General features: G+C 40.7%; 2 protein-coding genes across 4 annotated transcripts in view; both read right to left on the reverse strand.

The window, feature by feature from the left end:
* Positions 1 to 14,109: 14,109 nt before the first annotated feature.
* Positions 14,110 to 44,713, reverse strand: TMEM38B (transmembrane protein 38B). Of its 3 annotated transcripts, none has more exons than XM_040963000.1 (6): positions 44,528 to 44,713; positions 37,014 to 37,170; positions 26,955 to 27,139; positions 26,105 to 26,195; positions 20,387 to 20,504; positions 14,110 to 14,434 (listed from the first exon to the last, which is right to left on the reverse strand). In XM_040963000.1, exons 1-6 carry the CDS (start codon positions 44,637 to 44,639, stop codon positions 14,222 to 14,224), a joined length of 876 nt encoding a protein of 291 aa, XP_040818934.1. In that variant the 5' UTR covers positions 44,640 to 44,713; the 3' UTR covers positions 14,110 to 14,221. The 3 variants fall into 3 exon arrangements, with proteins under 3 accessions (XP_040818934.1, XP_040818935.1, XP_040818936.1); XM_040963001.1 differs by lacking the exon at positions 44,528 to 44,713 and adding an exon at positions 44,148 to 44,448; XM_040963002.1 differs by lacking the exon at positions 44,528 to 44,713 and adding an exon at positions 40,142 to 40,825.
* Positions 44,714 to 71,823: 27,110 nt separating this feature from the next.
* Positions 71,824 to 72,089, reverse strand: part of TAL2 (TAL bHLH transcription factor 2) — a 459-nt gene continuing 193 nt past the window's right edge. The window contains exon 1 of the mRNA XM_040963732.1: positions 71,824 to 72,089. This exon is cut by the window's right edge and continues 193 nt beyond it. Within this exon, the coding sequence (XP_040819666.1) occupies positions 71,921 to 72,089 (169 nt within the window). The 3' untranslated portion in view covers positions 71,824 to 71,920.

Consider the following 72,089-nt stretch of genomic DNA (forward strand, 5'->3'; position numbering starts at 1 on the left):
ATCATATGCTAATTCCACAAAGAGATGAGGGGATCCAAACGATGCTTATGGGATCAGAGCTTTGGCATAGTGGGTAAAACTGCTATCTGTGATGCTAGCATCCCATATGGGGCCAGTTCAAGCCCCAGCTATTCACCTTCCAATTCAGCTCTCTACTAAGGCACTTGGGAAAGCAGTAGGAGATAGCCCACGTGCTTGGGCCCTTATACCCACATAAGGGACTTAGCTGAAGCTTCTGGCTTTTACCTGACCCAGTCCTGGCCATTGCGGTCATTTGGAAATATACTAGCAAATGGAAGATCTTTCTCTCTCTTTCTCTGTAACTCTGGCTTTCAGATAAATAAATCTTTAAACAATAATAATAATAATCATATATTATTGACCTCATTTGGTTTTCTAGAAAATTTTAAAAGCCTTTTTCTGTGAAGAGGTGTAGAAGTTTCTTTAGGGTAATTATGAACTCCTGAAACCAGATGGGACTTGTGTTAACCCAGTCTGAAAACGTGGTGAGGGATTTTCCGAGATCCTACTCAATGTGAGTTTTTTCAGAAACCTTTCGGAGAAGCTTTGAGGCTAAGTTTCCGAACCACCAAGGGACCGAGGTGAGAAGTGAGAAAGAAGTGTGGGAACAAGGTTAAAGAGTGGTGAACTTCCCAAGAAGCCTGGGCCGGTGGCTTTATTTTGTCTGCTAAAAATTGAGTTCCTGGCTCAGAAACAATGCTGTGTGGAGTAGCTTGATGATTTACAGGGTGTCCTTTGAGTCCACAGATGATGGTTTTGGTAGAAACATTATACACAAGGATGTCAAATCTCTAGCTAGCGTTAAGTGTTTATTCTGACAAGAATAAAGTACTTCCCTTCATCATAAAAGAGCAGTCCAATATATTCAATCAGCTGCCAAGGAACAGACTGACAAACCTGGGAAATACTGGGCACTCAGTATTAGCCTTGACTGTTGGCGGATTGGCACTTAGGAGCAGCTGTAGCCACTCTGGCCTTGGTGAGCTGAGGTCCGCATCGCTAGGCTCATGCATAAGCTCCATATGAATTTAGAGTCAGCTTTTCAATTTCTCCAAAAATCATTGCTATTTTAATAGGAATTTCACTAAATTTATAGAACTGCTTGGGAGTATGACCATTTTAACAACATTAACTATTCCAATACATGAAGTTGGGATATTTCCACTTATGTGGTCTCCTTTCATTTCTTTCATCAATGTTTTGTGTTTTTAAATATACAAGCCTTTTGCTTTCTTTGTTACATTTATTCCCGGAGATTTTGTTCAGTTGAGACTGTATCAATCAGTATTCTTCAGAGAAACAACCTTATGCGGTGGATGGACGAATGGATGCATACATCCTCGAGAAATTTAGCGAATTGGCTCATGGTTACAGAGCTGAGAGGTCTAAACTCTGTAGGGCCAGCTGGAAAGTCAAGCAGCAGTTGATCTGTGGTCTGGAGGCAGAATGTTTTCACTAAAAGCTAAGTATTTTTTTTGTAAGCTCTTCAATTTGGATGAAGTCCACCCACATTACCAAGGTTAAACTCGTTTGCTTAGAGTCAATTGATTGTAGATGTTATCCAAATCTTAAAAACACCATCAGATCTCTACTGAAATGTGTATGTATTTGGTTAAATAAGTGGGTGTGATCGCCATATTGAAACGTAAAATCATGCATCCTAATGACTGAATTGTTTGAGCATCTCTGGCATACAGTCACCATTACTTAATGTTTATATTGTCCTTAGAAGTTCTGGTCATTTTTTGTGAATACAGTTCATCCCAAGAATCAACTGAGAAAACAATCATTGAAAACTGCAAAATTTGTTTGTCAAAAATGTGTATTCCTAAAAAAGCTAGAGTAAGCCAAAAGTGTAACATTGGCAAAAGGATAGATGCATTTATCTGTAGCAACGAAGCAGCCCACACATACACAGTCAATGGATCTGTGACAAAGGAACAGTGGCAGTTCAACAGAAAAAGGACACTCTTCAACAGATGCAGCTGGGGAAAGTTAGCATCCACATGCTGCCCCTTTCCCAAGTAAGTCCAGTCACAGACCTTATACTCTTCACAAAAAATAAACTCAAATGCAAAACTATAAAACCTCTAAAAGAAAACATTTTGGATGGTGTACTTCATACATATTCATTTGAAAGGCAGAGGAGCAAAAGAAAGAAACTTCCATCTGCTGGTTCATTTCCCAAATGGTCGGAACAAGCTGGAGCTGGCTGGGCCGTGTAGAAGCCAGGAGCTAAGAGCTCCATCCTGGTTTTCCACATGAGCAACGCAGTTTATAGGGCGTAATAATACAGCAAAAAAAAAAAGCCCCACAGATAAATCTGAGATGCATACTGTTACAAGAAAGGAGTCGGTTTGGAAAAATTACACATTCAGTGATTTCAACTCTATATCATTCTGAAAAAGACCATTCTACAGGGGTGATCACTGGTTGTCAGAGTTCAGGGATGAGAGTAGCTGAATAATCGAGACAGGTTTGATTTTTAAGGGATTTTGTTGTTGTTTTCCTTTGCTTTGTTTCCTTTTTGTGCATAAGTGACAGTGCAAATATTCTACAATATTCTGTAAGGATGAATAGCTGATATAATGCATTTATTAAAACCCACAGTCCTACACAACAGAGGAAACATTGATGTATATGAAGGACTTTTAGAATATCATGTAGGGACTTAAGGGCTCTTAGGTTGGGATATAGGATGTGGAAAGACAATCTAAGAAATGTATGAAATCACTTCACTAACCTAAGTGATTCTGGAAACGAGCAAAGCTGACATAGCTAAAAACGCACAGTACCTTACCCCTGTCTTCTACTTGGTATTTTTTAGCATCGTTGCAGGTTAACAATTTTGATACTGATATGCAAGAATACTACATTTGGATAATTAAGTAGACATATAGCAGCTGGTTCTAAGCTTCTCTCACCTGTTGGAATGGAGTTTACAGCAGAGGAGAGAACTAGAATGATTCATGCAGGAATGCATTTCAGTGGCAGTCATCGGTATGAGCTTGTGAGGAAGCTGATGGAGATACAATGGTCGCCTGTAGAGCTACATAGAAGTAGGTAAATCCCATGAGGATAAGTACACACACACAGTTGTCTTTGCTCGGTCAGCTGAGAAGGCTTAGAAGCACCAGCGCCCTAGGGCCAACAAGCACACCTAAGACTCAGGGTGGTTGCTTTTTTTCCCTAATATTTATGTATTTTTATTGGAAAGGCAGATTTACACAGAGAAGAAGAGAAAGAAAGATCTTCCATCTGCTGCTTCACTCCCCAAGTGCCCACAACAGCCAGAGCTGAGCCAATCTGAATCCAGGAGCCACTTTCAGCAGACCTGAAAGCAGTTGCAGGATACCAGGGCTTTGGATCACCTCTCACTGCTTTCCCTGGCTACAGAGAGCTGACTGGGAAATGGAGCAGGCAGGACCTGAACTGGATCCCGGAGCTTGCAAGGTAAGGATTTAGCCATTGAGCTATTATGCCAAGCCCTATGACTCATGTTTTAGTTCCAACTATAAGGTTCTTTGGAGAAATGGCTGATTCTAAATTTGAGGCAGGAAATATACAAGATAAGCCTGGAGCACCTATTAAATTTTAAAAAGAAGAAAAGAAAAATCAGAGGCTGGCACTGTGACACAGTAGGTTAAGCTGCTAGCTGCAGTGCTTGCAGTTAATATGGGTGCTGATTTGAGTTGCAACTGCTCCAGTTCCCATCCAGCTCCTAATGCACCTGGGAAAAACAGCAGAGGTACTTCAGTGCTTAGGCTCTGGCACATACTTGGGTGACTCAGATAAAACTTCTGGATCACAGCTTCAGCCTGAAACCAAGATGGAAGATCTCTCTGTGCCTCTCTGCCTGTCACAGAAATAAATGAACCTCAAAAGAAATAGAGTAATTGGGGAGGCATTTAGCTCTGAGATTAAGAGCTGGGGTTAGAGGCTTGTACCCCATACTGGAGTACCTGGGCTCCTCTGCTCCTGGCTCTGCCCTTCTGACTCGTTTTCTGTTAAGACAAGCCTTACCGGACTGAGGCCTCAAGTACATGGGAGACTTGGGTGGAGTGCACAATTCGTGGTTTCAGCCCTGGCACATTGGAAGAGGACCAGCAAATAGGAACTGCCTCTGTTTCTCTGTCCCTATGTAAATACATATTTTTAAATTTGTTTCTTAAAAAAAGAGAGTAACTTTACAGTGAATAAACTTGGCATTCACGACTTTAGGTGATCAAAGTGGAACTCAATAGCTAAACATCGTATTGGGGCAGGGATTTGGTGCCGTGGTTGACCCCACTTGGAATGCCCACATCTCATATTTGAGTATGTTCTATCTTCAGTTCTGCTCATGTCTCCAGCTTCCTGCTAATATATACCCTGGGAGGCAGGAAGCAGTGGGTCTCTGCCACACACAGAACAGACCGAGTTCTGAGCTCCTGGCTGCAGCCAGGCCTACCCTCAGTTGCTGTGAGCATGTGGGGAGAAACCAGTACATGGAAGATCTGCTTTGCTCCGTCTTGCCTTTCAAATATACAAATTGTCTATGGTTGATAAATACAAGCCACACTGAATATGTACCTTTGATCTGATGTGATAAAAATGGCACATTATCTCTCCTTAAACTCCCTTTTAATTAAAAAAGAATGAACCATAGTCCTATTTTAATCACAAGAAATGTATCAGATAAATCACAATCAAGAGACATTCTACAAATGTGTGGCCAATACACTTCAAAACAATCAAAATAATCAAAAACAGAAAAATGTCTGAGAAAGTTGATCAGAGAAGCCTACCAAGACAGGAAAAACAAATACAATACAGCATTCTACATGACACTGATAAGGGAAGGCAGAGAAAGAAATGGAAAAAGAATATTATAGAATATTATGCATACAAATAAAGGGACACTGAATAAAATATAAACTTAATTTTAAAACTATATTTTTCATATAGATTAACAAGAACCAATTAGGAAGTAATATTGCTGAAATTTTTCTAGTTAAACTGGCAATCATTTTAATGAAAAATTGTAAAAAGTAATAAGCCTAATAAAAAATTCAAACTTACGCAAAAAAAAATAATGCAAGAGGTATGTCATTGAACATAAATGGGAAGATTTAATATTGAATAAACAAGCAGTCTTTCCAAACCAGTTTCTAGATTTAATACAGTGCTGATTAGATTCACTGTTATTAAACTCAAGCAAACTAGTTAAATATCTCCAAGTATAAATCAGCTTTTTAGAGACTCATATTTAAAAAATAAAAATAATGGAAAAAGTATGCATTACAGATATTAAAATATTATTAAACTTGTAATAATAGATTTTTTAAGTAAGAAAGGTAAGTAGGACTGAGGGGAAACTAGACAGTGTGGTTTTCCAAGCTCGCCCCGTGAAAGATGTCATCCTAGAGTTTGTAAGAATGCAGATTTCTTGGCTTCTCGCCTAGCTGTTCCAAGTCATGAAAACAGGAAAGTGCCCTCAAGCTTGAAGACCGCCACCCTACGACGGTCAGGAGTATAACATATAATAACAGAAATCATCACCAGGCATCGTCCAACGCCTGGCAGAAGCTACACGGGAAGAGGTATTTCCGGAAGGGCTGGCTAGCTGCCCTCCCACCCCGGAGTGGCTTTGTCCTCACTCATTCCCCAGGGTCATATATATATGTATGTATCTTATACATCAAGTTATAGATATATACATATGTATATGATTGATGTATATCACAATCTAGAACTTTATAAAGTTGTCATGAATAACACATTCTCTTGGCACATAAAAATTAACTGTGATCAATAGTTTACTTGAAGGACAAGGAATTAAACCATGAGGAATACTTCAACGACCCTAAGAAATGCAATTCAGGGGCCTGGCACAGTAGCCTAGTGGCTAAAGTTCTTACCTTGCATGCCACAGGATCCCATAAGGGCAACAGTTCTAATCCTGGTGGCCCCACTCCCATCCAGCTCACTGCTTGTGTCCTGGGAAAGTAGTAGAGGATGGTCCAAAGCCTTAGAACCTAGTATCCACATGAGAGACCCAGAAGAAGCTCCTGGCTTCAAACAAAGATATTTCTGTCTTGCCTTCTCTCTGTAAATCTGCCTTTCCAAGAAAAATAAATAAATCTTTAAAAAATTGCAATTCAAGTGATACGGCCTAGTCACTCCCTTCTTGCTGGCCTGATTACTGGACCCCCTGGCAGGAACATCGCTGTAACAGTTGCACCTGTCTGCTGGAAATGCATGCCACTAGATATTTTGGTGACATAAGCTTCTCTTGGTCTGTGTTCAAGCTCACAGACACATTTGATTTACTGGTCTCTAACTGGCTGTAAGATGATGTGCTGGTGCAGCTCTTGCAGACACTGTTACTTTCCCACTTCCAAACAGAAGCTTCTGGACATGGTTAAAGAAAACTCACCTGGATGGGCAAACCTGCTGCCATTGCAACTACATTCTTTAAACTTCCCTTGAGCCTTCACCACTCTCCAGGCTGTGGGAGGAGAGTTCCCAGTTGGCAGTTTTCCCCATTCTCCACTCCAGTCACCTGAGTCTCCACCCACCTCACCAGTCCACCTATTACTTGTCGCAAGACAGGACATGCTGGACAATCAGTCAATGACATCATGTAATAGGTGCAGCACTTGGATCTACTAACTCCATCTTTATGTGCCTTTCCTCTCATAATCCTCTTATCTCCGATTCCTGCTAAACAGGTGTGTGTGTGTGTGTGTTGCTTTGTTTTGTTTTTTCTCTCTCAAAAGCTAATATTATTCATTCTGTACTCTGGATCCTAACCTCCAACTCAGCCTCCCTTCACCCCCAAGACCCCATCTGTCAATTTAGCACTTTTGTATCTCTACTCATGGGGCTGGCATCGTGGGGCAGCAAGTTAAGATGAAATTTGCAGACACAAGCAAATCTGGTGGTTGGGGCACCAGTTTGAGTCCCAGCTTCTCTGTTTCCAATCTAGTTTCCTATTAATGAGCCTGAGAAGGAAGCAAATGATAGCCTAAACACTCCTGCCACCAAGAGAAGACCAAAAAGCAGTCCCTGGCTCCTGGCTTCCGTCTAGCACAGACCTGGCTGTTGAGGCCATTTGGGGACTGAACCATCAGATGGTTCTCTCGATCTCCATCTTTGTCTCTCCTTCTCTGTCTCCAAGCCCTTCTAATAAATAAATAATTCTGTTTCTAAAAACAGATAATGATGTGTGACATAAGAAACATTAAACAACATAACAGAGTCCAGAATATTCTCTGAGTTATGAGAAAGCAGCATTGTTTAATAAGTGATAATGGATCAATCGGATATCCACATGAGAAAAGAGGGACAAGGAAGGAGCAGTCTGACTCCTTGCTCACACCATCTGAGAAAAGCCCCATATGGAATATAAATCTTAGAATTAAATATGCTTAATTATTAATACAGTAAAAATACAAGCCAATAGAGTGGAATGACGTATTTTTAAAACAAAGCTGACAGTGCACACATACACACACGTCCTCTACATAAATGAAAGACTAGTGAGGGTGGGAGAGAACACATGGGCAAGAAATCAGAAAAGACACTTCACGAAAGAAGAGATTCACTGTCCAATAAACTTGAAGCATTCAACCTCACTAATCCAGGAAACACCCATTTGAAAACAGGAAACAAGTCTATACTTTGACCAGAGTTGCTAAGTTTAAAAGACGGGTAAGACCTAGTACTGGTAACATGGTAAGAAACTGGAACTCTCACACACTGAGGGTGGGAGTGGAAGTTAAGCCCAATCCAACCATTGTAGAAAACTTTTTAGAATTGTCTACAAAAGTTTAATACGCTACGCCACAATTTTACTCCTTAGAATTTACTGCAGAAAAATGTATATATGCTTGCACCAAAAGATATGCATAAAAATGTTTATAGTAGCAATATTTTAAATAGCTCCAAAGTGGAAACAATCTAAAATTCAATTAACACAATGTAATGGATATATAAATTCGTACTAATAATGAAAATGAACCACGGCTACAGAGTTAATTCAGATGAATCTCACAAACACCTCATTACACAAAGTAAGGCAACAAAGATAAACATAGTATAGTTCCACCTATATAAAATTTAAAATAATCAGTACAAATATTTTTGGTATTCAAAGTCAAGACATTGGTTACCTCTGCAAAAGGAAGTGTAGCTTCTAGAAAATGAGAAGGTGCTGATGATATTTCGTTTTTGGAGCTGTGTTGTAGTTACATGAACAGGTTCTCTTCATGATCATTCAATAAGACAAGCACTTGCGGTCAGTGTACTTGTAAGAATGCAATCAACCGAAACTTTTACCTGCAAACTAGGTAAGTTTTTTTTTTTTTTCAAGAATTGTGACTGTAAAAAAAAAAAAAGAAAGAAATGTGACTGTGTCTATTACTGATTATTTGCCTTGACAGCTCCTCTCACCCTGTTCCCTGTGAATGGCCTAGGAAAAGCAGCAGAAGGCAGCCCGAGGGTTTGGGCTCCTGCCACCTACATGGGAGACTCAAAAGAAGTTCCTGGCTCCTGACTTCAGCCTGACCTAGGACTGACCATTGTAGTCATCTGAGAAGTGAACCAGCAGGTGAAAAATTCCCCCCTCCCCCATCTCTCCCTTTAACTCTTTCAAAATAGATAATAAATCTTTAAAGAAATCAAACAGAACAATGCAACTTAACAAGCCACTGTAGCAGATTCCTTTCACAATATTCTCAATGAGAGACCATTTTTATTAAAGCTAAATTTTAAATTCTATATACTTATATACCCATTATCAACTTTATTCTTTTACTAATGCTGCAATTCTACAGAGGTTAAAGAAACATCTGAAGACAAAGGCTTTGTGTCACAATGAGTTAAGCTGCCACACCAGTGCGAGTTCGAGCCCCAGCTGCTCTACTCTCTGTCCTGACCCCTGCTAACATGTTTTAGAAAGCAGATGGCCTGAACACTTGGGTCTTGCCACCTACATAGGAGACCAAATGCAGGTCAAGGCTCCTGGCTTTGGCTTGGCCCAACATCACTGTTGCAGCTATTTGCAAAGTGAACCAGTGAATTGAGGATATTTCTACATCTCTCTCCCTGGAATTCTTTCTTCAAATAAATCTGAAAAGATGAGAGAGATTGTTTCTATGTCTTCACTATTGTAGATTGTGCTGCTGTAAATAGAGGATTACAGATTCCTTTCTCACATGCAGGTTTCATTTTCTTTGAGTATGTTCCCAGGAGTGGGATACCTATCATACGGCAGATCAATTTTCAGTTCTCTTGGCACTCTCCATACTGACTTCCACAGTGATGGTACCAGCCTACACTCCCAACAGTGAAGAAGAGTACCTTTTCCCCACATCCACACCAGCAGGCGTTGTTAGGGGAGTTCTGACTGTAAGCCAATGTCATTGCAGTTAGGAGGAACCTCAATGTGGTTTTTATTTAATTCCAAGAAGCCTGTCACAAGAGGAATGGACAAAGAAACTGGGAACATCTACTCTATAGAACACAACTCAGCCATTAAAAAGAATGAAATTCTACCATTTGCAAAAAAAAAAAAAAAAAAGGTCTCATCTAGAGACCATCATGCTCATTGAAATAAGCCAATCCCAAAAGAACAAACATTCTATGTTCTCTCTCATATAAGCCAACCTTCATGAAAAATATGAGCTCAGTAGATATGCAGGTAAGCATGCAGGTACATATAGGCATCTAAAGGAACTATCATATCAAGTAAAGATACAGTATAGCATGCATTTCTACTTCCAAATCAAAGACAGACTCCCCATGAAACAGTTAAACCTATCTTGACAATAGGATGCTGGACTTTTCTGCCACTGTTTATATCTAAAATGTCAGGATACAGTTAAACAGAATGATGGACTTAGGACTTTTTAAAGATTACACTATCATAATAATATAGCGAAATGGAGGAAAGCAGATTGGGGAAGAAGAGGGAAATAAAACAAAGATGATAGAGAAAGAAGAAATATCTTAAATTACTAAATTTCCCCAAGGGGAATCCTCCCTCATTTTACCCAATCTAAATCACCTTACTTAATTCTCGATTCTATTTAATATAGGCATTTTTATATGTACCATGTAACATTTTTTAACATTTATTTATATTTATTGGAAAGTCATATATACAGAGAAGAGGAAAGACAGAGAGGAAGATCTTCAGTTCACTGATTTACTCCCCAAGTGGCCACAATGGCCAGAGCTGAGCCAGTACAAAGCCAGGAACCCAGATCCTCCTCTGGGTCTCCTACGTGGATGCAGGGTCCCAAGACTTTGGGCTGTCCTCAACTGCTTTCCCAGGCCACAAGCAGGGAGCTGGAAAGGAACTGGGGCGGCTGTGACATGAATCAGCACCAATATGAGATCCCAGTGCCTACAAGGAGAGGACTTTTGCCACTAGGCTACCATGCCCAGTTCCTATCATGTAACTTTTTAATGTCATGGATCACCTGACAGTCTGCCATATAAATTCACCAGGGGTCTATTTGTGTGCACACCAGATGGTTAGTCCATCTTCTACAAATATGCACTTGCATTCTATGATTCAGTATAGGCTACTCTGTGGTAACCTGATATCTATACTGAATTTATTACTCTTTACTTGATTTTTTTTTTATTGGAAAGGCGGATATACAGAGAGGAGAAACAGAGAGGAAGATCTTCCGTCCGATAATTCACTCCCCAAGTGAGCGCAACGGCCGATGCTATGCCGGTCCAAAGCCAAGAGACTTCTGGGTCTCCCACCCGGGCGCAGGGTACCAAAGCTTTGGGCCGTCCTTGACTGCTTTGCCAGGCCACAGGCAGGGAGCTGGAAGGGAAGTGGGGCTGCCAGGATAGAACCGGCGCCCATATGGGATCCCGGGCATGCAAGGCGAGGACCTTAACCACTTGGGCCACCGCGCCAGGCCCTTGACTTGATTTTTAAAGTACCTGCTATTGAGCCTGGTGCAGCAGCCTAGTCAAGAGTCAAGGATGGCCCAAAGCCTTGGCACCCTGTACCTGCATGGGAGACCCAGAAGAAACTCCTGGTTCCTGGCTTTGCATCAGCTCAGCTTAGGCTGCTGAGGCCACTTGGGAGTGAATCAGCAGATGGAAGATCTTTGTCTCTCCTTCTCTCTGTAAACCTTTCCAATAAAAATAAATAAATCTAATTTTTTTAAATAAAGAATCTGCTATTATCACATTCTTATTTATCTTTTTCACAGCAGAGTTGTATTAAACCAAAATGAATCCTGCCCAAATCAAATCCCTGCATAGGCTGAAACAGAAAAGCCTACAGCACAAGAAAAGCTTGCAGCACAAATACAAATACAGAAAAGGCGACCATTCTAAATAAACACATGCTGATCTTCAAGAGGCGGATGCAAAAAGCAGGACTAACACACTTACTGGGCTTCAACTAACAACACAGTATTTCTCTTCAAGGCGTTTCCCCAAGTCCTCTTTTATTTGGAATTCCTCAGATTGGTATTTACCTTCCCAACTCAGAAGTGGACAAAGATTTCTTAAGACAGAGAAAGTAATAGCATAAAAGGAAATATTGGGAAATAGAACTTCTTCAAAGTTAAAATTCTCTGCTCATTAAATCATCACTTAAAAAAAACTTTAAAAAAAAAAAGATGTATTTATTTGAAAGGCACACTTATAGAAATGGTGAGAGAGAGAAAGAGGCATATCTTCCATTTGCTGGTTGACTGCCCCAGATGGCTAAAAAGGGGTTAAAGCCAGGAGCTTCATCCGGCTCTCCCACGTGGGTTTAGGGGCCCAAACACTTGTGTCACCTTTCACTGCTTTCCCTGGAGCATTAGCAGAGAAACTGACTGGAAGTGGAATAGCCAGGACTCAAACCAGTGCTCATACGAAATGCCAGAGTTGAAAATACTGTCCAGAAAGTCAGTATTTATCAAAGGATAGATACTCAATATATATAAAGAACTCCTACAACTTAACAATATACAGCAAATCCAAAATATATGAATAAAGATCAGAACAGACATTTCACAGAGAATGACGTACAAATAGCCAAAATGCACAGGGGAAAAAATGTTCTATCTCGTTAATCACCAGGGAGACACAAATTAAAATCATAAAAACCACAAATCATCCACTAGAAACAGATGGGATTAAGATGTTTGGCAACATTAATGCTTGGTAAGGATGTAGAGCAACTTGAACTCTCAGACATCATGGACATTATTCTGGAGTATAAAATAATACAATCACTTTGGGAAAACAATTGAACAGTTTTTTATCAAACCACATGTACACTAATATGTCTTTCCCAGTTATCTGTTCCCCATTTGAACAAAAGAATTTATTTTACTCCATTTGAAACACCCCAGACTAGATAGACATGAATAAAATGAGTAAATGATAACATAATCATACAGTAGAATTTTATAAAGCAATTAAAATGAAATAAATGCAACATTGTGGATGAATTCAAAAAACAGTAAGCTGAGTCTGAAAGAAGTATACACAGAAGAGAATACATATCCTGATTCTATTTATAATAAGTTCAGTGGGAAAAAGGAGTAACTTCTTGGCGTGTCTGCTTACATTTATAGTTAGGATTTGAGGTAATATGATTATGTGCACGTGTCAAAACTCAGAGTCCTCACACTAGTGAACAGTGCATTTTGTTGCATGCAAACTCAAACTCAAAAGAGAAAAAACAGTGAAGAAAATTAATTTTGTGAAACATGTCCAAATATATAAAGGAACAATATGACCCTTCCACTTAACCAAATGGCTACATGACTAAAATGCAGTTTTTACAAAAAAAGCAAACACTCCCACACTCCTCACTTTCTTAGCCTTATGTCTTGCTTAATACTTATTCACAGTCTTTATTATCACAAGAACATATTTGTTTTACATCTTTCCACCACTAGAATATAAACTCCAAGAGAGCTGGCCTTCTTTGTTTCCTGTAGTTCTTGTTCCTAGAACGGCTGACATTACAGGACATTCACTGAATAAACAAATGTACATACATTATCATCAAAGATGAATTTACACTGGAGGGCAAACACTATAAAGGCTTTACATGGGGAGGAGGGGATGGTGAACATTCTAGACCGTATTATCCCATCTCCAACATTCCACTTGACCAATGAATTTATGATTTGAAGTAAATTTTAATGAATTGGTGTCTGCAGCTTAAAATAATAATATATGAGCATGTAGATTAAAGTGTAATATAGCTACACATAAGCTAGGAAGAGATGTTCAACTAGAAAACTGAAAAAAGAAAGTAGCTCCTAGAGAGGAACAGAAAAGGAGAATTATTTAATTCAGCTAATACTTTCTGCTGAATCGTCAACGCACTCAGACCCACTGATCTGAAAGATCAGAAAGAACATGTGAAATCCGGAAAAATCTCAGCCACATTAAAACAAGTATTATTTAAGGAGAGGGAATAAGCTACAACCCTAAAAGGAAACATGGATGTACTGCTAATGTATTAAAAATTACATTCTTTTGGAGGAAAAAAAATACCCAGTTTTGAAAAAACAAGTACATAAAAGGTCTTTGGATTAAAATCCATGTTAATATTTTGTCTTTAATTAAAAGTAATACTAGAAACATAATTAAACAAGACTGCAAATGTTTTTCTCCTAATATGGGTAAAAAAGGCAACGCTCGCATTTGAAATACAAACCAGTAATTTATTTACATTTATAATAAACAAAGTGTTTTAGAAAAAGTTTAGTCATTTTCTAAATTAAATAGGAATTGCCATACTTAAAAATTACAATGGTAAAATTAAATAAACATTTAATTCTATTGCATTAAAGCTCAAACACATTTAAATTAACAATATGTATGAAAATCTCTAAATTCTTTAAAGCTTAAAATTTTTCTTTTGAAATGATAGATATCTTTTCTATCACTTTTCTAAAATATAGTCTTCTTCAATCAATATAAATCTATTCAAATAATCACAAAACAGAATTCCTACATCACTAAAACAAATTCACATTATATAACTCTCAACATTGAAAAATACAATCCAGAAAAAGCTAGACACCTTGAAACAGAAAGAATTTCTTCCTTTTTCTCACCTCCATTCTTCACACGTAATCTTTATTTCACATTATTCACCTAGAAATATTATCACAATCTGGTAGGTAGATAAGAAAAAAATTTTTTTTCTTTTAGAATTCACCAAGGACATTTACTCAGTCTTCTTATTATGTTTCTTTTTCACAGGATCTGAAGCCTCAGCTACAGGTTTTGAGGCTGATGACCCAGTGCCATTGGAAGATGGTTTGGTTTCACTTTTCTTCTCAAAGGAAAACTGCTGCTGCCAGCCAAACAGCATCCGACTCAACGTATCCTCAAAGGGGGCGAGAGTCACGCTCGAAGTCTCTGTAATCATCATGGTTAACTGGGGGGAAAGAGTTCAGTTGGAATTTCAGTACAAATGCTTTCTATTTCTCAATACTGAGAGAGAAAAGTAAATAAAAACAGGATTCACATTGCATTCATAATCCACACAAAAGCAAGTTCTTGAACAATTTTTGCTCTCTATGAACTTACATTTAGAAGTAAAAAAAAATACTTATTAAAAACAATTTTTAAATACCCCATTTTAGGTGCCAAATGAGCAATATAACCATCTCCACAAAAATATATTAAATATTCAAAGAAAATAGATAAAATGTTATCTACTGTCTACACCAAATGACCAATACAGGTATCATTATATGCACTTCACATACAAGTACTATGCTATAAATGCTTCATATTATTTAATTTAATCCAACAAGTTTTTTATTGTTACACTCATCATAGGGATGTGAAATCAGTGTTAAAAGGTTAAATAATTTGTCCAAATATACAAAGCAGTAAGTTGTAAAGCAGTTTGCAACACTCAGATTTCAACTCGACTTTTAAGATTTATTTTTATTGGAAAGGCAGAATTACTGAGAGGAGGAGAGACAGAGAGAAAGATCTTCTGTCTGCTGATTCACTCCCAAAGTGATTGCAACAGCTAGACCTGTGCCAGCCGTAAGCCAGGAGCCAAGAACTTCTGGGTCTCCCACATGGGTGCAGGGTCCCAAGGCTTTAGTCCATCCTGCATTGCTTTCCTAGGCCACAAGCAGGGAGCTGGATAGGAAGTGGGGTCAATGGAACATGAACTGGTACTCATATGGGATCCCACCACAAGCAAGGCGAGGATTTAGCCATTAGGCTGTCAGGCCCCACTGGCACCAGACCCCAGCTGAACTCATTACCCTACACATTACCCTAGAATGCCTGAAGTTCTGTAAAATCTTCCTTGAATAGTATAAACTGTTAAGTTTAAAAGAAAAAAAAAAAAAGAAAAGAAATGGAGCTAAAATATACTTAATTAAATTCAGAAAAAAAATACAAATCCTTCCAGAAATTAGGGACAAAAGGAATAAGTAAATAAATTTGGGGTCCTAGGTGGTTCCACATGAATTTTTAAATATTTTTTCTGTTTCTCTTAAATGATGACGGAATGCTGTTAGAACCCATAAAGTATATATTATAATTACTGTTCACTTAACAATGTTTCCTACTATATGAACATGGAGTTTCTTTACATTTGTTTGTAACTGCTCTGATTTCTGTCATCAATGTTTTAGAGTTTATGCTGTTAAAACCCCTATGTTCTTGGTCAGAATTATTCCTAAGTATTTAATTTTTTTTGATACAATTATAAATGTGACTCTTTACAAAAAAAAAAAGCATACAGCAGGCCTGGTGTGGTAGCCTAGTGCCCAAAATCTTCGCCTTGCCTGCCCAGGATGCCATCCCATGTGGATGTCGGTTCATATCACGGAAGCTCCACTGAATGGCCCAAAGCCTTGGGATCCTAAGCCCCTGTGGAAGACCCTGAGCAGGCTCCTGGCTTCGGATCATCTCAGCTTTGGCCATTGTGACCACTTGGGGAGTGAACTAGCAAATGAAAGAACTTTTTCTGACTCTCCTTCTTTCAGTAATTCTGACTTTCCAATAAAAAAAATAATAAAAATAAATCTTTTTAAAAAAATTCACAAACTCAAGGAACCACAAAGTACTGTCCCTAAGAGGTACTGTAGAAATCTATCATCCCACCTATAATTTTCCCACCTATAATTTTTATATATGCAATCAAGTCATCAAGAGGTAGAGTATAGAGCACTCCCAGTTCTTTATCTGACAACGCCATGTTCAGAGACGTTCAGATTTGCTCAAGAAATTAATATCAGAATGGATCTGAGTGGGAGAACTTTAAGGTCCAAAACAGTAAAAAGTCTAAGTATTTCCAGGAGCCATTTCCTCCAGCTAACAGATACTGACTCTAAAAGGTTTTTAAAGGGAATTGCAGAAAAAGCAGATATCTATTAGAAGAAAGTTAAGTACAATGCATAAAAGGTAACAGTTAAAAATAATCCACAGGGAAAACGTCTTACTACATACTGCTAAGTAGAATGAGACCAGAACAAGAGTTACAAAGTACCCTAATGCACATAAATTAAAATTCATATTCATGTAAAGCTGTCAAAGCACTACATGTCACTAATATACTTGTCATTTATTATTAAATACACTATTAAAATAATACATTTCTTATTTATTTTTGAACAGCATCATCTTAAGATTGAGTGTATTTTTTTATGAAAGGCAGAAAGAGGAAAAGTGCTCTTCCATTTGCTGTTCACTCCCTGATGGCTGCAATGGCCAGCGTCGACTCAGGACAAAGCCAGGAGCCCAAGCACACAGGCCATCTTCTGGGCTTTCCCAGGCACAGGAACAGGGATCTGGACCAGACGCAGAACAGCTGGGACTCACGATGCTCCAATTTGGGATGCCAGCATCACAAAGATCGGCTTAACCATTGTGTTACAAAGCTGGCTCCAAAGTACATTGTTCACAACTAATTGTAGTACATGAATCTGACCCCAATAAAAAGAAATGTAATACATATACATAACCCAGGATTTCATATGGCCCTCAGTCTTTCGCCAGGGCCAATACAAAAGACACAACTACACAAAACTTCTGAAAAGTGCTGAAGAACAAGCAATAGAGGCAGACACTGAGAAGGCTACTATCCCTAAGAGAAAAGAAATGAGTAGAGTGAGCTCCACATTCACCAAGGCTTTTTTTTCCAGGAAAATGTGCCAAATCATAGGGAACAGGAAGCAGAAATTCCATGGGCTATTGAGATAAGGCGGTATCTGACAAAACTAACTGAAAATTTGAAGGCAGTAAAGCCCAAAGAGGAAGAAAACATTTGGAAATGAGTCAAAAATTCATGGTAGTATGCCCTGGAAGAGTTCAGTAACCTTGATATATAATGTACATAAGGAGGAAGAAAATTCAAATGCAAAGTAAAGATCACCAATTCAGACAACCAAGAGCCCGAGGTAGATGCTTCAGGAACCAGCTTCTGAGAACCAGCACAAACGTGCTGAACTTCCCAGGGATATCCCTCAGGCTGAGGCTGAGACCCCAAACCTAAAATAGAATACTACCAACAAAGATCAAAACCAACCAACAAAAGGATTGAAATAATGTGTTACTCCATCACACTTAGCTGCCAGAATAAAGTTCAACACAGTCCTCCCTTCAAGGACGTTACTGATTGGCTATCTGGAGACAGGAAAGTAAATCAGCAGTTAACAGACAGTGAAGACTAAGTGCAATGATAGAGGTTGGTCCAGAAACACTCAAGTGAGAGATACGGATATGAAAGGCATGACCATATACATAACCATAAAGACACAAATATAAATATAGTCACTTGGAGAGAAGACAGAATAGAAAGAGTTGAACATAAAATTGACCTTTGAGTTTATGCTGATACTAGCAAAGATCTAAGAACTTTCCCCTACTAAATTACTCCTTAGAATAAATGGCAACAGTGAGATACTGGCATTCTTATCTTGGTCCTAGCTTCATTTAATTGACTGCTAAAAAAAGAGAGAGAGAGAGAGAAAATAGTTCAAATCAAAAACAACACTCCTTTGTCAGAAAAAAAAAAATGCCAACATCTTACATCCTTTTACAAAATCCAAAAGAGACAAATGTCAGTTTAAGATATCTTATAAGAAAATGTACTGGTAGTTTTCAAAGTGCTTTGGGGCCAACTTGATCGCTCAACCAGCGAATCCTCCACCTTCAAGTGGCGGCATCCCATATGAGTTCCGGTTCAAGTCCTGGCTGCTCCACTTCGCATCCAGCTCCCTGCTTGTTGGAAAGCACTATAGGATGGCCCAAAGCTTTGGGACCCTGCACACACATGGGAGACCCAGAAGATGCTCCTGGCATTAGACTGGCTCAGCTCCAGCTACTGCAGCCATTTGGGGAAAGAACCAGTGAATAAAGGATCTTTCTGTCTATCTCTCTTTTCTGTAAAACTACCTTTCCAATAAAAACAAATCTTAGCAAAAAAAAATAAATAAATAAGAAGAAGGAAAGAAAAAAAAAGAAATCCAGTGCTTTAGTGAAAGCTCCATTCCCTACAAGCTTATCACTGGCTTAAAGTATTACTGGCATCAGAAATTACTGCTGAAATAGAACTAAAACATTCAAAAAATAGTTTTAGAAGTCAGGCTCTTATCAATTTTGACTTACCAAGGTGACAGAAATGTTATTGTGAAAAACAGAATAAACTCCTATTTTCTTTTGCAAATTAAATATAAAATTATCTCCTCATTTAACAAAATATATAAAGCATCAAACTAAACTAAATAGCATTGAGCTTTGTGTTTTTTGATTTTACCAAGAAGGGGGAAAAAGTAGAAATAGTCAAGAGAACCGTTTTTCCAACATATTTCAAACTATAAATTCAGGCAAACAAAATATTTAAAACTCTGTTACACTCTTTATATAAAATCACCAGTTAACATTTCAAACACAAAGAAGAGTATGTCACATAACATAAATTCCTTAGGGAATAAAAGGTACTTCACACTTTTTAAAATATTTATTTTTACTGGAAAGGCATTTTTTTAAATTGGATTTACAGAGAGAAGGAGATACAAACAGACCTTCATCCATCAATTCACTTCCCAGGTGGCCACAACAGCTGGAGCTGAGTTGATCCTAAGTCAAGAACCAGGAATCTCTTCTGTGTCTCCCACACAGGTGCTGGGTCCCAAGGCTTTGGGCTGTGCTCAACTACTTTCCCAGGCCACAAGCAGAGAACTAAATGGGAAATGGAGTAGCCAGGACACAAGCCAGTGCCCATATGGGAACCCAGTGGATGCAAGGTGAGGCTTTAGCCACTGAGCCATCACTGGTTCCTACTTTTATATCTCCTTTAGGACCTACCATGAGGGTACAATGAATGAGGAATAGATATAACATCTTCCGCAGATGAAAATTTTAAACACAACTACAACACATCTACACTAGGTAAGAAAAATGTGCATGATGAATCTCTCTGCCCAGAACACACATATCTTCCTGTCTTCATCTGCTCAAATTCAAATAATCCTTTACAGTTAGTACAACTGAAGTGTACACACTATTAAACTTCCACCAATGTCTCCAGTGACTCACCTGATTGCCTGACAATCAGCCCTGACCAAAGATCTTTATCAATTCTTATGTTACCTATAAGGTGGTATCATTCATTATCAATAATTATCTACCTAAATGAGTCCAATAAATTAAAATCTTAGACTTTAAAATTTTACCATTGTTCTTTTCAAAACAGTGAGTAAATGTTTATTGCTAGTGTATACCTAAATAAACAAGTGTTGGAAGAGTTCACTCTACAGAGACCTGCAAAATAACATTTTGATCGTATTACAAACCAGCTACATGCAGCAGGGACACTTATTCTACTGATTAATAAAGCAAACTTAGTGCTTACTTTTATAAGGTTTAAAAGTAGGGTATACATTTAAAAAATTCCTTCACTGCAATAAAAAATAAAGATTCCTAGTATTTTCACAGTGAGCAGTGTTCTATCCGAAGGGAATCTGGATTACAGACTGTAATTCTGAGTTATAGGCACTTAGAACTCTTTGGGCCCAGCACCGTGGCCTAGCAGCTAAAGTCCTTGCCTTGAACACACCAGGATCCCTTATGGGCGCTGGTTCTAATTCCGGCAGCTCCACTTCCCATCCAGCTCCCTGCTTGTGAAGTGTGAAAGCAGTCAAGGACGGCCCAAAGCTTTGGGACCCTGCACCCGTGCGGGAGACCCGGAAGAGGTTCCTGGCTGCTGGCTTCAGATCGGCATAGCACCGGCCGTTGCACTCACTTGAGGAGTGAGTCAACGGACGGAAGATCTTCCTCTCTTTCTCTCCTCCTCTCTGTTCATCTGGCTTTGTAATGGAAATAAATAAATCTTTTAAAATAAAAAAAGAAACCTTACCTTTGTGGTCACAAGAAAGATGGTATAAAGGAACATCAGATTATGCTTAGATATTGCCAGATGTTTGGTATGCTGGAACGTGAAGATGACTGATCCCAGAAGGGTTACCTTAGAAGGGCTAAAAATTAAACATATTTTAAGTCAGAAAAATCATAAACATGGTCTATATCTATAAAACACCAAGTTGATGGGTTGTTAACAGACATAATAACAAAAATTTAGCAACTTTGAGAAATGATAAGGTATACAAAGTTACATATATTTCTTCAAAGCAAAATATACTAGCAAGTTTAGAATGCTGACACTGAGCGTGTCTTCCTTTACAATACTTCTGAAACACACTGGGCCAAATCACACCTCTTCACAATGAATTTAAAAGTTTCATATTCCACAGCACAATTTGGAATTAGTCTTAAAATAGTTCACAATGCTAAATAGGTTACCAGGGTGGGATGTTATAAGGAAAAGAGCGCCCACGTCTGTAGCATTTGTCTGTGACCGTGGTGCAAATACACTCGTTAGAACCTGTTTCTGCTGCTGCACCAAGTGACGAAGAAACGCAGAGAACTGGCTTTCGTAAAACAATATGAGCCAGTTCTAGCAAATCAGTTAGCTAACTCCAGCACAGCATAAAAGCTTTTCCTAATGCCTTAGCGACAAAGATACAACGGATATAATAAAATGTCCATTTACTAAGTGAGAAATACACTACCATGTTATTTGCTTGGTACATTTCTTTCGAATTTTGAATTTTATTGTACAGTTCCACAGAGTCTAGGATTTCCCCTGCTAAACTCCCACCCCCTGACTGATTTTCCCCATATCACACTTAAAAAACAGGCTGATGAAATTATGACTCCTTGTGAAGGATTACACTATTGCAACACTTGGTACATTTTTAAACTATAAGGTTACTTCAAAAAGTTCATTAAAGGTGAAATTAAAAGGGCAGATAATCTTAAAGGCTCAAAAAATTTTGAAATCTATGAATATTCTGAAAAAAACTATACATGATTTCAAAATTTTTGCACCAATTTAAACTTACTTTTAATTCCATTTCTTCACAAACTTTTTGAAGTACCCTCATATAGTTCAGTAAAGGACCAGTGTCTAGCTCACTACACCTACAAATAGAAAAAGATAAGTGATAAATCCTTAGAATGCCACACTGCAAAATATAACATTGTAAATATTATAAAATATTTTAAATGCCGCAATAAGCCACTTATTACAACTAAGATGTTCAGTTGTTAAAAGTTAAACACTAAATTCAAAACAGGGTTAAATTTGGGAAATGGGTTTGGACTTTAACAATATGTCTGGGTAATCCATTTGAAATCAGTGATCTGTAAAGATTTTTGATTACATATTCCCAATTATTCAAAAAAGATACTTTAAGGCACTTTAATAAATATTTGCCAGTTAATTCATAACTAATATACACGTGTAACTGTAGTGACTGAGAACTAACAGCAAGGTTTCCCAGGCAGAAATAAACCCCTTCCCAAAAAAATAGTCTGGCCATAGTCTAATGGACATCAGATAGAGGGGGCACAAAACGCAGCAATGTCTCTTGTCCCCACTTTCTCATGTCCCAGTCACTCAACTGGAACTAGTGTCTCTCTGGTTCCCTGGGAGCCTGCAAGGTGGAAAATGAACCTTGTGCCACTGTGAGGGGAACTGAAGCAGGAGGCCCTCTGTTTTTGATAAAATTAATTTTCTTAAATGAACCGATAATAAACAATCTCAAAAGGGAATCAGGAAAATAATTCTACTTCTGATAACATCTAGAAGAACTAAAATACAAAGAAATAAATTTAGCCAAGGAAGTAGAAGACCTGTACAGACAGAAACTATAAAACACTACTAAAAGACATTAAAGATTTAAATGGAAAGATATCCCATTCTTACATATTATAGGAATTGACATTGTTAAGATGATCATACTACCCAAAGCAATCTTTAGAGTTAATGCAACCTTTATCAAAATTTCAACAACGTTTGTTTGCAGATGAAAAGATCAATCAAATTCACATGGGGTCCTGATTAACCAAAACAAACTTAGAAAAAAAAAGAAAGAACAAGGCCACAAACTACAAAAATCAAACGGCATGTTGCTGGCACATGAACAAACACATAGACCAAGGTGACAGAATAGATAGTCCAGAAATAAATACATCTCCTTCTGGTCAGTTGGTTTTTCACAGGGTGGAAAGTCTATTCAATGAGGAAGTAAAACAGTCATTTCAATAAATGGTGCTGGGACAACAATGAACCCTAACCTGACCCACAGTTGACCCTTCATTCTTTCATCTAACATGTATTATTTACCTACTGGGTGCCAGGTGCTTGGGACACCTAGAAAAATAGACAAAAATCCTTGTCCTTGGAGCTTTATATTCTATGAAGAGTAGAGATAATAGAAAGGAAAAACTTAGTGAACAAGTAAATTGTAAAATATATCTGAAGGTGATAAATGCTGAGGAAAAAGAAAAAAGAGGGAGGTGTTAAAATTTAAGCCTCGGTGGTCCTGGGAAAGGAAGTACTAAGAAAATACTTGGAGAAAACTAAATAAGGTAGTTGCCATCTGACAAAAAGATTTTAGACAATTAGGCAAAAGAGAAAGGCTAGTACTAAACCAAACCACATCTGGGTTTCTCAAGATCTGAGTGAGGAAAGGCTATAATTGTAAGATTTTAAAAAAAAATCAAAGCAAGTTATATTGGAGAGAAGCAGGTTTAGAAGGCCTTAAAGCCACTTGGTGAAGTCACTGCAAGATTTAGTGGATTTTTTTTAAAGATTTATTTTATTTATTTTCTGTTTTTATTGGAAAGGTAGATACACAGAAAGAAGGAGATACAGAGAGAAAGATCTTCCATTGCTGATTCACCCCCCAAGAAGCTGCAATGGCCAGAGCTGAGCTGATCCAAAGTCAGGAGTCAGGAGCCTCTTCCAGGTCTCCCATGAGGCTGCAGAGTCAAAAGGCTTTGGGCTGTCTTCTATTGCTTTCCCAGGCCACAATCAGGGACAGGAAGTGAAGCAGCCAGGATAGGAACCTGTACCCATATGGGATCCTGGCAAATGCAAGGCAAGGATTTAGCTACCAGGTTATCGCGCCAGACCCAAGACTTCGTTCTTAAAAATTTATTTATTTCAGAGGTGGAAGGAGAGAAAAAAAAAAGAATGAGATTCAGAAAAACAGCTTCTGCCTGCTGGTTCACTTCACTAATGCCAGCAACAGACAAAACTAAGCCAGGCCAGAGCTAGGTCTAAGTAACTCAATCTAGGTCATTCACACAGGTGGCAGGGACTTAACTATGCGGGCCTACTGCCTCCCAGGGTTCCTCCAGACACAAAGCCGGAATCAGAGGCAGAGCCAGTACTTGAGCCAAGCACTCCACTACAGACGGTGGGTGTCCCAAAAGGCAGCTTAACTGCTGCACCAAATGCCTGTCATTCTACAAGATTTTGAACAAAGGGAAAAAACATGTTTTTTGTTAGGAATTTTCACCATTAACCCGACACCAGACCCAGCAAGTCATGCAGGAGGTCTCTATGCAGCACAGGGAAAGGTGGCTGGAACAAGGGAATGAAGGCAGAGAGAGAGAGAAAGAAGGAGAGAGAGAAAGGAAGAGAGAGAGAGAAAGAGAGAGAGTCATCTCCAGCCATAATGACAGGAAAGGGTCCAAGGGAAGAGAGAGAGAGCCAAAAGGAAGAGGCACAAACTTTATGTCTGGGGCAGGTAACACAGGGCTGTGCGGGATTGGTGGCTAGGACCATCAGGGCTGTGCGGGATTGGTGGCTAGGACCATCAGGGCTGTGCGGGATTGCTGGCTAGGACCATCAGGGCTGTGCGGGATTGCTGGCTAGGACCATCAGGGCTGTGCGGGATTGCTGCCTAGGACCATCAGGGCTGTGCGGGATTGCTGGCTAGGACCATCAGGGCTGTGCGGGATTGGTGGCTAGGACCATCAGGGCTGTGCGGGATTGGTGGCTAGGACCATCAGGGCTGTGCGGGATTGGTGGCTAGGACCATCAGGGCTGTGTGGGATTGGTGGTTAGGAACATCAGGGTTGTAGTGAATCGTAGATGTGGTGGTAGGTAGCTACTAGGGGGAGGGGCCACAAGGAATTGGTGGCTAGGGCAGTGAGGAGGAAAATTTTCGAAAATTTCAAAAGGAGGAAAACTTTCCATGAAAACTGCTAATATGCCAATCATCAAAAGGTTCCCTTTGTCCTTGGAAGGCCCAGCCGGGGTGGGTGAGTGGCAGCCTAGGAGGAGGCTGAGAAGGGTGAGGAGAAGGCAGCTGCCTCCTCAGGCAGCAGTGGAGGGACCACCAAGGCCGAAGGAAGCCCATTACACCCTAGCACCTTACAAGGCACATCCCTTTGTCCAACCCCCACCTTTTCAGCCCCCTAATAAAAACGACTTCTCATGTCCCCTGGGCACAACTTCCCTGGCCCACTCTCTGTACCAGACCAGTGACCCTCACCTGGGAGTGCTCTCAATAAAGCTTCTTTCAAGCTGAGCTCTATTGTGTGTGAATTTCTGGTTTTAAACATGAACTGCAACTTTATAGTCCTAGTTCTAAACTATCTCATTCAAGCTTTAAGGCACACTTTCCAGACAAACATACCAAATTTCAGCCTTCTTCCTCATTCATACTGCTTCCCAACTTTCATATTTAATCCCTTTATAATCTGATTTTAATTACAAAATGAGATTCCTTTTTATTAAAAATCAGATATACAGAGAGGAGGAGAAACAAAGGAAGATCTTTCTGCTGATTCACTCTGCAAGTGGCTGCAAAGGCTGGCGCTAAGCCAATCTGATGCCAGGAGCCAGGAGCTTCTTCCAGGTCTCCCCCACACACACAAGTTTTGGGCCATCCTCTACTTCTTTGCCAGGCCACAGGCAGGAATATAGATGGGAAGCGGAGCAGCCAGAATACAAACCGGTGCCATTATGGCATTCCAGTACATCCAAAGCAAGGATTTAGCCATGAGGCTATTACAACCAGGCCGGTAAAATGAGCTTATTCTTACAAGGTCTTTCCTCACCTGACATATTATAGTGACTATCTCTAACTCTCCTTTCTTAAAACTTGGAAACAATGATCTATTTCTGTATTTCGTGTGTATGTGTATCTTAGGGCATATATCCAGAACTTAAGATCGTGGCAGTGTTTTTAGAGAATATCTATGATTAGATTCTCTTAAATAGATGCAAAATTAGTTTGCATCATACAAGCACAGAGTGAGTTATTTCCTGTAATCTTATTCTTACTGTGATACATAATTAAGTTAAACAATCATCTTTTTAATGAACTCATAGGATTTATGGTAAAGTATTACACTGTTCCTATAAATTTGACATTTTACAACCAGAATAATAATCTGCCAGCTGGGTGATGTCACAGCCAGATTTTGTCTCGTGCCTATAACTGACCCGCAGAAGTCCGTTCCTACGCGCCTATACACACACCCTTCTCACGAGCCTGTAACAACCCAGACTCTTTCCTTTGGTTTTGTTTGTAGAGAATGAAACCCACAGGGAAGAGAATATTTATGGTAAAATTACATTTGACAGTGCAATTGTGCTAATTCTCTTACCATCATCATAACTTTTATTTCTAGAATCCCAAAATATTCTTTAAAAGAAATCTGGTGAGATCTAAGTATAAAAATCTAGACCTCAACATCATTTATACCAACTTACTAGGTCATCTTCAGCCATTCTTCCTCATTTTCCAGTTTCCAATATCCTTTTATTAACTGTTCAAAATTTGTGATAATAGTACCACCTGCACCTAAAAAACAAACAGAAAAGATAAAAGATCACTTTTTTGGACAATTTCCATAATATAATGTAATTCTTGGGCAGGAGAAAAAAATTTCCTCAAATATGAAGGATGCTAATAATTTTTCCTTTCAACAGCGTGACAACTGTCTGTTACACCATGGTTAAGGTTAACCCTGGGGCTTCAGGGTTATAGAGGGCAGAGGTTTGCTCCAGGCGAGAAAACATAATCCTCTGCTCTGTCATCTTCTTTACTGATATGATTAGTTTAAGATGCAATATAATATGTGGGTTACAGAAATCTGTTCAATTCTTCATATAAAACAATAAGAAAGGTAGGAAACACAATGTGAATAAAAACCCATAACCAAGTATATATACTATGTCCTATAATACAAGATTGAAATAATAACAGAAAAAAAAATTTTGTATTATACAGACTACTACTAATTGCTTATTTAAACTTGTTTTATTTATGATAGCACTATTTCACAATTAACTATGAATCGCACTGGTTGTGGGGCTCATCATCAATTTAACCATAAAACTTATTTACCATATGATAGAGTCAAAATAATGACGACGACTCAGATTATGGAAGAATATTAGTTTTGAATTAACTTTTCCAGCCAATAAAAACAATGTTTCCACCTAACATAAAGATTTGTTATTGAAGTAGTGATCATCATTAACAGTAATGAGAGAATTGTTCAACTAGTTGTGCTATACTAATAACAGAGCATTTATGAATATATATTATTAATCTTACCTCGGGCCCATCCAATAACTATCATGACCAGCCAGCCATTTTTGTAATAGCTGTTAGCATGTGTGACTCCACCTACTATTTTCCAAGTCCTGGTCACTTCCTTCATTCCCGCAGCCAGTAGTTGAATAGGTAGGAATGAGTAGCCGTGCGAAACTAGGTCATATGGGCAAAAAAATACAATATACCTGAAATTAAAATTTAAATATTTTTAATACGTAAATGAAAGCAGAAAAAAATCTAGTCTGTCTGCAATAATAATTTGTGAAAACACAACATACAGTATTATCCATATAATCCTGGCATTTTGATTCAAGAAAGTACAGATTGTGCAGGGAATCAACTTTCTTTTCCTCTTCTATTTTATTTTTAATTTTATGGTACAATTCCATAGGCTCTGGGATTTCCCTTATCTCCTCCCCAAATTTCCTCCTCCCAAATTTATTTTCCCCATATTATTATAATAGTATAGTACTTCATAAGCAGTCAGAAGTCCATCATTCTGTTATTTAAGTGTGCCCTGACACTGCTGGTATAGACAACCTCAGACAGTCCAGCATCCTATTGTCAACATATATCCAACAATTTCATTGGGAGTCCATCTCTGATTTGGGAGATGCATACTGCATTGTATCTTCACAACTGGATATGACAGTCTCTATTACACAGTTACTATATATTCCCTTAAACGAAAAGCCATGAAACAAAATCTTTAAAGATTTATTTGTTTATTTGAAAGGCAGAGTTACAAGAGTTTGGGAGTAGACGGAGAGATGGTCCCAACAGCCAAAGCTGGGCCAGTTCAAGGCTAGGAACCAGGACCTTCCTCCGGCCAATTCTGTTCTTGAAGTTCGAGCTGAACTCAATCTAACAAAACAGAGCTAATCATCACTTCCAGAGGTAAAGATACTCTAACTATTCAGCACCTTCTAGGAAAATCAATTAAAAGAAAAGGAATTTTATTAACTGGTCAAGAGCTACATTCCAAACCCACTAACATCTTCACCCATACCTCCTTCACCAACACCTCCTTCATGCAGGACACATACAACAACCTATAAAGACAGGTGATGGTTCACCAGAAATCAGATTTGTCTTAAATTTTTTTTCATACAAAAGAAAGATTGTAAGATTGGGCCAGCACTGTGGCACAGCCGGTAAAGCTGCCGTCTGAGATACCAGCATCCCATATGGGTGAAAGTTGAGATCCAGCTGTTCCACTTTCAGTCCAGCTCCCTGCTAACATGCCTGGGAAAGCCGTGGACAGCCCACGTGCTTGGGTTTCTGCACCCATGTGGGAGACCTAAGAAGTTCCCGGCTCCTGGCTTAGGCATGATCCAAACCTGGCTATTGCAGCCATTTGTGAAATAAAGCAACAGAAAAGATCTCTCTCTCTCTCTTTCTCTCTCTCTCTCTTTTTTCCCCTCCCTTTTTCCTTCCCTCCCTCCCTCTCACACTGTCTTTCAAATAAATAAAATAAATTGCTTACTCAAATAATATTATTGGCTTATTTAAGAATAATGCACTCCTTCTCTGGTGAATCATTTATTTTAATTTTTTTGTTTTGTTTTAAGCTTATGCTCAAATAGTAACAGTAGGATTTACTGGGGAAAACCACATTATTCTCTCCATTCTTAAAATACTCTGAAGATTTTGTGATGAAAGTTGAACATACTTTCTTTCTAAAGTGATGTTATGAACTACTCAGCATGAAAAAAGTATCATATCTATTTTTAAAATAGCTATGAATGTTATTGCAATTCACGTGCACATTCTCCAAAGTATCATGAAATATTGTTTGCCAAAATATTGCTTTTGACTTAAGATGTAATAGTTTGTATAGCCAATACCACCCTGTCTTTTTCATCTCCATTCACCAACTCTCCAAGAAGTCATTCAAATACTATCATACATTTCCATTCACTTTGGGGGTTTGTCTTATTTAATCTGAGCATAGATTGATGGTAGCTCTGTAAAATTAAAAGAATTTGTTTCTATGCCTCAAAAGAGCTCTTCATAAATTTTTCTTTATAATGTAAATGCTGTAATACCCATAACAAATTGTAGCAGTCTTTAGATCACAGGAGCCATTCTTCTTGCTGCCTCTCAATCTAAATCTCAGTAAGTTGCAAAATAACCCTGAATTAAATCATTTGTTAGCAGTCAATATGGAGACAAAATACAAACCATACAAACTCCATCAGTTGATAGAGTTTGAAAAGCAAAGAATAAATTATCTGAGCAAATAAAAAGATCTTTGAGGTGCCACTATTGTGGCACAGCAAGCTAAGCCACCACCTGCAACACCAGCAATCCATATGGGCACAAGTTCAAATCCACTTCCAATCCAGCTACCTACTAAGCACTTGGAAAGGCAGAAGAAGGTGGCCCAAGTACCTCCCCCATCCTCCCCTTTGCCACCAACATGGGAGATGCAGACAGAGTTCCAGATTCCTGGCTTTGGCCTGCCCCAGCCCCCGCCATGGTGGTCATTTATAAAGTGAACCAGTGGCTTAATGACTGCTCTGTTTTTCACTCTCTGTAACTCTGCCTTTCAAATAAATAAATCTTTAAATACGTTAAAAAAATTGTCATGAAAACAGAAAAGCCTTTTAAAACGGTTTTTTACTTTAAAATTTTACATGTTCATATACTATTTTGAGTCTCTGTACAATTATTCCTTGAATATGGAACTACATTCCAAGACGCTGCTTAAACTTAAGTAATCAATTTTTTTCTATTATAGATTAAGAAAGGAGGATTCTGTTTCACTTTAACAGTAATTCATATTAAAAATCAACTCAGGGGCCCAGTGGCGTGGCCTAGAGGCTAAAGTCCTCGCCTTGAACGCCCCAGGATCCCATATGGGTGCCAGTTCTAATCCCGGCAGCTCCACTTCCCATCCAGCTCCCTGCTTGTAGCCTGGGAAAGCAGTTGAGAACAACCCAATGCTTTGAGACCCTGTATCCACATGGGAGACCTGGAGGAAGTTCCTGGCTCCTGGCTCTGGATCGGCACAGCATCGGCCGTTGCACTCACTTGGGGAGTGACTCATTGGACGGAAGATCTTCCTCTCTGTCTCTCCTCCTCTCTGTATATCTGACTTTGTAATAAAAATAAATAAATCTTTTTTTAAAAAATCAACTCATTTCCATTGCCTGTACTAAGCCTATCTTTAACAGTAGTTAAAAACTTACACTATCAAAACAATCATCTTGGACATTGTATTCAACTATGAGACAAGGCACATAAAACTTGTAATCACTGCTATTTCTCAATAAATAAGTCTTCATACTATTTAATAGGTATTTCTAAAGTATATCTACAAGCTAACATCTTAACTCCCAAAAAATCTTACTTCTTTTACTTATTTAGCGTTAAATAGCCACAGAGCAAAACACAATTGCCTCCTGATCCTTCTCTATAAAACACAAACTATGTAATCCTATTCTGTCAGGAGAAACTGTAATTTATACACTTGATAAAGGATTAATATCCAGTGTACATAAAAAACTCAAGAAACTTAACAACAACAAAAAATCCAGTTAAGAAATAGGCGAAGAACATAAACAGGCAATTTAAGTCATGCAAACTAGGATAAAAGAGAAAAAAAATGACCAGAAAAAGAGGTTACTCCAGGAGCTGGAATGTGGCACAGCAGGTTAAGTCACACACTTCCTGTCCAAAGTGCCTGGGAGCTAGCTGCCTGCCACTGATGCGTCCCCTGAAAGGCAACAGATGATGCTCTAGTCCCTAGATCCCAGTCCCCCATCAGGCAGCCCCAGGTCCAACTCCCAAAGCTCCTGCTCTGGGCAGACACAGTCCTGGCTGCTGCAGCAAGCACAAGATGTAGTTACCCTGTCTCTCCAACAAGTCAAAAAAAAAAGAACTTTAACAAATAGTGAAGTCTCTACCAGAACACAAACAGGACCTTAGGCTACTGACAAACAAGATAAGCAGTTCTAGGTAAAGTAAAACACAGAGTAGAATTTAGGTTTATACCGTGTCTCCCAGAATTTGTCATTGAGAGCAGTTTTCACTCTACTACCAGTTCCACTTCTCTCTGTCAAATAAAGTATCACTTAATAAAACCAAAACAGAGGAAAAAACTAAATACTGTTCACATTAGTTTAACATGGCAGCTTCAGGTTTATTCTTATAACAAACAAATTAACATTTCTATGTAAATGACAGAATGACAACAATAAAACTGTCTAAGTTCCTCCTTATCTAAATGAAATCTCAGCTATATAGATGTACAATAGGTGATTAAATGATACTTGGAGGTTCATGAAAAACATACTGAGACACAAAATCAATAAATATAAAAATCATATTTATTTGCCATAGAAACAGGTTCTCAAAGAGAAAAACCCTATGGCTGCATGCACTGTCTCCAGTCACTGTACTCTGACAGAACTAACTCTCCTTGCCGGTAGGTGGTGCTAGATGCCATGCCGGCTGTGTGCACCATAAGCTGCTGTGTACTAAACAAGCTATTTCCATCATAAAGGTTAAAGGCTTTCAGAGAAAATATATCGCCTGACCAGAAACTACAGAATCTACGTCTGTAAATGCCCACAGTGTAGCACAGATATCTACAATTTTGACAAGGTGTTAAAGTATTTTTTATCTCATCATACTTCATATTTTTCTCAAACCACATTATTTGGTCTTTACCTGAAACATAAATCTTAAAATTAAACTACTTCATTCTTTTTCCCTTTAAAGACTTATCTATTTATATAACATAAACAGATGTCATGTATTTCATATACACAGATTCAGGAGCTCCATGATACTTGTCACCCTACCATTCCTGCAGCCCATGCTCCCACCCTCCCTGCTTTCTTACTTTTTCCTTTCAGTGCTTACAATGACATATTTTGGTTAATTTAGAATCACAAGCTTATGAGCCAGAGTTCTGACATAGCTGATTAAACCACCACCGAGTGTGAGCAGCCCATATGGTCACCAGTTTGCATCCCAGCTGTTCCACTTCTAATCCAGCTTCCTACTAAATGTGCCTGGGAAAGGCAGCAGAAGATGGTCCACATGCTTAGGCCCCTTAATCTAAGTGATAGACCAAGAAGCAGCTCCTCACTTCGGCCTGGCCCAGCCACAGCCACTGTGGCCTTTTGGCAAGTAAACCAGGAGACAGAAGGCTTCCCTCTGTCTCTCTCTCCCTCTCTTTGAAAGGCGTAACTGCCTTTCAAATAAATAAGTTTTTTTTTTTTTAATTCAATGCTTAATCCCTAAGGAATTCAATAATTTGGTATGTTTAAAATATTTTTAGATTACAAAAATTGCTAAAAGATCAGAAAAAATTATAAAGACAATTGTGCTTCCAGAGTTTAAAGTACATTCCAAAGATCATTTTATCTCTCAAAATCAAAAGCAGCAAAGATTGTTAAGTTTGTTCTAAATTTTTTTGGATTTTTTTTTTTAGTTTTATTTTTTATTAGAATGGCAGATCAGAGAAGGTCCCCAAATGGCTGCAACAGGCAGAATTCAGCCCATCAAAAAGTGAAAGATGTTATGCCCTTAAAGCCAGTATCATTGTTTCTATTTAAGGGTCTATGAGAACAGAATCAATGTCTCTCCACTTTCAGAGTACAAAACAATACACTGTATAAGCACTGACAAAAGGACCAGATACCTTAGAGTTGAATCCATCCTTCAACTATTCAACATCTATGATTCTCTCCCATTCTTCTGGTACATAGTTTGTTAAATAAGGATGAAATATAACTACCTCATAGGGTTCCTGTGAGGCTTAAGTGAAACAATATATGTAAGGCACTTAGAACCTGAGGCTAGGTTAGGGTTCAGTACCCACCAGTGCTCATTAGAGCCATGTCTGGGGGCAACTTGGTGGAGGTCCTTGGAAATTGCCCCAACTAGGCCAGCACCCATTGGTGAGTGTCAGGGCTGGGGGAGGGCCACACTGGGCTGGGCCATAGCACCCACTAGCACACGGAAAACCTGAGGATGGAGGCAAGCCAGGACAGGCTGGGTTGCAACACCCACAAGAACTGGGGCTGGGGGTGAGCCTAGTAGAGGATCCTTTGGGAGGACCATGTTAGTCTGCAGTATCTGTCAATGCATGCAAGAGCCAGGCCTGAGAATGGGCTGGGCTGGGCTAGGCTGTAGCACCCATTAGTTCAAGTTAAGAGTCAGAGCTGGGATGTAACTGACCAGGCAGCTGCACCCACTGGTACATGTGATGGCTGGTGCAGAGGGCAGACTGAACCAAACCCTATACCAGCTGGCACTCATGGGGTCTGAAGCTCTCCCAGGTGAGGTTATTTAGGGGCTCCCCAACTAGACCACTGTGCTCAATCCCTAACCTCAGGGAAAATCACAGACATGCAGTCCAATTTTGGAGCACATGTTACAGGAATGGGCCACCTCACCACCTCAGTTGCTGATGCTCATGCAAGAATGGAGAGCATATGAAGATGAACCCAAAAGACAGCCAACTCATGTAAGCCAACAGAAGACATCAAGTAGTATCTCATCAAAAGATGGAAAGCAGTATAGTTTGAACAACAGAGTTTAAGCTCTACAACAACCACTAGGTCTGTGGCACATTGAGGTAGACAAGGACAATCAACAAACATTATAAAGAATTTTGGGGGCTGGCACAATGGCTCAATTGACTGACCTTCCACTTTCAAGTCCCAGCTTCCCATATGGGCACTAGTTCATATCCTGGTCATTCCATTTCCCATCAAGCTCCCTGTTTGTGGTCTAGGAAAGCAGTCAAGGATGACCCAAAGCCTTGGGACCCTGAACCCACATGAGAGAATTGGAAGAGGTTCCTGACTCTTGGCTTTGGATCAACTCAGCTCCCACCACTGCAGCTTCTTGGGAAATGAATCAGCAGATGGAAGATCTTTCTCTCTGTATCTTGTTCTCTCTGTGTATCTGACTTTCCAATGAAAATAAATAAATATAAAAGCACATCTAGAAAGCAAAACCAAATCCCATCACTGCAATTCCTCAAATTTCAAAACCCAGAGCTTCACAACTCAGTAACACTCAGAAACACTCAGAAACACTCAGAAAACCTGTACTGTGTGGCAGAAAGAAAGCAACAAGATGGCAACTGATGGACTTAAGAATAAAGTAACTTCAAAACAGGTCATGGCATTGGCTAGGAAGCACAGCAGGCTAACGTGAAAACCAAAAGCAAAGCAAAACAATGACAAAAAACAGCTGAAATTAGGAGGGGTTCTGACATCTCCAGTACCAAATACGACAAAGGGCACAGGATAAGATCTGAAAGAACTGCAATGATTTAGTCCCTATGAGCTTTCAAATGGATCCACTAGGACTCTCTTCTAAAACCAGCCCCACACTGAGAAGAAACTGCTGGAGTGGAATCAAAACTAAGCAGGAACAGAACAAAAGTCAAAAAAACAAAGGTCCGGATCAAATGGAGGAAAGGAAAAAGACCCAGGAAATCCCAGCAGGTCATTATCTTTTGAAGCACTTCATAAGAACAGAAGTGGAAGCTCTGTGAAGTCAAAAATCTTTCCTGAATTCCATCTTCTTTTCGAAAGTTCAAGAAACCAATTTCACACAGAAATGACCAACAGAAACTATGAAGGTCAAATCCATATAAACTTATTTAAGGGGGAGGGGCGGGGAAAGGCAGAGTAAATCCCTACAATGAAACTGCTTAGGAAAACGTGCCCACAAAACAGATGAAAATTGTAAAACACTATTTCAAAACAAGCTAAAGACATTTTTAAAGTGATATATGACATAAAAGTACAGTTAAAACCACAATTACAAAAACTGAAAGCTAAAAATGCAACACTTGGGAAAAAAACAGAAAAGGAAACACAATGTTCTTTCAGAAATGAAAACCAAATCAAAAAAACACAAAGACAACAGATTATAGATCTCTCTCTCAGATAATAGTTCCTAAGACAGAAGGCAAAAACGGAAAAAATACTTGCATAAAAACAAAACACAGGGCAGAAAACTGGTACAGTGGTGAAGACATCACACGGGATGCCCCAATCCTCTAGCTGAGAGACTCAGTGAATGTCAGCTCCTCTTCCATTTCTAGATTCCTGCTAATGCACATACTGGGAGGAAGCAGACAGCTCACTGGTTAATTAGGTCCCAGGGCCAGTATCGTGGTGAGATAAGGTAAGCCACTACTTGCAGTGCCAGTTTCCTATACCAGAACGGCACTGAAAATCCTGGCTACTCCACTGCTGATCTAGCATCCCACCAGTGCACCTTGGAAGGCAGCAGATGGCCCACGTGCTTGGCTCACTGTCTCCCATGTGGGAGAACAACGTAGTACTGACTTTCATCTAGCCCAGTCCTGGCTTTATAGCCATTTAAGGAGTAAACTTGCAAATTGAAGATATCTGTCTCTTTGCCTTTCAAACAAATCATTAAAAAAAAAAAAAAAAGGTCGAGGGGGCAGTATTATGGCATAGCAGGTAGTAAAGCCACAGCTACGATGCTGACATTCCATAGGGGCCCGGTTTAAGTGTCAGTTGCTCCACTTGTGATTCAGTTTCCTGCTAATGCACCTGGGAAAGCATGAAGAACTGCCCAAGTACTTGGGTCCTTGTACCCAAACAGGAGACCTAACAGGCACTCCTGACTCCTGGCTTTGAACTGTCCTGATCCAGCCACTGTGGTCATTTGGGAAGTAAGTGGATGCAAGCCATATCTCCACCTCCTTCTCTCGCCATCCCCTCTCTCTGTCTCTTAATCTGTCTCCATCCTTCCCTCTCTCTCTCTGTAACTCTGCTTTTCTAAGTTTAAGTAAGTAGACTTTAAAAAAAAAAAAAGTGATTGGGTTTCAGCTACTCTTGTGGGAACAGGATTTACTGGGGCTCCTGACTTCTGCCTCAGCCAGACCCAGCTGTTGCAGGTATTTGAGGAGTAACCAGTAGAGAAAAGATCTCTCTCTCTCTCTCTCTCTCTCTCTCTCTCTGTGCCCTTCTCTCTTGATGCCCTTCAAATAAATCAACAACATTTTTAAGATAAAAACTTACTGAAGAAAATCCAGTATACCAACAACAGAAATCCTGAAGAAAATCAAGCAGGGAAAACACACAAATACTAAAATAACCTTCCCAACTAAAAAAGATTGGTATGTAACAAAAACACTCCACATACCTGAGGATATTGACCTAGCTGACCAAACAAGACATAATTTACTTACTTAGGCTTGAATGAAAAATAAAAATACTTCGGTCATCTAGGAAAAACAGCATGTAAATTATACAGACAGAACATTAAAAGATCAATATTTTTTCACAACAATGCTTTTAGTCAAAAGAAAATGGAATAATATAGTCAAAATATATTAAGATGGAAAATGTAGGTTATGATCCCATATCCAGTAAAATTGATTTTCAAGTGCAATGAAGAACAATAAATTAATCGATACACAAGAACCTGGATGGCACTGCCATCTGGGATGTGAACCAGTGGATGAAAGAGCCTTCTGTCACCTCTCTCTCTCTGTCATTCTGCCTTTCCAATAAATGAATTAAAATAAATTTTGTTTTAAAAAATTAAGTTTGAGTTTGCAAGAATTCAAAGCTATTCTTAGTAACATTTCTTTCCTTCAAAACTACAAAATTAATGTTTAAATTTGTGTAAAAATCATATAAGGCTCTAAGAAAATTCTACCTACCAAATGACAAAAATAATCACACATGAGCCATAATCCCTGGGACTTTTATTTAGTTGGCCATATGATTTTTATTGCCTTTTATATCTGTGTGTATGACATACATTCACAAGATAAACTGTTTGAGGCCAAAAGTTTCACGTCCTTTCATATTTCAAATGCTTCCATCAAAGATACATGAGACAACAACAATAATTGCCTCTGGGAGAGGTCAGAGGAGAAGAGCCAGAACGAGATAACACTTTGCACTCAAAGCCTTACTTACTATTTAGACTCCTTCCTTGTATGCACACAATTTTTCAAAAAACAAGCCAGAATTTCATTTTTTCAACAACTAATAAAGCAAGTTTTAAACAGTCTCAGAATTCACCATAATGGCAGCTTACCAGATTGAAGAGGCCAGCAAAATATTAGTGTGGTTTGCAAGAAACCGCAATGGAGGCTCTGCAAGCAGAATACAGGATAAAATTCCCCCACCAAAGCAGTGAAGCATAGCAGTAAACCAGCTTGAAATTGGATTCTTCCATGCCACCTCTGTTGCTCCTAAAACAGTAAAGAAAAAACTTGGTCTAAACATGGAGTGCACAGAGAAGGACTTAGAACAGCAACAAACTGTCAACCATTGTTAGCTCTCAAGAGAAGTCTGGGATTAAAAAGATGATAAACTGACTCTAGATGTATTTGATTGTACTATGCAATTATAATTGAATTCTTCAAAATAAAATGTTCATTATTAATAACATAATTAATAAAATTTTAGCAAATTACGCCACAACCAATCTAAGAACACAATGCAACAACAGAAAAGAATATAGCAGTTTTGCATATTGTATGATAAAGAGAATCATACATGTAATTGATATATACTATGAAGTTTTTCACAAGGAGAAAACAAAATAAAGTCTTTCTTTATGCACACACACATTTCAGAATGCATAGAGTAAGGTCCACAAGAACAACCAAACTGCCTGCTACTGCTCCTTCCAGAGAGGGGCCCATTCATGTCAAAACCAACCACCACCACCACCAACGGAGACCGGAGGGCCAGACTTCGGCACAGCAGTTGAGAGGTCACTGAGCCATACCAGAGCAGCTCTGTGCAAGTCCTGGCTCAGCTTCCTGCTAATGCGCACCCAGGAAGGAAATGGCGATGGCTGAAGGAAATGGACCGCTATCATTCAGACTGAACTCTCGGCTCCTAGCTTTGTCCTGGCCCAGTCTTCGCTGTTACAGACACTTGGGGAGTGAACCAGCAGACAAAAGATCTTTTTTTGGTTTTTTGGTTTTTTTTTTTTTTTTTTGGTTTGTCTTGCTCTCTTTCTCTCTGCTTATTAAATAAAAATAAAGTTTTCATTTTTGTCACTGTGTATAAGAATAAAAAAATAAAATTAGTGAGCTTGTATTTAATGTAAGGATTCATCCATATGTGTTCAGAAAAAAAGGGGGGAGGGGAAACATTTGAATGGGGGGGACATTCCACAAAATAGAATACACCCAGAAGTGAATGTGTTTAACAAGGTGAGTTCTGTATTGCATACATCCTGACAAGCACATTGGCCACCAAAGTGCAATGATACGTATCTGGTGGTAGATCCACTACAATCTAAAGGAAAATCCAGCTATGAGAAATTTGCTTAAAAAACAAGATGCCTCCCTCAATATCCCCCTCTACCTCAGATATATGAAGGAAACAATATGGAAATAACAGTCTTACCCACTTTCCTGTAGCCCTTGACCCTTTATGCACAAATTAACCATGTAAAGATTGTTAAAATTAAAAAAAAAAAAAATTGAAAAAAAAAAAAAAAACAAGATGCCAATCTCCAATGCAGCACCTTTGCCTGGGCCTAAGAATCTTCAACAGATTTTTCAATTATACATGGTCATTCTGTACTTGGTGCAAAATTCCAATGCAAGATATGACGCCCCATGCCCCCAATACACACACACACACATATATATGGGCCCATCCCTTACAGTGTAACTGATTATTACACTAGCCAGTACAATAAGTGGGCATAATTTACTTAAAAGAGTTATGTTACTTCTTTGAAGGGCAGCTATGGAGAGAGGGTGGAAGACAAAGGTTTCCAAACGGCTGGAACACCCAAGGATGTGCCAGGCCAAAGCTAAGAACCAGGGGCTCCCTGCAGGTCTCCCACATGAGTGCAGGGGTCCAAGTGCCTGAGCTGTCCTCTGCTTTCCCAGGCACATTAGCATGGGTTAGAAGAGGTGTAGCCAGGACCCAAACCACTGCCCATTAGGGATGCCAACACAGTAAGTAGTTAGCAGGTTAGCCCACTATGCTACAACACCAACCCCAGTGAGTACAATCTTTTTTCTTTCAGTCAATGAGCACTAGCTGAACAATGAATAATGCTACACTGAGCCATTCTCAGTTGAAAGATATACATAGTGTTTAAAAATAAGGAGTCTAGAGTGCTCAGACATTGATCCTGGCTTCAATATTTTCAGGTAAACTCAAAAAGTAAATTGTCTATTTTCCCTTAAAATCAAGATGTTCTTGTCCCAGTCTTGCCAATAAAAGGAAAAGGAAGAAAACAACCCAATTCATGGAGTTGTTTTAAGGATCAACTACAAATAACATTTACAGCACTCAGAATGGGGCTTGTTAGATAGCAAGAGCAAGTACTGGCCAGCATTATTACCGGAGAAGTACATGTAGGGGAGGAGGGTGGAGGACCAAGCGACCCAACCTTCTTTACCCCTACCATTCACACTCTTCCTCCGAGTACTTTTAGTCTTTTCCTATGCTTACTCACACATAGCCTGTCTCCTCCTCCACCTCCCATCTGTCGGCTATTTTTCTTTCCCCACCCCCGCTCTGTTTCAGGCCTGGTCACCTCCACAGACATGTGCTTGATAGAGAGAAGTTGTGACTTAAAGTAAGCTATAATAGACCCATCACAGCCCAGGGGTCACTACGTAAACAGGAACCCACAGTGCTGTGATCTCCAGCAAATATGAGGGGGCTTCAAATGCTCCTGGGAAATTTGCATGACCTTTTAATTCTGTTTTTTTCCTGAACTTAAAGTCTACCTCATATAAAGTTAGAGATTAATAGCTGGTGTATCCATCGTCCGTGTTTCCTAGTAACTGTTCTAACAGAAGACTTGACACCACTCAAGGGCTAAGCCAAATCCACACACACTCAGGTTTCACCATCAGAACAATCCAACTCAAATTCAACAAATTCTCCTCACACACAGTATGCACTCTCATAATGCTCATTCCTGGATAAGTCTGTCAAAATAACTTTCTTTTTTTTTAATCAACTTTTGATTATTTTATTCATTCCTCTTAAGACATAAAAGCGTCTAAATTTCACTCATAAGTCTTATCTCTAACCAAAAAAATTGTTAATCCTTGACAGTCCAACAAAGACTCAGTCTAGAGTAAGTGCTCCATGAACACTTATCATGACAGGGTAAAATATGTGAAAGATTTCCAAAAAGTTAAACATTAAAATTTTACCACCATTAATTTCCCTTACCTACAACTTAAGTCAGGAAGTTGCGATTGCTTATTAGTTTTGAAACCTGTGGTTAAGACCTCTTAACTTCTCGTGGTTTCAATTTTACCTTCCGTAAAATGGAAACAATGCATACCTTTCTAAGGATTTCAATGGAGAGAATACACATAAACATATTTTCCGTCCAGTAAGGAGCACACACCCTGCTGACTGCTATCTGATCATCGATAGCACAGAGCAGAGGGTCACATGAAACCCCTGGGCTATTTCTGACTCAGTTCTCCAAACTCAAACACACTCTCCTGAATTACTGCAAGGCTGACATGAGAACAATGGACGTGATGGCGAAGGCACACCCATGACCTTGATGGTCCTAAATCAATGAAACAAAGAGTTCATTAGACAAAAAATTAAAGAGTCAGAAAAAAAACAAATTCGGGAGGGAGAACGTTGTCTCCTTCACATCAGTCACATCTGCCCAAGCTTCAAAATCACACCAACAAGAACATTTTCTGTAACTCAAACTGTTTTTGTTTTTAACACACATTTAGCAAAAAGAATAAAATGTTTCTGTCCTACCTTAAATTACAACAAATGCTATCAATAGAATATTCCTCACAATTCTCATCAAAAGTAATCAAATGTCACCTGATTTTAATGCCAAGGTATTTAAATACAAATAGTCATATAGGAAATTTCGTATCAAAATGATTTGATTAAGAAATGAGAGCTAAAACTACTCTGATAAATTCACTGAAAATCACAAGCACCAAGTAGCACTACACTCCTGCCAAAATAAATCATTAGTGTTTAAAATGCTTTAATTTCTTTAGTTATAGCAAAGCTTAGAAAAACTTTTAAATATACCGCAAACATTACTTTCATTGTACTATTTCAGTTGGACAGTGTGTCCCTATTTGGGAGTGGGAAGCGACTGAAAGATTTTAAAGGCAGAAACAGAGATTCAATGCAATGGCTCACTGCCCAAATGACTGCAACAGCGAGGTCTGGGCCAGGCTGCAGCCAGGAGCCAGGACCACCATCTTGGTCTCCCATGTGGATGGAAGGACCCACGTAACTTGACCACCATTGGCTGATTTTCCAGGTACATTAGCAGGAATGCCGGATTGGAAGCAGAGCAGCCAGGAGATGCTCCAGTATGGCTGCTGGCAGCTGAGTAGCAGCAACCCCAGCCCCTGTGAGTCCCTATTTTTGAGAACTAGTTGCAGTGTACCTATTTTCAAAACACTTAACATTCAGCCTGCTAGTGACAGATGTGACTTCCGGAATGAAGTACAGAAATGTTCTAACCTTCTTAAAACCCCAATGCCAGGTGTGAAGTATTTTTAAATTGCTTTTTAGTATTTTTTTTAGTATTTCTTTATAATAGAGAAATAAACAATATTATCAAGTATATTTTTCGTCAAAATTATTATAAAGCAATCATGTAGCTAAGAGGCTTAGAGATTATTACAACATAATCCAAAGATTTTTAGATAAAGTCTGAATTATATAGCTGGCCACACATACACACACACACACACACACAGTGGTTCATTTTCTTGGTTCTTTAATGCATGACTAGAACAGACACAGCTAACAAACAGCGCAATACCCACAATGATTCTCAGACCTACAGGCTAAGTATCATGATGAAGGAAAAATCAGTCCTGGACAAATGCCTCCTGGTTGCCTTGTGTCTGAACTATCTTTCACCTATTCACCTGATGTAAGGGATGACAGGCAGTATTTGTCTTAACTTGCTCTTGTACCTGCTTCCACAAAAATGAATCCCATCAAAAAAAACTACTCATAATAAAGAAGGAATTCTATAGTAAAAAAAAAAAAAAAAAAAAAAAGAAAAATCAGGTAAAAACTCCAAGAGATTCCTCTCCTCACCAACACGGTAAACAGTAGAACAGTACCACAGAAAAGTGCTGCCATGATCCAAAACTTCAAACGATGGTAACCATAAAATGACATTGAACTTGCTTCACTTAGTTTACATCTAAAGCAGATGGATCTTGGCAAATAGCTGTGCACAGTTTGAGGCATCAACAGATAGTGACTCCAAGTACAGCTGGAATTCAAGATGGACCTACAGCCCAACGGGACAATGAACAAAAGATACTCGGCAATCTACAGAAACAAAGTACAAACGGCCAATGAAACCTAAGAAATATAAATTCCTTAGTAACCATGACAAACGCAAATAAGAACTGTTTTCTGATCATCAAAGTGACAAGCTATTGAAACTTATGATAGCCAACACTCCCAAAGGAAATTAATAGTGTAATATACTCCAATTAAAACTTAAATAGTAAGTTGTGTGAATTAGATATTTACAAGCACAGGTTGGGGCCAGTGCTGTGGCATAGTGCGTTAAGCTATCACCTGTGGCACCAGCATCCCATATGGGCTCAGTTAAGTCCCAGCTGCTCCACCTCCAATCCAGCTACCAGGGAAAGTAGCAAAGGCAGGCCAAATTGCTTTGGTTCCTAAATCCACATGAAAGACCAAGACGAAGCTCCTGGCTCCCGGCTTCCACCTGGCCCCGCCATGACTACTGCAGCAACTCGGGAAATGAATCAGTGGAAGGAAGATCTCCATCTCTTTCCCTCCCTGTTACTTGACCTTTCAAATAAATAAACATTATTTAAAAAGAAAAAAGTATTGGTACTAGAAAAAATATTTTTATACCATGTATAGCAATTTTCTCAATTATCCCACTGGTTCTCAAATTTGGTGGGGGAGGGAGGGGTCACAGGACCCCTCTACGTTCTTTAAAATTGCTAAGATGGGACCAGGCCCAGCACAATGGTCTAGTGGCTAAAGTCCTCGCCTTGCATGTGCCCCCAGAATCCCAAATGAGCACCAGTTCATATCCCAGCTGCTCAACTTCCCATTCAGCTCCCTGCTTGTGGTCTGGGAGAGCAGCAGAAGACAGCCCAAAGCCTTGGGACCTGCACCCACACGGGAGACCTGGAAGAGCTTCCTGGCTCCTGGCTTTGGGTCGGCTCAGCTCCAGCCATTGGGGTTACTTGGGGAATGAACCAGAGGACGGAAGATTTTTCTCTCTGTATCTCCTTCTCTCTGTATATTTGACTTTCTAATAAAACATAAATATATCTTTTAAAAAAATTACTAAGAGGAACAGTTGCCAGAAGCTGAAAGAGAACTGGAGGAAGCAGGAGGGAATCTGGTGCTGGAGGTATGTTCAATTCTCAACTGAAATGGTGGCTGCGTCACCATATGTATCCGTCCAGAAACACGAACTCTGTACTCAAATAATGAATACACTGCATGATGATTACACATCAAAAACATGTAACTAAAAAGAAATTGAGGCCTACAAAAAACTTCTAAGGCGTACAAATATCAATACTTAACATGTTAATAATCATTACACAAAATGCAAAACTACCTCTTTACTCATTTTAAAAGATAAATACGCCAAATGGTAACTCAAATAATATTCTTTGTGGAAAATAGATTGCATTTTCCAAAGCAGACAAAACTTAATGAGGCAAGATACACTGGTATATATCACAGCAGATCTGCTCAATGTCTGGTTTGAAACAGAAAACAGGCTGCTGGATTCTCACATCTGCTTCAAAATGTTCCATTACCACAAGTCATGTGGCCTCTGGGAAATGCCACTGCAGGCTTGAGAATGGCAGTGAAAAAGATAACATCGGGATAGCGCTATGAAAGTCATTTTTAAAGAAAACACCAAAGACTGAAGATGAAGATAAAACACAATGTAATTCTTTCCCATGAAACAGCATCTTAAGATTCTCCCTCCTACTTCAATACAATAACATTTTCTTTATCCAAGTCGAATCTTCCAGCAACTAATGATTCGGACTAAGTTACAAACTTCAATATAGATTGAAAACACTTTGAGATCCAAGGGCGTAAAACAAACAAACCAACCAAAAAAAGCAAAGGTTCCTAAGCGAGGCACAGCATCACCCAAGCCCTCCCTCGTCCAGCAGGACGTGGGCGATGAAAAGCTGTGCCTGACCTGGACGGCAACAGAGACACACAACCAAAACCAAAGTCACGGCACTCCAACAGTAAGGCGATGACGGAACAACACGGCCTGGATGGAAAATGCAAGCGGTGCCACGACGGGGAGCGAAGAGAAGTCAAACTACTCTCTTGTTTGACTCTTCACCTCTCAAGTCAAACAAATACGGCCCGAGGAAGCAGAGGTACCGCCAGGAGACGGCGCCAGAGACGGCGAGCACCCGGAGGCCCCATCACGCATCGCCGACCCTCCCCGGCCTCAGTTTCCCTGTCTGTCCTCCAGAGGTCGAACGCCAGCAGAACTTCGTAGCCACCGGCCGGCCCCTGGTCAGGGGGGGACGTCGAGAGGGCCCGGCCGCGGGACCGCGCACTCACCCGGCTGCCGCTTCATAGCCATCAAGGACACTAGATAGTGGGCGATGTCAAAAAAGGGGAACATAGACGTGCGGGAGAAGGCCAGCGTCAGCTCGTCCCACGGGGAGTCCATGGCTACCACAGGTTCACAGACACACAGCCCTGCGGCCGCCGCTGCCCCGGCGCCGCCACCGGTGCCCCGCGAGCGCGGCGAGCGGCGGGGGAGGGGCGGCCGCGGGCGCGCGCCCCGCCGCGAGCCCCGCGCATGCGCCCTGGCGCCCGGAGTGCGCGTGCTCGGTCGGCCGCGAGCCCTGCGCATGCGCCCTGGCCCCCGGAGCACGCACCGGCGGCTCACCTGGCCTCGCCTCGGTTCTCCTATTAAGAGTCCAGCGTCTTCCCGGCTCTGGGTGCTTTGCCGAAACCCTGGCTCAGGGTAGCATTTATTTCTGTAAGATGGAATGTCGTTCACCTTTTATTGAGCCAGTCGCACTGTGACACTTTGGAGGTTCAAAAGTGAAGCAGTGCCTTGTCCTTGGTAAAGTTGTGCTTCCTCAGAGAAGGTTGTTTTGAAGGCACGCACGTAATAGTCTAGAACAGATAATAAGAACTGTAGGTGTGAGGAGAGGGCGGTTTTCTGGGAGAGCAAGGTTGTCACTAAAAAAGTGAGTGAGGTGACAGCCGACCCTGACCGTAGGCGAAATGCAGGTGGGTATTCTGGCCGAAGCACAAAGTAGGAAGTGAGACTGGAAAGACTTCCGAGGCAGTTGGGCGCCAGAGTCCGAGTGCTTGTTAGTTACTGCATCATGGGGGGGCGTATCATCCTTTCAACCGCAGGTCAGAATCCCTAGACTCAACCACTTGTACTAACCCTGGGTTGCTGGGGAGGAGGAGGGTGAAGTGCTGGAGGTGACATAAGGTTATGAATAGGTGAGTGAAAAAGTGAGTGGAGACCGGGGGACTGGCCCGGATAGTTATATGCTGGTGCAAGCCAGAGTGGAGGAGGCTGAGAGCGGTAGGAGCTAAGATCCAGGTGGGGAGGGATCCAGGAGATCGCAGTGCTCCGAGAGGCAGAACGGGGTGGGTGCTGAATGCAAAGGTGACAAAGGACGCCGTGTTTGTCAAAGAAGTGAGTTAGGAGTGAGTAGGGTTATAGGAAATCAGAAGACAGAGTAGGTTTGGGCAAGAAAAAACTAGCTTGCCACATTCTAAAAATTTTGTTTGGAAGGTGGAGAGAGGGGTCTAACACAATGGCTCAGTTGCTAAATCCTTGCCTTGCATGTGCTGGGATCCCATAAGGGTGCAGGTTCATGTCCCGGCAGCTCCACTTCCCAACCAGCTCCCTGCCCGTGGCCTGGAAAAGCAGTCGAGGATGGTGGGAGACCCAGAAGAAGTTCTTGGCTCCTGGCTCTGGATCAGCTCAGCTCTGGCTGTTGCGGCCACTAGGGGAGAGAACCAGTGGACAGAAAATCTTTCTCTCTGTTTCTCCTCCTCTCTGTAAGTCTGCCTTTCCAGTAAAAATAAATCTTTTTCAAATAAATCTTCATTGAAAGGTGGAGGGAGACGGTCTGTCTGTTGATTAGCTCCACCTCTACCAGCAAATGCCCGTGAAAACTTGAAGCCAGGAGCCAGAAACTCCAACAGGGTCTCCCACAGGAGAGGCAAGGGACCCAAGTAGTTACATCATCATGTGCCTCTGCTGCCCAGGGTGCACGTGAGCCGGAAGCTGGGATAAGAGGAGGAGTGGAATCAAACCCACATACTCGGCATCTTAAACTGCTTCAGCAAATATCTACCCTACACATTTATTTTCTAACACCTATTTACTCATTTTTGTTATTTGAAAGAGTAACAGAGGAAGATCTTCCACCTGCTGGTTCCTTCCCCAGATGCTGGCAACGGCCAGGGTTGGACCTCAGCCGGGAGCCAGGACCTCCATCCAGGCCCCCAACACTGGCTGCTGGAGCTGTCGTGTGCTGCCTGCAATATGCATCAGCAAGCAGTTAGAGCAGAAGATGTGGAGCTTGAGTCCAGGCAGTCTGACGTGGAATGTGGGAGTTCCAAGCAGCAGTTTAACCCACTGTATCAAAACCCTGGCCCCACCTAGGAACATATTTATTTAGTTTGTGGACAGCTCATGCTGGCACCAGGAAGTTACTAGAGAAGTAATGACTGCATAAGATCAGGCCCTGCGAAGAAAGATTGCATTGATTTTGCATCCAAACATTGAATCCATTAATTTTTATACACTGATTATATGTTTTGCATTTTGCTGGATGTCAGAGGCAGTGCTAAATACTAACTGCTTTAAGCCTCGGGGAATTGGTGGTAAATATCTACATTTCATTATTTTTTCAAGAAAGGATATACTTTTTGAAATATTTTTCATAGGTATGTTTTTAAGCAAGTCCTTCCTATAAAGAAATGTTTACAGGGCTATGGCACACGTTCTAGCGAAACATCTGTCACATTCTATACTTTTGTGTTTCCATTTGTCTTAGTTCTCTCCACATTTTTTTAACATTCTCTATAGGGTTGTGAATTCAGTGAAAGAACTTAGACATTCTTTCCCAAAAAAGTTTTACATTTTATCAGTCTTAAAATTTCACAAAGGATATACGTTGTCTTTGGACCGAAAAGACTTAGATAAGGGCCCAGCACAATAGCCTAGCCTCTAAGTCCTCACCTTGCACACACGCAAGCTCCATATGTGTATCAGTTCTAATCCCGGTGGCCCCACTTCCCATCCAGCTCCCTCCTTGTGGCCTGGGAAAGCAGTCGAGGACAGCCCAGAGGCTTGGGACCCTGCACCCACGTGCGAGACCTAGAAGAGGATCCGGGCACCTGGCATCGGATCAGCTCAGCTCCTACCACTGCAGCCACTTGGGGAGTGAATCAACGGATAGAAAATCTTCCTCTCTGTTTCCTCCTTTCTGTATATCTGACTTTCCAATAAAAATAAATAAATCTTAAAATAAAAGACTTAGGGGAAGTCATCACGGTACCATCTCTAAGTCATGTATCTATGCCAATATCACTTTGTAGCATTTTTAATAGCAGTAGGGTATTGTGTTTCCCACATTGCCAAACAGGTGCCTTCCCAGGTGCACAGGCAGGGAGCTGGATCAGAAGCAGAGCAGCTGGGACTTGACACAAACCTCCAATAAACCTCTCAGCCTGCAGCTTAACCCACCAAGCCACAATACCTACCCTTGATTTTTAACCTTTTCACATTAAGTTTGTGTGTCTTTTCTTCTGTTTGATCAGTCCTTGTCAGTTTATTTCAGTGAACGGTCACAAGACAGAAGGAACATCTTCCTTCATGCCTACAAGGGCATCAGCCAAAAAAACATCTGAAATCTTCAGCGAAGGCAAACTGAACAATTTACTTACCTAAAGAGGATTAATCCCATTGAAAAGATAAATTACTCCAAACTCTGCAAGTAATCTGAGATTTTAGTCCAAAACATAGAAAATATATGTTTTATTTGTGTTTGAAAGGCAGTATTACGGAGAGAAAGAGAGACAGAGTGAGATCTTCGATCCTCTGGTTCACTCCCCGAGTGGCCGCATCAGCCAGAGCTGAGCTGATTTGAACCCAAGAGCCAGAAGCCAAGAGCTCCTTCCAGATCTCCCATGTGGGTGCAGGGGCATAAGGACTTGAGTTGTCCTCTTCTACTTTCCCAGGCCACAGACAGGGAGCTGGATTAGAAATGGAACAGCCAGGAAATGAACCAGCAACCCTAGAAGATGCCAATGCAAAAGGCAGAAGCCCAGCCGACTCAGCTGCAGCACCAGCCCTGTATTTCGAAACTTCTAAAAATAAGATCGTCCCATCTGCCTAGAGTTCTGCCTAGCTCTGATTCAGAGCTATTCTTACAAATGAAGAAATGCTTTCTTCAGCAGCTTGTGACACTATTAATACAAACAATCATGGCCATGCCACTAATGTTAATCATGAAATTAAATTGAGAACAAACCACATGACCCCTTTTAGTCAGCTTGCTCATCCATCTGCCTGGCTCAGGCAGGCAACGCTCTGTACCCAGTATCATAAATGTAATCCCAGTCCTTTCTTCCTTGCAATACTGCTTTCTGTCCACCGAGTGGCACATCTTCCACTTCAGCAAATCCACAATAACTTTCTACAGAACCATTAAGAACCAACAATTAGGAAGTTTTATATTAAATGGATCCATTGCAATTCTAAATTTCAATTTTCTGGTTGGCTATTTTCATTCTCGAGATGTTTTTAAGGTACTACATGACAATGTTGTATCAAATTATAATACATGGCATTCAGGATAAATTACATTTAATTTGAATTCAAACTTTTTAAGTGTTCAGGTTATCAAGGAGAATTAACTGGTAAGCACCAATTGCCCTGAGAATACCCACTGAATTTAGTCAGTTTCAGGAGATGTTCGTTCATGAGATTCAAGAGCTAAATCAAGTCAACAGTCAGCTGTGCGGTCTCAGCGTGTAGCTAATAATAGTGCCTTCGATACTGTGTTTCGGAAAATCTGACTTGGCTCACTTGTTTCTTACACTGAATAGAAAAATTCTTTTATAAAAACATCACTTCTTCCTCTAAAATAAACTATGAAGCTAAAAAGGGTCCCCAGTGTTTAATAACTGCAAACTTACCTAATTAAATACCGGATGTTATCAAAGGGAGGAGCCCTGATTTTCCTCATTATAAGGGCTGCCAAAGGAGTGCCACAGCAGCCAACTGTCTGTGGTTATCAACACTTGAGGTTACACTCTTTTCAAGAATGACAGGTACCCTTAAAACACAGAATAACAGAATTCTGGAGGTGGGTGAGCCCTGAAAAAAAAACAGATCTTGAAGTGCAAGTAATAGAAAACTCTTCTAAGCACCTTAAAGGGAAGAATTTGCTGAAAGGTACCAGCCAATCTCAAAAAAACTAGAAAGAGCTGCACAGTCTAACTCCAAGAGGAACAGCAAGCAGAATATTTCTGAGGTTAGTCAGTGTGGGCTTTTCTCAATCACCCATGATTCTCTGTGCATCATCCCTCAGCCTCTGGGTCCTCCCTATTCAGCATTGTCAGGAGAAAGTCTGACCTGGCTGGGAACAGGTTTCCTATCCTGGTTCATCAGGCTAATGAGAGGCTGAGTCCCACGGCTCAGTCAAAGCATCCCTATATATCAGAAGCAATGCCCTGAGAAAGGAGGGGGCACATCAGCCATTCCAAGAGGTGTCTCAGAATCATTTTCTGTAACCTGTTTGTTTTGAAGTAGGAAATCAATGGCTAGAAGAGGCTACAAAAGCAGTGTAGGCAGTGTAGAATTTGATATTTTTCTGTTACAGTCTTCCTTAAGGACTACTGAATTTTCTCCTGCCTAGTAGAATCAGAAAAAAAGAAATTGGAAGTTTTTGCTTACTGATTGAACCAGTATAGCATCCCTGTGACAATGACAAGACTATCCATCAGTTGAGATCCAGGAAGACCTGTCAGTAATCACTGGTCATCCCTTTCCAACCTTTGACATTATCTCAGAACACAGCTTGTCTCTCATCATTTAAAGTACTGAAACAGTTCAAAGAAAAGTATAGTTAAAATGGCAATCTGGTATCCAGTTTGGAACTTCTCCCCCTCGCATCAGCTCAGACCTGCCTGTCCAAGACACTTTGGATGGATTAAAAAGGAATCGTTGAATCTTTCTGTCTTTACTCACCTTTTGTGCTTTCCATCTTCTATACCCTCTGAGGTCAGAACAGTGGGAAGGTAAGTACAGGATTAAAAGACTTTCTGATTGGCAAATGTTGGGGACAGGCTTGAGAGGGATTTTTATCTTTTATTTGTGGATATTGATAGCTTTTCTTCCGGCAGGTCTCCAGTGTCAACTCCCACAGGGTGTCTTCGAGGGTTCCCCATCATTTCCATGGACATCCACACAACAGGATTCCTTGACAGCTGTAGTAAGGGCAGAGCACATCAAATGGCCCAACACACATGTCTACCTCTGTGGGTTGACCTGAAACATCAGGTATGGGATTTTTCAGGCTCTCAGTAAATAAGGGGTGGTCACATGTAGAATATTGCCAGTAAATCTACTGGAGAAGTCTGTTCATCTGCTTCTGAAAGCAAACAGAAGAGAAAAACGGGAGAATTGACATTATGCAACCACAAGATTTACTGTAAATCCATAGTAATGAGAGAAGAGATAAATAAACCAGTGAAAAAAATTTAGCTTCTGTGATAAGAGAGAGATGCACTCTTGACTCTGTAACAGTCAACTTGGAATCATGGAAGAAAGTCTCTGATACCCACATTTATTAGCTGTCTGCCTCAGACATCTTATTGTGTGGGGAGAAGTCTGCGTTGTCTTAGAGGAAGTAAGCACAGCCTTCGTGACAGCGGAGTACAGAATAAAGTAGTACCCTGGCCCTCTGAATTTCTTTCCTTGAATTCATTTCAAACCTTTGAGTTCTCTTGGGCTATTGGGAAGATCTCAGATTAACTGCTTTTTTTCACAAAGTCAACATGAGCAGCCTAGCTCCTCTCTTTTTTTTTTTTAAGATTTATTTATTTTATTACAAAGTAAGATATACAGAGAGGAGGAGAGACAGAGAGGAAGATCTTCCATCCGATGAGTCACCCCCCAAGTGAGTGCAACAGCCAGTGCTGTGCTGATCCGAAACTGGGAACCAGGAACCTCTTCCGGGTGCAGGGTCCCAAGGCTTTGGGCTATCCTCGACTGCCTTCCCGGGCCACAAGCAGGGAGCTGGATGGGAAGTGGAGCTGCCGGGATTAGAACCAGCACCCATATGGGATCCTGGCGCGTTCAAGGCGAGGACTTTAGCCTCTTGGCCACGGCACTGGGCCCAGCTTCTATTTTTAGAATGTAAGAGTAACATCTTTTGTCTTAGGGGTTGCAACTGGAATTCTGAGGCAACAAACTTCAGTAACACAAGAAGCCAGTAAATCAGAAAATAAAATAGGTAAATTAATTGCTTACGGATTCATATATGTGTCCAAATACAGTGCATGAAGAAAGCACCTGTAAGTACTGAGAAAATATAGTTGTAGGTGAGTTCTGATCTTCATAATTGTGGAGAGAAGTCATTCCAGTGTCAGCTATGTCTGGAAAAAATTGCAAATATTCTTTGAAAAATTCATGGAAAATTCTTATGAAAATAAGATAACAGATTTTTATTTTTTTTTAATCAAACTATAATTTTAATCCAATTTTCAATGACTTTTTTAAAAGATTTATTTATTTTTATTGCAAAGTCAGATATACAGAGAGGAGGAGAGACAGAAAGATCTTCCATCCGATGGTTCACTTCCCAAGTGACGGCAATAGCCGATACTGTGCCAATCCGATGCCAGGAACTTCCTCTAGTCCTCCCATACAGGTGCAGGGTCCCAAGGCATTGCGCCGTCCTTGACTGCTTTCCCGGGCACAAGCAGGGAGCTGGATGGGAAGATGATCTGCCAGGATTAGAACTAGCGCACATATGGGATCCCGGGGCGTTCAAGGCGAGGACTTAAGCCACTAGGCTTGGCACCAGGCCCTTCAACGACTTTTTTTTTTTTTAAGATTTATTTTTATTATTTTTTCATTGGAAAGGCGGATATACAGAGAGGAGAGACAGAGAGGAAGATCTTCCATCCGATGATTCACTCCCCAAGTGAGTGCAACGGCCGATGCTATGCCGATCCGAAGCCAGGAGCCTCTTCCGGGTCTCCCACGCGGGTGCAGTTTCCCAAGGCTTTGGGCTGTCCTCCACTGCTTTCCCAGGCCACAGGCAGGGAGCTGGAAGGGAAGCGGGGCTGCCGGGATTAGAACCGGTGCCCATATGGGATCCCGGGGCGTGCGAGGTGAGGACCTTTAACCACTTGCGCCACCGCGCCGGGCCCTCAACGACTTTTTTAAAAGTCTGTTCTTAATACTCAGTTGTTTCAGCCCAAAATGGTCTATCATTCATACAAAATGTGTCTAAATTATGTATCCCCAGGTACATTCTATAAGCTTATTTATGAATTATATATGTAGAAGTTATATATATAGCAGAGTTATATATATATAAATTATAACTATGCACATATGTAAAAAAAGAATGTATATGACAAGGACCACTCCAATCACTGTATATTCTTTTTAAAATTTATTTCTCTTTTCTGTAACACATTTTTTATAGGGATTCATCTCACTGTATTTTATTTAAATCTCAGTAAGTCTGTGTAAGTCATAGAAGATATAAAAACCTATGAAATGTAAAATTCTATTATTTATTACCTACGAGATCTGAAATGGTAGTAAATTTCCTTAGCCTTAGAGTATTTTTAATAACAGCAGAAATTTCTCATGCTTGTTTAAGAGATCATTTCCCAGAGCTATTTGATCTCGGAAACTTTTCCCCTTCCAAGCAGTTCATGACACTAAGAATCCAGCTTAAACAACCTTGTTTAAAACTGCTCCTAATTTCACTGTTACAGCTGGACTGTTTCAGTGTCTATTTGCTCAATAAGCATGCACAAACCTTTTACAAAAGACCCATTAGATCCCTAAATGTTATAAATCAGAACAGAGTCTTCAACCTTTCAATGAAAGTGAATTTATTATGGGGCAGAACAGCAACTATCTAGCAGGATAGCATACTGAGGGGAAGAAAAAATAGGGTTTTTATAGTTAAAGTGAATATACAAAAAAGCGCGCTATGTGCACAATGGCAGGGTGGTCACTGGTTACAATCTGTTCATTCTAAAAGCAGTAACATCTCAGTAGACAAAGTGAAAGTTAGGGAGGTCAGCATGCCCTAAAACAAACAACAGCATTAAATAGGCCAGAGGCTTTAAGCCTTCCAAGAGCCTCACCTGAACTGGCACTTTTGCAGAGTTCATGATTGGTCCTGTCACCATTGTCTGTCTTAGCTGATCCATATCAATGGCAAAGGTTTGTCTTCAGCGACCTCCATTAGGTTGACCCAGCCATTAGCAGCATAGCAAACTTCATCTTTGGCCCCACTAAGGAGTTCATTGGAGAAACCTTCTCATTGGTGAGGCAGTGTAGCATGGTGGTGACGTGAAACCCACAGTCTATCTTGAATCAGAACATGTCCCATCATTATATAACCTTATAAACGGTAGTTGCTAAATCTCTATAAACCTTTGTCTTTGTCTCTAGCATAGGAACAACAGTATTTACTTCACAATGTTGTCAAAATTAAGAGATCACACGAACTAGTATTCTTTGAACGATATCCATAGCACTTCTCTTGATAACCTGACAATGATACAAAAATTGCTTTGACTAAAGCCACATTCTTGAGTTTCTCTAGGAGCGCTAAACCAAGAGTCATCATTATCAAAATGTACCAGTACCATTAAAATGTACTAGTTTAGAAGAGTTTGACAGGGACTCTGATCCTTGAAATTTGAGATGCTGGAGTAGAACAATTTAAGAGTAACCAGGGAATTTTCTTAATGAGGACTGGGAAATGTTCCCTGCCACACTGAAGCTAGGACAGCTGGGCTGACAGTTGTTGTTACAAATTCATAGCCAGAAGAGAGTCTGAGCATAAAGTTAGATATAGGGATGTTGAGACTGGATAATTGGAGTGAGTGTTAACAAGCTTGTTCACTCATATTCTAGTTGACACTAGAGATCCAAAGGACAGAGGAAGTAAAATCACATAATTCAAACCAAACATAATTGAGGATTAGCAGAGCAGAAAGTCAGAGTTAGAGATTGAGAGATAGAAAGGAAGAAAGATTTTTTCCATCTGCTGACTCACCCCCAAATTGGTCACAAAATCAAGGGCTAAGCCAGGCCAAAACCAGAGGACTCCTCCAGGTCTCCCATGTAAGTGCAGGGGTCTAAGCACTTGGGCTGTCTTCTGCTGTTTCCCCAGGTTCATGGACAGATGGGAAGTGAAGAAAACCGGACTCAAACTGGCACCCATAAGGGATGTCAACACAGCAGGCCAAGGCTTGACCCATTATACCATGTGTCCAGCCCCAATAAAGACAGTCCCCATAAGCACATTTTTAATGACTAAATGAAAAAAAAAGATAGTGCTAAGATCTTGTGAAGATGTACAACAACCTGGACTTTTCTTATATCATTGGTGACAATATAAAAAAAAATGGATATGTCTGCTAAAAATGAACATACACATATCCCAAGACCCAGAAATTCCATTCCTAAAGATGTACATGTTCATGAAAAATGTATAGACAAATGTTCACAGCCTAATTGTAGAATGGCCCCAGATCGAAAACAACTCACATATTCACCAAAAGTGATATAGATGAATAAACTGTGGCATAGACACACAATATATGTGCAATATCCTCTCAGTAATGAAATGATGTGTCCACATCAATTGCAATGAAGCTCATCAGCCTAAAGTTTAAAGAAGGAAGCCAAATATTTTTAAATGTGTTATATATGACCCCATATTTTTAAAAAAGACAAAATCATTTCACAGAGTTAGAAGTCAGAATAGTGATTGTTCTTAAAAACAGGAGCAGTTATTGTGGAATTTCATGACCTTGGTGTGTTCATGTTGTGAAAACGCATGGAGTTTTATTTATATAATTTATACACTTTCACTTTGTATATATATTATATGCTTCAAAATGCATACACTTGCTTTTTTTTTTTTTTAATGTTTCTACTTTAAAAAATTTCAGTAGGGGTGGGGACAGGGGATGGCACCTACTAAAAAAGCTAGTAGACAGCTTGAGACTTGGTAGGTAGACTGACCCCACCTGTGTTTCCTCTCTTCCTGAGAAGGCTTGGGTGGCATAAGGAGCTAAAGGAAAAAGAAGTTACTCCGACTCACATTTCAAACACATTATTACATTGCTGGGCTCAATCAAGGTTCTTTCTAGAACCCGGAGACACAACGGGTAAGCAGATATAACTTCCTTACTTCTCTATCTCCTTGGAATCTATTCCCAAAAGAATTACCACCAAAATTGTTAGGTTAATAATAAGTCACTCTGGAGTTCATCTTGAGGGACCAGAAATCTAATGCTGTTGGACCCAGCACAATGACTCAGTGGCTAAATCCTCGTCTTGCATTTGCTGGGATCCCATATGGGCACCCATTCGTGGCCCAGCTGCTGCACTTCCCATCCAACTCTCAACCTGTGGCCTGGAAAAGCACTAGAGGATGGCCCAAACCCTTTGGACCCTGCACCAATGTAGGAGACTTGAAGAAGCTCCTGACTGCTGGCTTCAGATTGGCTCAGCTGTGGCTATTGTGGCTAATTTGGGAGTGAACCAGTGGATGAAAGATTTTTCTGTCTCTCTGTAAATCTGTTTTTCCTTGCAAAATAAATCTTAAAAAAAAAAATCTAAGGCTTTAGGAATGACTGGTTTTTCATCCTTGCCTGTTTCCTTCCTTCCTTCCTTTCTTCTTCTCTCCCCTCTCTTCTTTTTTCTCTTTCCATCCTCCGCTCATCTCTCTTGCCCCTTTCTTTATAATATTCTAGAGAACTGCTTAAAAAGTAGAGAGGGTGGCAGACTCCCAGTCTACTACAGGGTCCCTCAATTATAGGCCTTTCCATACTATAAGGGTTTCCTTTCCAAAAGAAAAGTACTTTCAGCTAAGTAGAGTTAAGATCCTTGTCTGATGTTGTAATTTGGCTCCAAATACGCAAATTTCATCAGGTATTTTGAAGTACTAAACAGTAGACATTCTCCCAGATCTCAACTCAGTGTGCTCAGTTTCCAATTGAAAGTGGGTACTCCAAGGTTAAACAGAACTGTTTCCTCAAAATCCAGGTCCATGTCTAGGAACGTATGCAACAATTTCTGTTTAAAGTAGGTGGAAGAGCAGTTGTCCCGCAGGCAGGCAAGACAATCACTATTGGATGGATGGTTCTGTAGCACTGCCTACTTCTCATGTTCCTTTTCTATACTTAATTACAGAAGCTTAACCACCCCATACATGTCCAAGTCTAATGGTGAAAGATAAGGCTCGCAGCCCATGGCATCTCAGTCTTCCAAAAACTAGGCTCAAAAGGCAGATAATCTTTTTTATTCTCCAGTGTATTGAAGAGCTCAAGGGTTCCACTGCTATCAAGGAAACTGCTCCATGTAGTGGATGAGGATTGGGAATTAAGTAGTCACAAGGTGAAGCTTAAAACTTATGACAACTTCTGCAGTACTTTAAACCTATGATAGCCTTCCACAGCCTCTTTCCCATAAATTCCAAAGAGCAGTCACCGCTCTAACTAGAGAGCTGTAGAAAAGAATGCTACAGCGCAAAGTTTGTGTCACACATCAGTAAGGAATGTCAGGTCTTGTGAAAAATGAAGGAACATCACAGAGTTGGTACTCTACATTATAAGAAGCCCTAATTTGTTGTATGAGCAGAAAGATGTGATACATTTCTTCATCCATCATAATGGTCACAGCCAATACTCTTAGAACAATAGACATGTTAACAAGAGAAAAGGCCAGCAAATGTATTTAACCACATTTTTTCATGAAACAGAAGCCTTTAGAAATGAAGACCAAAAAACACTGGAAAAATGTATGCTTAAGCTCAATGAAGAATGGACAGCTGTGTGAAAATGTGGTTTACAAAAAAGGGGGGGTGGGTTACCTAATGATACCAGACCAAGGGAAGGCAAGCCAGGCAGGTATGTCTGTTTAGATCCTTCTTGGCCTAACTGGCTTTCCTTTCGCTAGGAAAGAAGGCAGGACCTCCCTGGAATAAAGATCTTCAAGAGGAAAGAGAACTTTCTAGATTACACAGCTTGATTCTGGGGGACAGGTTCTAGTCCCCAATACCACTCTCCATGAAAAATAATTCTAGCCTCTACAACATACTTCACGGGAGAACAAGAGGCAGGAGATAGAAAAGCAAAAGGCCAGAGATCATCCAATCTTAGTTCAAAGTACTCAGCATTCCAAAGTGGCATACTTTGGATTGTCAATTGTGTGCCAACCTCCAACGACACTGAACTGACACTGAGCTGATAACTGTCTCGTCTTTCTGTTGGTTAACTTTTTCTGGCTTTAATCCCAGATGTCACAATGGACTTTGAACCTTACATTTCAGTTGCATTGGCAATTTCCATGTGCTGCCCTAGAAACTGATCCTAGGGCAAAACACCCAGAGCTATTTGGACTTGATTTTTGGCCTCCTGTGCAGTCTAACATGATATATAACTCCTTTCTCATTCATTCGTTTCATCTTTTGTACGCTTGTCTCAACAGAAGCAGCTCTTAGAGAATGTGCTCTCCCTGTGTAGCTGGGGTGGGAGGACCATCCACACTAAAGTCTGCATTCAAGCATCAGTTGTGTTCAGTGACCTTCACAACCCAAAGGGAAGAACTTGTAGAATGAATCAAATAATAAACTTTCTAACATAACAAAGGGATCTTGTGAAGTTAACTTTATGTAATACAAACATTTCCTTTTTACGGATTTCTATGTAGTAGCCAGCTTTTTAAAAATCGTCCTGGTTTTAAAAAAGGATTTGTTTTGCTTCAGTTTTTGTAAAGAAATCACCTTTTGGGGGGCCAGCGAGGTGGCTTGCAGACTAACCCTTCATGTACAAGCACCGTTATCCCATAAGGGTGCATGTTCTTGACTCAGCTGCTCCATTTCCAGTCAAGCTCTCTGCTTATGGGAAAGCAGCAAAAGTTGACTCAGAATGTTAGGCCTCTGCACCCACATGGGAGACCAGAAAGAAGCTCCTGGCTTCCAGCTTCGGATCAGCTCAGCCCAGCCTTTGCATTCATTTACAGTGAACCAGCAGATTAAAAGCTCTGTCTCTCCTTCTGTCCTTCCAAATAAAAATCAGTAAATCTTTAAAAAAAAAAAAAAGAAGAAGAAGAAGAAATCATCTATCCCCCACAACTGTATCTGTGACAATTGATTTTAACCGTACTGAGGCAGTCAACTTCATAGACTCCCAAAACTTCAGCTCACATACACCCTGATGAGCTCTTGAGTTCATCATGAGAAACTAATAAAAATAATGTGTAGATAAAGCACTGAAAATCCAACAGGAAAGCATAACATCAGCAAAAGAAAGCCATCATAGCAGAAGTCAAACCATGGTTAAAGTATTTAAATATCTTTAATGTTCACAGTGTTGTTTTTTCTTTTTTTTAAGATTTATTTGTTTATTGGAAAGTCAGATACACAGACAGGAGGAGAGACAGAGAGGAAGATCTTCTGTCCGATGATTCACTCCCCAAGTGAGTGCAATGGCTGATGCTGTGCCAATCCGGAGCCAGGATCCAGGAACTTCTTCCTGTATCCCACACAGGTGCAGGGTCCCAAGATTTTGGGCCATCCTCGACTGCTTTCCCAGGCCACAAGCAGGGAGCTGGATGGGAAGTGGAGCTGCCGGTATTAGAACTGGCACCCATATGGGATCCTGGGGCACGTTCAAGGCAAGGACTTTAGCCGGTAGACCACGCCACCAGGCCCCACAGTGTTGTTTATTGAACTGGTAACAAAGGCAAGTCTGAAATTGGCTTAGAAGAGTCTAATTTCCATATAAGGAAATTTATTTAAACCACTAATTTAAAATTTCAGATAAAAGTTGACCTAAATCAACTATAAACAATACATTTTAATGCTGAGATTATTTAAATTCATCTGAAATCTTCCACCTCCAACTGTCTGCCCTTCTACTCCTTATTCCAACCAGTATTTGAGGCTGTGAGATTACGAGATTATTCTTCAGCTTGGAAAAAGAGGTGGAAGGGGAGAGCTGGATCCACCCTCTATTCTGCTTCTGATCCAGTTTCCTGTACCTGGGCACTCGGGAAAGCAGCAGGTGATGGCTCAAGTGTATGTGAGAGAACTGGGTAGAGTTCTGGGCTCCTGGCATAGGCTGAAGCCAGCACTACAGGTTACAAATGCTTGGGGAATTAACTGGTAGATAGAATCTCTATTTCTCTCTCTTTCATTCTCCTATACACCCCCTCCTTTAAATAATAGTTCTTATAATAAGGGTGCTTTTGAAAAAAAATGAGAATGTGAGCAAATGAGAGCAGATTTATTTTCTCCTCTTGGTGGAAAATCGCTCAGTGTTTGTTGTTGCTTATTTCATCTATTTTATGGGTAGAGGAGAGAGAGGGATGGCGAAGTGCGCATCTGCCTGAGGAGGCCTCGATCACTCATTAATCCCAAGAGAGTCCATCATTCCCGCTCCGTAAATGAACTGTGAATTACAAGAGCCTCTCAGATGAGAAACAGAAGAGCAGTAAGAGATCCCAGAGGGAATGAGGGCTCAGCACTGAGACAACTCTGTGAGCTGACACAGGGACAGGTGTGTGACAAGCATTCTTTGGGAAAGATGTCTCCAACTGCCAGGGCTTCATCACCCAAGGGTAACACCCGCGTAGAAACCAATTACTACAAGCATTGAGTGCTCACCACCCACAGACACAGAAACCTGAAGATGGGAAAGTTGCTGACTGATGGGGAGACACCAATTCAAACAGTGCTTATGGAAATCTTGACCAAGAAAGGAAGACTGATAGAAATACATACTAGTGACAGAAAAACAAGGTCTAAAAATCAAGTTTATTAAGAAAAACAAAATCTCGTTTAGATGATTCCAGTTCAGCAACTTCACTTACCCATTAGAAGATTCAAATTAGTTTTCCCAATTTCACAATGAATGCAAAAGGCTTTTGAAAGACTGTCAATATAAAACATTAGCATTTTGTGTACAGCCTTACCCACAATGTGAAAGAATTGAGGTTGTTGATTTCCTCAGGTCTGCTCCCAAACTTCTGCGAGGCAGAGTGCTAGAAGAGAGGGTAAGGACACTAGATTTGGAATCAGGCATCCTATTATTAACTGGAAAATTCTTCAGTGAGCCACTAAGGCTCAGTTTCACTTGAAAATGGGCTTGACGATACCAGTGTTGAAATATTTACTTTTTATCATCATCATCATCATTATTATTAGTTGTAAGGCAGAGAGAGAGAGAGTCCATCTGCCTGTTCACCCCAAATGTTTAACAGCCCAGGTCTGCGCCAGGCCAAACCCAAGAGCATGAAATTTAACCTGTTTTTATTTGTTTGTTTGTTATTTTTATTACAAAGTCAGATATACAGACAGGAGGAGAGACAGAGAGGAAGATCTTCTGTCCGATGATTCACTCCTCAAGTGAGCGCAATGGCTGGTGCTGTGCCGATCCAGAGCCAGGAGCCAGGAACTTCCTCCAGATCTCCCACACGGGTGCAGGGTCCCAAGGCTTTGGGCTGTCCTCAACTGCTTTCCCAGGCCACAAGCAGGGAGCTGGATGGGAAGTGGAGCTCCCGGGATTAGAACTGGCACCCATATGGGATCCTGGGGCGTTCAAGGCGAAGACTTTAGCCACTAGGCCACCATGCTGGGTCCTATAAAACAATCTAGATCTCCCACGGGGACAGCAGGGAGTCAAGCCCAAGAACCACCATCTGCTGCCTCTCCGTGGCACATTCACAGAAGGCTGGACTAGAGGCACAGGAACCAGGACTCCAACCAGGCACCCCAATAGGAAAAGTGGGCATCCCAGGTAGCAACCTCACCACTGCCAAACACCTGTCCTGAACTTATCAGTTTCATCTAACTCAAGTTTGTTTTGAAATTTGCTATTTACACATTTGGATAAACATGGAGCTTCACACAGGTGCAAGTTATTTGTGTTAAGCTGAGCAGATGTGACTCCATGAACCCTCCATAGTATCTCAACCCACTGCCTTATCTGAAACCAACACTTTCACCCGGAAATGTCTGGAATGCCCTGCTGGGAGTACCCTGAACTTGTCTCAGTATGCAAAAGTCAACACGTGCCATGACGGATAACCTGTTGTACACCCAACACATGCTCAGAGCCTTATCTCAGTGTCTCCCATCCCCTACACGTAAGATGTGTAAAACTCTATATCCCAGGCGGCCTTCTCTCACAGTCACCACATGTGGAAGTGGTCCATCGGGCTCTCCCCTGACTAATAAAACCCTTTACCTGCACCAAGAGTCTCTGTCAAGGGTGCCCGACTGCCTAACAAGTTGTACAGATTCTCTGGACCATAGCTATCCACGTCAAACAACTGAAACAGAAGTGAGGAATGGCAACCACATGATGGAGGTGTTTTCTAATTTCTATATAAAGATTATGATTCTCAAGGGCAAAATGGCAAAATGTTTGGTGCATCCCAAAGCGCAAGCACCATCCTCTAATACACAACTGTTGGCTTATATCACCTGGCTTCGGTTTTCCAATTTAGGAGTTGGTTAGCCAAGAGGATAAATGTGAGTAAATTGGGAAGGAAGGAAAAGGGAGCCTTACTTTCCGGGGGAGGTGGAGAGGAGGCAGGCAGAGTGGGGACAGCATTGTTGTTGTACAACTTAATGTGGCTTTCTCAGAAAAGGGCTGCCTTTTCTGCTTAGAACGCAGACTTCTCCCAGGTCGTCAAGAGCTCTATAGGCTTCCCTGAGCTGCAGCTTTATGTGGCTAAATACAGGACACAGAGTCTTCATGCACTTTTGGGAGGTAGGTTTACTGACCAAGTCGTTGGCTCCCCCTCTTCCCGGCCTTACAGCCTCTGCTGTTTAGGTTCATGAAGTACTAATTAGCATAATCCGATTAGATTGACTGCTGAGGGCGTCTTTGGTCTGAAAAGGGGGGAAAAGAAAAATGTTGCACAAAGAGGGAAGGCTGGAGGATGGAAGGGGCGGAGCAACCGCCGCTCCTGGGCTGCTGGTCTGAAAGCTTGCACCTGCACAAGCCCTCTTGTAAATAAGGACTCTTAGATGGTATTAGACCGGGAACTGAGGAGTCCGGGGACGCTCTGGGAGGTAAGCACAGGGATGAGAAAGGCAAAGCAGGGGCTCTGCATCCCATTAATTGATTTATCTGGCTTGGCAAAGCAAGGATTGCTGACAGAAGAGAATGCGCATTTGATTCCTATTCAGCATTGAGAGTGGGTCAGCCTCATAATCTGATCTATCGAGATAACAGTTTAGAATCTCTGCAAGAGACTGATAAGGGATTTACTTGTAGAGAACAAAGTCCATTGGATGTTTTGCTTTCAGTGCTTTCTGAATTGGGGGCTCCTGTGTCTTTCCTTTATTTCTTGGGTGTGAAGAGGGTGGGTAGGTGGTGATAGTTGTTTTAGGCCTTTGAGTAACATGTGCTTAACACCAAAGGAAAAAGTCAACAATCAACTTGTGGGTGAAGCCAGGGAAAGTTTCTCTCAAGTGTACTTTTCTCTACTATGGACAGTTGATATTGCATTTCTCACTATTGAAAGAAAAAATAGACAGTGAGACTGTATGTGAGCAGTAAATATGCATTTCAAGCAAGTGATTTTTTCACCATTTTAGAGGAAAAAAGACTTCCCTTCCCCTCCAGCCCTGATTCACCCCATACAAAGAGCCCTGAGAGGCAGAAGTCCCTGTCCCTGCTGGGACCAGAACACCATAGGTGCCATGTCCAGGATTCTTAGAAAATGCCTGAGAGTGATAACTCTATGGGATGGAAAGTAGGCCTCTCACTGAGCCCAACCTGTAATGTGGCTTCTGAAGTCAACAGCCGAAGAGGAAAACCAGTCACCCCAAATAGAGAAAGCGTAATAGCAATACCGCTCCCATGAACCTCTGGATAATTACCCTCTACTGAATAATTCTTCTGGATAGAAAACCTAGGACAGGACTCAGCACAGTAACCCAGAGGCTAATGTCCTCACCCTGCACCCTCTACCAGGATCCCATATGGGTGCCGGCTCATGTCCCAGCGGCACTGCTTCCTATCCAGCTCCCTGAAAGGCAGTCGAGCACAGCCCTAAAGCCTTGGGATTCTGTCCCCATGTGGGAGATGCGGAAGCAGCTCCAGGCTCCTTGCTTCAGATCGGCTCAGCTCCAGCTTTTGTGGTCACTTGGGGAGTGAACCAGTGGATGGAAGATCCTCCTTTCTGTATATCTGAATTTCCAATAAAAAAGAATAAATCTAAAAAAGAAAAGAAAATCCAGGACAGCAACTAAATTGGTGTTTTGTTTAATCTTATTTTTATTCCATCCAGTGCCTGCCTTGTTGCGCATTGCTTTCACATGATGTTTTTGTCCTTAGAGGCAGGAAAAATTTGGTTTTTCCTAAAAGGCATGCCTGTGTTCAGGGTCAAGCCTTGATGTTTGATATGTATGATCTGAAGGTTGTTTCTCAAACTCTTTTAGCTACTATTTCTTGAAATTGTGAATCTGGATGAATAACTCCCTAAGTTTTTAAAAGGATTAGAGATGACATTTATAAACACCCGATAAATGAAAGGCACACAATGGGTATTAATCATCCTCTCTGAGGGTTCGTTGACCCCTCCCCAGACAAGCCATGCCATATTCATTCTATAATTACTTTGTGGGTCCAGACAGGTACATCAGGCTACTCACGTTCCCTCCAGAAGCCTAGAGCACAGAGCTTCTTGGAGATGAGCAAGGAAGATGCTGGGAGTGTTACTTAGATGTTCTGGAACCTGGAGGAGAAATGTAGTCTGGGAAGGGAGTAGGAACATAGTTTCTACTTTCTGGGAAGCCAAGATGAACATGCAGAATGTCATAAGTGGGAGACAGGGAACAGGAAGGTTCATATCAGAACGAAAGGGTAAGAAGCAGATCATACTATCTGGAGAGCTCCTGACCTTGAAGAGCTCTAGCAGTGACCCTTGGACTGCAGCTGAAACATTGCATTTTATGCATTCTTTTAAAAGGCAGATATGCAGAGAGGAGGAGAGACAGAGGGGAAAATCTTCTCTCCTATGATTCACTCCCCAAGTGGCCTCAATAGCTAGAGCTGAACTGATCCAAAGCCAGGAACCAGGAGCCACATGGGTTGCCACATGGGTCTCTCACATGAGTGCAGGGTCCCAAGGCTTTGGGGCATCGTTGATTGCCTTCCCAGGCTGCAAGCAGGGAGCTGGATGGGATGCAGGGCCACCGGGATTAGAACCAACGCTCATATGGGATCCCAGCACATGCAAGGCAGTAGGCTATGGGGCCAGGCCCATCCACATAATTTTTTTAAAGATTCCTTTTGAAAAAGCAGGAGTGTCAGAGATAGTTGATAACTTGGCAAAGATACAGAGGGATAAAATAAATTGGTGGTATATAAAAATAAAACTGCATCATGGTCAAGAGCGATGTATCTAAATAACATTGTAAAAACCTCTGTCAATCTCAAAAGATATCAGAAGCTCTTTAATTAAAATGCATCGCCTGTTCCTTATTTGCAGAAGTGGATAGTGAAAATTCTCCCCACTCTATGTCCCAGGAGGCTGACCTATACAAACCTCAGCCTCCATCCTTCTGACTCTCTGCTTCTCAGCTTCTATTTGGTTTTGGCCAGTGAAAGGCAGTGACAAGGCAAAGAATATAGGAAAAAGAGATTGAGATATTATTCCCTTTCTCTATTTTTGCAACCATAGCTTCTGCCAGACAGCCCTTGTTCCACGGCCACCACATGGCTGGGTTCCAGTAATATATTCCAGCAAGAAGCAAGACTCTGACCCTCCTCCATCCAGCTGTCATATTCTAGGAGACCCACTTTCTGAACAGTGGCTCAATTACTTTTATTTTACTATATATATTTCCTTTCTTCTACTACTCCAGAAATGTTCCCCCTCGCTGTGGTCAGGTAAGGGACAGGGTGCTGATCTGTTGCAGATGTGGTAGGTCATGGGTCTCCACCGTTACAGCACAGTTCCAGGGAACTGTCTCTTTGCCAACGCCAAATTTAGAGCCTGGTAAAGGAATGATTTTTCTATCTGAATTTGCTTCAAACATTTAATTTTTAACTTCTCAGTAAGTTTTTTCTAAATTATTTTTTAGTATTTACCTGAAAGTTAGAGTTACAGAGAGCAAGAGAGAGAGAGAGAGAGAGAGAGAGAGAGATCATCCATTCTCTGGCTCACTTCCCAAATGGTCACAGCAGCCAGAGCTGATCAGATCCAAAGCCAGGAGCCAGGCACCTCCTGTGGTCTCCCACATGGGTGCAGAGACCTAAGAATTGGGGCCATTTTTACTGCTTTCCCAGGTGCAGTTACAGGGAATTGGATCAGAGGTGGAGCAGCTGCCCTCCAACTGGCATTTTCCAGGCAATGGCTTAAACCATTATGCCACAATGCTGGCCCGTCCCTCCTGCCTTTTAAAATCTAGGAAGAGTTAGGATATTATTGGCTCTGTTCTCATAGTACTACTTAAGTGGTACATCCAATTTTTGCCCAGAAAGTCACTGATCCTCAGTGTAGCAGCAACCAAGGATGGGTTATTTCTGGAAACTGTCCCTTTCCACTGTGGGTTGAATGTGGTTTGTTATTTAGTTTTTGTGCCAGAGGCTTGGCCTCAGTGTGGTGGTGTGGAGGCTTTAGGAGGTGGGGCCCAGTGCAGGGTAACTGGATGATATGGACCCAGTCCTCCTGCCAGAGTTAATGCTGTCTCTTAGAAGTGGTTCAGCTCTGGTAGGAGCAGCTTACCTCCCATGAAAAGGGTTGTTTTGAATCTATGATTGTGCTATCTACCACAAGGCCCTCCGCAGAGCTGTGCAGACATGGGCAGCACAATCTTGAATCACCATAACTGAGAACTCAATAAACCTCATTTCCTTATGAAGTATCCAGACTCAGTTATTTGTTACAGCAGCACATAATGGAGAAAAGCATCATCCTTATGAAAACAAGCTCCTCTGAGAGGTCTTCTATGATCGCTAAGCAATGGGAGTTGAGGCAACTTCATCCTCCTCTCTAGCCTTCTCTAGCTATCTACTGGTTCAAACTGGAAGGAGACAGAGGACATGCTGGCAGAGTTCACTGACAGGGCACATCCCCCCACACCACACTGCTCCAGGAGACTCAAGAATCTTACGCACCAAACTACCCCTGCCTGCCCAGGGACTTCCCAGTCATCACTACCTCATTGTTGACATCTTCTTAAAACTCCATTTTGTGTGTGCAGAACCTCTAACGTGTGAAAGGATGTCTACATATCCTAATTTCTGGAACAACTGTACCCTCTTAGTGTACTATAAAAGTGGGAAGAGAATGTGTGCACACACATACACCCATGCCCACACATACCACACATCAAAAAGTTAAATTAAATCTTGATTTATCCAGTGAATGCTACAAAAGTACACTTAAGTCAACTGGCTAATACAGCAGAAATATGGCATTTCAATACACTTTCCCCAACAACTACACTCTCCCCAAAATGGGAAGTGTCAGGGGCCCTAACACAAGGTGGAAACTTGCTATAGGATTCATTCCATGTTGTTCCTGTTTTTAAAAACCTGGAACTTGAATAAACACTGGTTAAAACAATGGGTACAAAATGTCTAAACTGAATATGCAAAGAGAATGAGAATATAATCTAATCCCTAGTAAAGAAAAAATATTATGTGTTTCCTTAAACCTCCTTCCTCTTCAATCACAGAGGATTTAAAACTGTAACAAAGGCATGGTAGCCTAGTGGCTAAAGTCCTTGCCCTTCATGCACCAGGACCCATATCGGCACCGCTTCTAATCCCAACAGCCCTGTTTCCCATCCAACTCCCTACTTGTGGTCTGGGAAAACAGTCAAGGACACCCCAAAACCCTAGGACCCTGCACCCACATGGGAGATACAAAAGAAGCTCCTGGCTCCTGACTTCGGATCAGCTCAGCTCTGGCGATTGCAGCCACTTGCGGAGTGAATCATTGGACAGAAGATTTTCCTCTCTGTCTCTCCTTCTCTCTGTAAATCTGACTTTTCAATAAATGAATATATAAATCTTTTTTAAAAATTGTAAGGAAGACAGTAGGGACCTGGAAGCCAGGGTAGGTTAAAGATGGAAAGGAGAAGTTGTTTTTAACATTTATCTATCTATCATCTAGCTAGCTAATGTATATATAGCCTATTTGATAAGTGGCAAGAGAGCTCTCTCTGATAGTTCATTCCCCAAGTGACCATAATAGCCAAGATCGGGCCAGAGCAGGACTTGGCAGCCAGAACTCAAGATAGGTCTTCCACATGGATGTCAGGAGTTAAGGCTAGGTATCAAACCCAGGTATACCAATACCTGGTATAGGAGGTTGGTGTCTTAACCATTAGCTGAAACACTTGATCTGAAATAGGATTCTGAAATGGTCTAAAGTGGCCCAATATTCCATTATGGGAGGGGAAATCCCAACATGGTAGAAGACAATGATTGGAAAGTCACAAAACCAGCTCAAGTTGGAACCAACCGAATATATTCACAAGTATTGCATTCAAGCATGCCTCAACATGAAAAGTCCACACACGGTATCTCAGAATTGATCCAAGCCTGGAGTTCTTTCATTTTCTAGTGAGTGAGTCTATGAAATGAACTGTGTCACAGTGATTATGACTAAAAGTGACCACGAGTCAAATTCTAGCTCTGCAGCGGAAAAACTTGTGCAAGTTAGATACCTTTCTAAAACCGTTTCTTCATCTGTGAAATAGTACAATAATATCCATATAATATATACACATCATTAATGTTAGATGAACAATATAATGTTGTTACAAAAATAAAACAAGCTGATAGGCCAGAAGATCTTGGCATAGTGCTTGGTGCATAGTGAAGTGCTTAATCAATCTTGGCTGTTAACTTTTAAATAATACAATTGTATGTATGTATAAGTAATTCTGAAATTGATACCCATTTATACAATCCTTTGACAGTAATTCTGGCCTTGTCTTTATGTAAGAACCTACAAATATTGACTATATTCTATTACATATTTTTTATTATATCTTAAAAATTATATCTTAAAGGCAATTCAACAGGTTGCTTCACTAAATGATCAGGGGATTCCTGAGCTCTGAAAATTAAAATTATTAGAATAAATCTTACTGTATATTATCGGTAGATTACCAACCCAAGAGTTACACAAAAGTGGGTGTGCTTCAAAAATCTCTTTTGTGATTAATTACCAACCCAAGAGTTACATAAAAGTATGGTGTGCTTCAAAATCTCTTTTGTGATGGGCCAATAACAATAAAGAGATAATAAAGTAAAGAGTTTCCCTGTTGATACTACACTCTAGTAGACACAGAAATAGACATACAGTTTGAGATCCTTTCTCCAGCCTCTTATAACATTTAATATTCATCTCCCGTATTCCTTTCCTGACACCTGCCACTTTAAACCCCTCACTTGGTGTCGCTATTGGACTTTTAGATTCTCTCCTTATCTTTAACCTCTTTATTTGAGGATGTGACTTTTGACTAACCTTTGACCTGAAGTTCAGCAGTTAAGCTGTCCATTCTCTGAAACCCCTTTATTCATTTGCCCTTTTAAGGACAAAGCTAGTCGTGCATAACTTATACTTATTTTGGCCATTTCAAATCATTCATAGGTGATAAAGCCTCATAAGCAAGTGCTGAAAAGTCTATCCTTGAGTGAAAATTATGAAAAACAAATCTTCAAAATTTTTAAGTATATGTATTCATTTGAGAGGCAGAGGTACACATACAAACTAAGAGAGAAAAACGGATAGATAGAGAAAGAGCAATAGAGAAACAAGGAACTCCCATTCACTGCTTCATTTCCTAAACGTCTGCAATGTCCAGGGCTCCAGCCTACGTCAGTTAACTAGGAACTCATTCCAGTTCTCCCAAGGAGGCTCAAGTAGCAAACTGTTGACCATCACCATTTCTTCCTAGGGTCTGTATTAGAAGCTTGAGTCAGGAAACAGCCGAACATTTAGCCCAGATACTCCAATATAGAACATGGGAATCTTAACTGCCCTGTGGCCACAATGGCCGGAGCTGAGCGGATGCAAAGCCAGGAACCAGGAACCTCTTTTAGGTCTCCCATGTGGGTGTAGGGACCCAAGGCTTTGGACCATTCTCGACTGCTTTCCCAGGCCACAGACAGGAAGCTGGATGGGAAGCAGGGCTGAGACACAAACTGGTGCCCATATGGGATCCCTGGTGCGTGCAAGGCAAGGACTTTAGCCACCACTGCACCAGGCCTAAGAATGGCATCAAACTATGGGTTTCTCAGGAAAATTCCGTCTGGTTAAGTTTTTCATTTCAAGCCATCTTTCCTTCAGAGGAATTAGGATGTCATTCTTAACAGAATCAGTATTGATATAGCTTTCCGATTTTGGGTGTGGGTTGTTATTTTCAGGTAGGTCATAAGAACTAAATATAATTCTTTGTTCTCAGATTTTAGCTTTTTAGGGGGAAGGAATATACACAACTGTGTATAATACAAGGAAGAAGAAATAAGGGTCAAAGGCATACAAGGGGATTCCAAGGAAAGAGAAAGTAGATAAAGTAGTGGATATCTAGGGCTTCATGTGAAAGTCATTCAGAATTTTAATAAGCAGCATTTGACATGGGGTGAGGGATGGAATGAGGGAGTTGGAACATCAAAACCAGTGTTTGGAATCACAAGAGTAAAGTTAGAAGAAAAGAGGAGCATGTTTGAGGGTATCCAAGTGGAGCTGTTTTATTGACATATGCAAGACGTGTAGGGATTAGGAAAAGTAAAGCGGAATGGTACATGGGTTGGGAGGCAGGCTGCAGAGGGCCTGGTCTGCTGGTCTCAGTCTGAGGGACAAGATAATAGAGGTTTGGTAATAGGGTTGTGATCTGTCCACAAATGTGATGTGAACAGGAGAAACGGAACGGTGTGAAGGTGAAATAAAGCAGGTAGGGGAAGAGGAAGACACAGGAGATGGTGGATTTTTCTAGGCCAAAGACAATGGGAAGAGGGGGAGAAAGTCAAAGCCAGCACAGTGGCTGAAAGTGGAAAGAGGAGGGACTTAGTAAACTTATGGAATTATTACTAAAAGGAAAGGAATCACAATTTCTTTTCTTAAATAATTTATTTGCAATAAATTAGCAATTAAATAACAAATAATAATAAATGGTTAAAAACTTGCAACAAATAAAATCTTTGGTTGATACATCTAATCATATTCCACAAAACACAATGATTCAACTTCAACAAAAAGCTATCTGAGGATTACAGAAAGCTATTAAAAAGAAATGGGCATATTTTCCATCCTAATATACTTGGTGATCAAACAAGACTGTAGAAAAGCTAGACTTGGGGGCCAGAAGACGTGGTCTATGTTCAAATTTCCACTGACTATCCCAGTGGACTGTGGAGATCCACCTGAAAAATGCTCTGAACCCATTTTCTCCTCTATAAAATGAAGCAATGGAATTATCCAATTATATCTAAGTATCAAGGGGTGTGTTTTTACTTGCTTTCCAGGAGTTTCTAGAGCTGTTCTAGCAAACTATTTACTTTTGTTCAAGTAATAGAATAGCATTTCAATATAAATACATAAATAAAATTCCTTCTTTCTACAGTGATAGGAAATGACCATTCCCCAATTGCATACACACTGGAAATTCCTAATATCAAATGCGTTAATTTTTTACCTGTGGTTCCTAAGATTTTAAGACCAATGTATTGTCAAAAAGTTTGGATGTAATCACATGACATCATTTGCATTCCAGGTTCAATGATGGGCTTGATGTTTGAACAGCGGGGCAGCATGTGGTAATGACTTTGATCGGGACCACACTTCACACACTTGTCGGGTAGCACCCCTTCACAGAAGCATGAGCTAATGCTTCTCAGCTCCCCCAAATCTATCAAATGAGTGCTTGAAGTGTGACTTCTAGAATTTCATAAATATAATTGAGTTTTGTAGGTCTTGTGTCAGCAAGAATTCAGGCTGAGTTTAGATTTTTAATACCTGACATGTGAAACTAAGCGGCAAGCTGACTTATTGAAGCTGCTCTTCATGAGAAAACCACGAATGCTAACCCTAAACTGTCAAGTCCTCTCCTTTTGCAGGAATGCATGATTGCTGTAGCGATGACATGGGCATAAATGTGAGCAAGACTTCTCATTTTCAGGGAGTTCAGAGAATGGCGAGTTGCCCACATGCATCTGCGGTGCTCCTGCGTCTTCATACCACCACAAGGCCTTCTGTCCACAGACTTCCACAAGTCTCCCTGGCTGGCTATGTTTCCATTCATTAGTTGAAATTTACTGATCAAATATGTCTCATTTTTCAAAAACTATAAAATAGGTCCCATAAGAAATACTTATCCATTGGTCTGAAGTCCCTTATGAGAAAAATTTCTTTTTCATAACTGAAAACATTGAATGACACAGTGATTTTTCAAGTCTGTTATATATTTCGAACATCTTACACAGAGCTTGGATTTAGAAAATAGGAACAGGTCACTCTGCCTGAGACACCAGGGGTGACAGCCTCCAAAATGACGTCCCTCATGGCCTCCTTCTGGCTCTCCACAGTGAACCCAGAGCTATTTCCAAAAAGTTTAGCTTTGGGCTTTAGTGACATTCATCAGGGTTGACTCTGGACTCTGGATTGGTAACTTCAGGATAAGTGTGGCCAGGGGGCGGCAGCCAGCAGTCAGATTCCCACTATGGGATGTGATGGCTTGGGCCAGGTGACTGAACCTGGTAGTCATCTAGTAGAGTCCTGTTCTCCAGGCCGGGCAGGTGGGGTCCTTGGGGGAAGAGCCCCAGCATGTTTCCCTGAGTAGCCACTCCTGTTTGCTGCAGGTTTTGTTCCCCCAAGATCTTGACCAAG

The sequence above is a fragment of the Ochotona curzoniae genome, unplaced genomic scaffold (genome assembly GCF_017591425.1).
Source record: "Ochotona curzoniae isolate NIBS_2020 unplaced genomic scaffold, NIBS_Ocur_1.0 scaffold_3208, whole genome shotgun sequence".
In the NCBI taxonomy this organism is placed as follows: domain Eukaryota; kingdom Metazoa; phylum Chordata; class Mammalia; order Lagomorpha; family Ochotonidae; genus Ochotona; species Ochotona curzoniae.

What these genes read in the sequence shown, in the direction of transcription:
- TMEM38B (XM_040963000.1), bottom strand. Translation starts at nt 44,639, where the DNA reads ATGGACTCCCCGTGGGACGAGCTGACGCTGGCCTTCTCCCGCACGTCT. An exon ending in GGCTATGAAGCGGCAGCCGG is followed by an intron (nt 37,171 to 44,527) that starts GTGAGTGCGCGG and finishes TTACTGTTTTAG; the next exon opens with GAGCAACAGAGGTGGCATGG. An exon ending in AGTTATTGGATGGGCCCGAG is followed by an intron (nt 26,196 to 26,954) that starts GTAAGATTAATA and finishes TTTGTTTTTTAG; the next exon opens with GTGCAGGTGGTACTATTATC.